This window comes from Chiloscyllium plagiosum, unplaced genomic scaffold (genome assembly GCF_037043375.1).
Source record: "Chiloscyllium plagiosum isolate Xiang-an unplaced genomic scaffold, Cpla_swu_hap1 HiC_scaffold_10, whole genome shotgun sequence".
In the NCBI taxonomy this organism is placed as follows: Eukaryota; Metazoa; Chordata; class Chondrichthyes; order Orectolobiformes; family Hemiscylliidae; genus Chiloscyllium; species Chiloscyllium plagiosum.
Window position 1 is genome coordinate 58,833,705 of NW_028270148.1, and position 72,089 is coordinate 58,905,793.

The following is a 72,089-nucleotide window of genomic DNA, read 5'->3' on the forward strand; positions in this document are numbered from 1 at the left end:
AACAGAAAGAACTGCAAATGCTATAAATCAGGAACAAAAACAGAAGTTGCTGGAAAAGCTCAGCAAGCCTGGCAGCATCTGTGAAGAAAAATCAGAGTTAACATTTTGACTCTGGTGACCTTACGTCAGAACTGATTGTAACATGGAAAGTGTTGGATTATATGCAGAAGATAGGATTGGATAGTGGTGGTGGTGGTGGGGGAAGGGGTGGTTGGGTAAGGAGTAAACAATAGACAGGGATAGATAGAGCCCAAAGAGAGAGAAGAACAGTGTAACAGACAAAGGAGTCGATAACGATCTGGCTGGGAGGGTGAATAGCTGTTAATGGAGTGTGTAATGGCAGACTGTGAGATAACAAGGCCTGGTGTGTGGGGTAGGGGACCAGTACATGGGAGAGTTCAGACCCTAAAATTATTGAATGTTAACTCTTATTTTTCTTCACAGATGCTGCCAGATCTGCTGAGCTTTTCCAGCAACTTCTGTTTATGTTCCTGGTTAGTGCTCTCAGATGAGTTTTGCTACACTGTGTGGGTGACCATTTAACATTAAAGCACTTTGATGGACTTTTCATCACACAAAAGTGAAATCCCCACCCTCACAGACTGGCATGTTTAACCCACTCCCTCTGGGTATGGTGAGCACTAAGAGAGCAGGCAGGAATCCCTGAGATGTGCCACGGCCCAGTGTATGAGTTGGGGGCTTGATCCTGAACATAAAGTACTGGCAGCAGCCTTACAATGAGAAACGTTACTAGGCTTCAAAGTGCATCATTAGAGTGCAGAACCATCTTACAAGTGGATTGGAGATGTACCATGAGGGGGCAGTGAAGCTGGTATGTGTTAAATGTCAATGATCATGGATGGGAGGGCAGGGGGTTACCAGCAACTGCAGCCCATAGAGCATGCCCTGAGATATTGGAGACTACTGTTCAAGATGGAGGGCTGGGGGAACAAGCAGTAAGCTGGAGTACCCGCTTGGAATTTCGGGAATTGCCACCATCTGCTTTCTACAAACTGAATGTCAGTGGAGTGAGCTGAACTAATAATGACGTGCTAATGCATGCAAATGAATAAAAACAGATGAGATTCTCATCTCACTATTCCAACTCTCGGTTGAAAAGTACTTATTCACCTTACCGTCAAGAATCTCTTTGCTGCTGATCTCACCCTATTTTTCAACTTTCTCATCAATGGGGCTAGAATCACCGAGAGGCTGGCAAGATACTGTCCATAATTACAGTACACGCAGTGCCAATTCTCCAAATCACATTCCCTTTGAAGGTGAATAACTGTAGATATAATAACATCTCTGGTGTCCCAGAAATAAGGCATCAACAATTGGTGCAACAATACAGTAGGCAGACGTAGCAGGTTTGGGAAAGTAAGCTTTTATCATCTTGGATTTTCCTTTGGTATCATAAGGTTACACTCAAACCAGTCCTTACCACTCCCCCATTACCCAAAAACTAGAACTTAGGGAAAATCAAACTGAGCAAGTATTTCATTCAAAACATTATAAACTTTGTCTTGTTTTAACATAGCTGTTTTTTCAAAACATCCTAACCCACTCTTGTGATGTCTTTTCTCCATAGTACCTCTGTGCATCCATAAGTTAAGAATATATTAGATTAATAACCAGAGGAAATCAGTTCAAACTCCACCATGGTCAGTTACGGATTTCAAACGAATGAATATAGTTTACTTCTGTTCTACAATAGAAAATATGAGGAGGAATGATCTGAAAATTTCTGGATTTTCATAAGAAAACAATAGGTTCTTCATGGATACGATGTTGTTATCTCAGTATGACTGTACCATATGTGCCCCTGGTCTCCTCTCTGTTGTTAAATAATCATGCCCTTTGGGAATAGACATTAAATGTTGCCATGTCAATATCTCACAATCCAATTGCACATTCAAAAATAGGTGATATACCAAAGGATTAAAATGTACATTAAAATGAGTATGAAAAACTGGCATAAAATGGAATGGAAAGAACAGCCAGAAACCTATTTTGCTCAGAGGGATTATTATCCAACATAAATTTAATTTTTGATTCTATTGAAAACTTATTTTGTTTGTCACCATGATTATCTTCATTAACTTTTTTTTAACAATAAATCAGCAAAAAATACATTTGGAAATGTTTGGAATGCCATAGTAGTATTGAACAGGCAAATTATGTGAACAGAACAAGTGGGATCGCAAAAGTTGCTTTATTTTCTGATATTTCCACTTCAGCATTCACAGTTATGAGTCTTTGTTTTATGTGCAGTTCTGCAGATCACTCACTGCCTGTCTGTGTTGGAAAGATCATCTCTCAAATTACCTTTTGTATGTGTGTGTGTGTGTGGGGGGGGGGGAGGCGGGATAATCAAAGTTTCCAAGTGCATTCAAAGAGTTCTATGCAGCAATGAATACAGGTAAAAGGAAGTCAACAGAGCCAGTAGCAGATTTGCAAGACACTCAATCTGTTTTGCCATCTGTGCTCAGCTCAGATGTATTTTTTACGAAGTTACTACATAACTTAGCATCTGTGACTTTAAATTTCAAATTACTAGGTACAATTTTAATGTTTTCATGCAAAAGGAAAGTTACCCTCTCCTCAACCCTCCTGTGATGATGGCTGGAATATTCTGTTTCTTGTGTGGTTGATTGACACATTGGCTGAAACATGGGGCTGGAAGTTTACAGCTGCAAATCAGGCAAAGTTACACATACATCAATAAAACGTGATTATCTTCACAGAATCATAGAGCTGTTATGGCATAGAAACAAGCCATTCAGTCCATCTTGTCTGCTCTAGCTCATTAAATGAGCATCATTACCTAGATCCAATCTCCTGTTCATTTCCCATATCCCTGAACATTATTTTTATCCAAATAATTATCCAAATCCCTCTTGAACTCCTCCACTGAACTTGCCTCTACCACACTTCCTGAAGAAGGGTTACACCTGAAACATTGACTTCTCCACCTCCTGATGCTGCCTGACTTGCTGTGTTCTTCCACACTCCTACCTATCTACTCTACCACACTTCCAGGCAATGCATCTCAATACCCTAACCACTCATGAAGTGAGACATTATTCCTCTCTTCACATTCTCTTCTTTTTCAGGTCATGTTAAATTAATTTTTCCTCGTTCTTGTTCCTTTTGTAAGCAAGAACAGTTTCTCCCTGTCTACCCTATCCATTCTGCTCATGATTTTGAAAATCTCTATTAGAGTTCCTCTTAGCCTTTTCTCTCTATAGAGAAGTCCCAATTTATTTATCCTTATCCCTGGAAACATTCTGAGAAACTGCTTCTGCACTCTCACCAATGCATCCACAACCTTCCTATAATTTGGCACCCAGATCTGTGCACAATATTCCAGCTGAGGTCTTGCAAGTTCAGCATCAGCTTCTTTCTCTTGCATTGGGCCCCTATTAATAAAGCTGAGGATACTGCATGCTTTACTTACTGCTCCCTACCTGTCTGCCAATTTCAATGACCTGTGCATGTATAGATGCAGTGCTTTCTGCTCCTGCACACCCTCTTGGAAACTCATCTCATGTTTTATACTATTCAATATTCTTTCTACCAAAATCTCACATTTCTCTGGATTGAAACTCATCTGCTAACTATCCATTTACTCCAACAACCTGTCAATGTTCTTTTTTGGAGGTCTGCACCTTTCTCAGTTGACAATTCTTCTACATTGCATTTCAAAGTATATGTTGGTTTGGCAATCCAATGTCATCACATTAGATTTTGAAAATACAGAAGATGAGTGGGCATGCAAATCCATCTACTATTTTGAAATAATCCATTAACAAGCTACTGAGATTGTTGAAATCCCAATTGTTAGCAACATTTTGCCATCTGCTCCATTTGTCAGGTTTTACACAGGATTAATGTTTGGGATTCATTTATGCCAGGTATGAGGAGGTGGAACAATCATGCAACTAAAGTTCTGCCAATGGAACTACAGCTGCACAGAGCAGTCAAGCCTGCTGGTCAAGTTGGCAGTGCTCATATGGTTATTTGACTTCATTTATTTACTATTTTCTGGGTGCCAGAAGAAATAAGGTGCGATTGAGAAGGTTGGGGGCCTTTAAATTGAGATTGCAACTGAATTTCTGTACATGACATGACCCCTTTTCCACCTGATTTTCCAGCTCAGATGGCTGATCACGAATTTTGTCACACTAAGTGGTACCTTCCTGTCCAATTTCTCCTTACTTCCCCATTCTCCAAATCTAGCAATGAAATCTGTGAAATCAAGTCATGGTTTCAAGGATACTGTTTGGGATTGTGAATCCCAGAGAAGGCCTTGTGGAAAATTGAGAAAGTATACTGTCTGACAGAGTGGTGAAAGCTGATTTTATAGTAACTGTCAAAAGTGAATGGGATATAACATTGAAATATTTGTGGGGCTACTTTTACAAAGGCAGGGGTGTGGGACTAGCTGAGTCACTCTTGCAGAGAGTTGGCATAGGAACAATGTCTTGAATTCCTCTGTCTATTGTATAATATTCTATGATTCTATGGGACAGAGCAAGAAGATAGAACTAACTAAATGGATCAACTCAAGCACAACATGGGTACAATGAACAGAATTGTATTGTGGAGTTGGTGGCTCTTACCTCCCTGATGGAGAGGGACCAGTGCCACCCCTTTTCAGAGTGACTTGTCATTCCACGACTCAATCAGGCAGTAACAAGACATTTCCCTGGAATAAAGATATGGAATTGGTCATTAACTGGCCATTTAAAGGCCTTAATTGGTGACAGGACCATAAGGACAATCATGTCTCTTCCTTTCTGGAACTTAATTCTAGCAGGGGTGGGAAAGCAATGCGAATCTGATATGCCACTATTCTACATAATTGCAATCCCATTCTGCCTCAGAATTCACCATTAGCAAAAGATTACACTAATGTTGCACATGGGCTAATTTTCTGCATCTCTGCGAAAATATAAATCAACCGGATCTTTGATTAAGAATACTAAATTATGGATTGAAGAATTCAAACAAAGTTTGGGGAAATTTTGACATTAATAACTGACCAAAGGGCAACAGACTCATTTATTTCTATTTTTTGACTCCTTTTTGCTAACTAATTCTCTATCCATGTCAGTATGTTACCCACAATCCTGTGTGCTTTTATCTTACATGCTAATCTCTGACATCTCTTGTTAAATGCACTCTGAAAGTCCAAGTAATCCACGTATACGGGTCCCCCTTATCAACGCAATTTGTTATATCATCCAAAAAATTTCAATAGATTTGTCAAGCATAATTTGTAAATCTATTCTGACTCTCTCCGATCTTGTCACTGCTTTCCAAATGCTCTGCTATTACTGGATTCTAAATTAATTTATAACAGACGGTAGCATTTTTCCAACTTCCAATGTCAAGCTAACTGGTCTACAATTCCTCATTGTATTTCTGTCTACTTGTTAATTTTCAGGTTACCTTATTTACCCTCTAACCCATAGGAACTGTTCCAGAGTCCATAAAGTTTGAAAGAAGACCAACAAAACATCCACAATTTCTAGGCCACTTTCTTAGGTATTCTGGGCACTTTAGCTTATATTCATTGGGTTGCAGATAATTGGTCCATATGGATTTGTTGGTCTTTTGTCCCATCAATTTTACCAACACCAGTTCCCTATAAATACTGATTTCATTCAGTTCCTCTCACTCACTAGACCATGTGTTCCTTAACATTTTTGGGGAGATTTTTGTGCCCTTCTTTGTGAAGACAGAACAAGAATACATGTTTAATTGGTCTGCCATCTCTTTGTCCCCCAATAATGATGTTTCTGATTATATGGGATCTACTTTTGTCTTTGTTCATCTTTTTCCTCTTTAAATATCTATAGAAACTTTATAATTATTTTTTGTGTTTGCTGAAAGCATAATCTAGTACTGTATTTTTCCTCTCTTAAACAATTCTTTTATCCTCCTTTGCTGAAATCTAAATCCTAATCCTCTGGTCCACTGCTCTTTTGGCCAATTTGACCATCACAGTTTCCTCTATTTAGATTCATGAGTCTAATTTCACTCCCCATCTTAAATGAAGAATTCTCACATGATATGGTCATTCATCCCTAAGTGGCCGCACACAAGTAGATTGTCAGTTTTTCCCTTCTCATTACACGATACCCCATCTAGTTTTTTTCCTCCATTTATTGATCCAGAAAATCATTCTGTGCACACACCAGGAACTCCTCCTCTGTCGCACTGTAATTGATAGGAAACAATTGGCCAAATTTCTCATCAAGCCTGATGTATATTTTCATTGACTTGCACTTGGATTGCTGCTAAAATCCAGTTTCACCTCCCCCCTTCTCTTAAACAGCACTAAATGTCTGGAAATGACTGGGACATTGTAATCAGAGATATATATCTGAAAGGGTTCCATTTCTGACAGTTTAAAATTATACCCTGAGCTGGACATGAGAAGGGTAATATATCTTTCAGGTAAAAGATATGAAGACAAAAGAGGTTAATTATTGCCTCAGAAGTAAATATTTTAAATTAAGAGCTTAGATTAATTCTGTGTCTCTTCAGCAACAAACGGAATGTGCTAAATTAAAATCATCTGATGGAATTCAACGATCAAGTGTATAAATGTGTAGAAAGGTAAGATTAAGGACTTAAATGTACATCCATGAGAACACTGAACCATAACAATAAAAGAATAGTCAAAAGGTAGTGAAATTGAGTCCTGGTTTATTCAATGCAGCTCTCTGCCCCAGCAGTAAGCAGTGTTATAATTGATTGCTGGAAGCTTTGTAGCCAGTGGTTCAAAATTGATGAGCATTGAAGTAGCCATAATGTCTTACATGTTCTCAAGTCCTGTGGTCTCTCTATATTTCTTGCTCAGCCCTGGCTTCGGATCATAAGGTGAAATCTAAAAGCCTTTCAATCTTAGTCTTTGTAAATTATATTTAGTAAGAAGCATGTAATCCTATTTCTGGGAGAGACAAAGTGACCTTTTAGTTGGATGACACAGATCAGGTGATTTACAGCACATTCAGGTCATCTGTTACCTCTGTGGTTCTCACCAACACATTCATCTCCTCCTGAGATTAGTTTTGAGGACTGAAAAATGCAGCAAAATCCAAGGAACACTTTCGAGCCATGTTGGTAAGTTAAGAATTTCACAAATTTATAGAATAGAAAAGAATCTTTTTTAAAACAAAAATACGTCTTTTTGTTTTAAAAAATATTCTTTTCTATTCTATAATTGAATTCTAAATAATTGAATTCTAAATTTTGTTTTGTCCAGCAAACCTACAGTGAACTACCTTAATATGTCAAAATATAGGATGAAAGCTACTTTCAGAGCCCATAACAAAATGTTTATAAAAGGGTTAAAAGAGATTAAAAGCAAATGCAATTCCTCTTGTTCCTCCCTGTGTGGCAATTGAGAGAGGGACATTTGCAAGGATCTGGTATCACAAGTCACTGAGTTCAAAGGACTGGGTAGTGGCTTAGACTTCCCACATGGCAGAATAGTTACTGTGTGAAATGGCAGGCAGCTCCAGCTCACTTCCAGCTCACTGATAAAAGATTCCATTTCTAAACATTTTACATCCTTGTAATGCACCAAACACATAAGTGAAGGACTGCCTTTAAAGCTTAATTCCCATCCTCTCCCTTGAGGTAGGTGAGAATGTGAATCTTACTGAATGCTAGAACAAGTTCCGGGGCAAAATGGCTGATTATTCCTCCTCCTCTGCTTGTACATTCATATGCCCCCGCACTAGACAACATCAGAATTGGTTAATTTGGCTGGATGGCTGATTTGCAATGCAGAATGATAAGAACAGCAATTCTCACACCAGCTGAGGCCACCCTGCTGGTCCCACTCTCTCAACCTCACTATTGACCTGAAGCATGGTGACCCTCAGGTTCAACTCATGACCAGTTGTCTCTCTGTCTCTTGAGAGAATAGCCCTCTGGTACTATGCCAACTTTACCTTCTAGCTTTTAGCAACACAAAGATTTTATACAAAAACAAAATGCTGCAGATGCTGTAAATCTGAAATGCAAATGGAAAATTCTGGATATGATCTGTAGGTTTGGACAGAGAAACATTTCAAGCTTTGTGTGAAGCAGGCATCAGTGAATCTGCAGCCTGTCTTACTTCCTGATTTTTATTTTTCATGAAATCAACAGAACTTAAAGATGGCTGAGATATAAGCAAACTGCTGATTCAACCACTGTCATCTGCCTGCATAGCCAGACATAATTATCATCAATATCACAGGCAGTATTGTGAGACAATAGTCAACTGGAAGGCACAAAGTTGTAAATCTGCATGGTGCATGGGGATTAAGCGGAATAGACGTCATGATTGTAATGTTTTTTATGCATTCGTGAGATGTGGATATACCTAGTTGAGCCAGCATTTATTGTCTATCCATCAATGCCCTTGAGAAGGTAGTGGTGAGCTACCTTTTGTACTGCTGAGAACTGTTTGATGTAAGTAGATCTACAATGCCATTTGGGAGGGAATTTTAGGAATTTGATCCAACAACACTGAAGGAACAGCAATATAATTCTAAGTCGGGAAGGTGAGTGGCTAGGAGGGGAACTTGCAAGTGGTGGTGTTCTCATGGCTCTGATGTCGTTGTCTTTCTTAATGGTAGTGGTTTTGAGTTTGGGAGGTCATTGCATCAGGAGCTGAATGTGGATATTGCCCAGGTATTGCAGTATTTGGGCAAGGAAATCTTCAGTGTATGAGGAGTCACAAACACAATCATTGGCAAACATCTCCACCTGCTGGATATTAACCAACTCCCTCTTTTTCTTGAGAAGATTCGTAGCTCAGGTTGAGGTTCTGGATGTAGGTTTGCTCGTTGAGCTGGAAGGCTCATTTACAGATGTTTCGTCACCATACTAGATAACATCTTCAGTGAGCCTCCGGATGAAGCATTGCTGATGTTTCCTGCTTTCTTTTTATATGTTTGGGTTTATTTGGTTGGTGATGTCATTTCCTATGGTGATTTGGAGCCCATTTACACCCACTTAGAAAAAGAACAGGAAATGGCATCACCATAGGAAATGACATCACCATAGGAAATATCACCGATCCAAAGAAACCTAAACATATAATAGAAAGCAGGAAACTTCAGCAGTGCTTCATCCGGAGGCTCGCTGAAGATGTTACCTGGTATGGTGACAAAACATCTGTAAATGAGCCTTCCAGCTCAGTGAACAAACTCACATCCACAATTATCCCTCTCCCCTCTTCCATTACTGCCCTCAAACCCTGCTGTCCCCTTTACCTATACTGACCCTACACTCAATCCAAACTGACTAACTCCATGCTAAGTGTCCATGTCATGATTTAAATACTCCTCCCTTCACCAGTGTATCACTCTACCAGACAACATACCCTACTCAACTAATCACTCAGTCACACACCCACCTACTCACTGACCGCATCAATGCAAGAGCCCTGGCAGGAAAAGCAGATGATCTTAGGGTATATTTGGGAACATGAGACTGGAATATCATAGTTATTACAGAAACATGGCTCAGGGATTGGCAGGACTGGCAGCTGAATGTTCTGGGATATAGATACTATAGCAAGGACAGAAAAAATGGCAAGAGGAGAAGGGCAGTGGTGATTTTGTTCAGGAAAAACATTATTCCTGCGAGATCATCCAATGAAGTTATACAGGTGGAACTGACAAATAAGAAAGGGATGATCCCTTTGTTGTGATTGTATTATAGGCCCCCCAGTAATCAGCAGGAAATTGAGAAGAAACATGCAAGGAGATCTCAGTTATCTGTAAGAATAATAGGATTAAAATGGTAGGGGATTTTAACATTCCCAACATAGACTAGGACTATCATAGGATTTGGATGGGGAGGAATTTGTTATGTGTGGGCAAGAAAACATTCTTGTTCAATATGTGAACATATGTACTACAGAAGGAGTAATACTTGACCTTCTCTTGAGAAATAAGGCAGGACAAGTGACTGAGGTGTCAGTTGGAGAGCACTTTTGGGCAAGTGATCATAATTCTATTAGTTTTGAAATATTTAAGGAAAAGGATAGAACCAATCAAAACATTAAAGTCTAAATTGGAGTAAAGCCAATTTTGATGGGGTTAGACAGGAACTTTCAAAAGTTGATTGAGGGATGTTATTTGCAGGTAAAGGGTTGAGAAGTTGCAGGCCTTTAACATGAGAATAAGTGAGTTCAGAGACAGTACATTTTAGTTAGTGAGAAGGGCAAGGGTGGTAGGTGTAGAGAATGCGGATGAAAAGAGAAACTGAGGCTGTGTCAAGAAAAAGCAGAAGGCATCCATCAGGTATAGACAGCTGGGATTGAGTGAATCCCACAAAAAGGGGACATGGGATTGTGTTGGCAAATAGAGTTAAGGAGAATCCCAGAGGTTCTGTAAGTACATTAAGGGTAAAAGATTAATTAGGGAGAGAATAGGGGCCCTTAATGATGAATGTGGCCATCTATGTGTGGAACCACAGGAGATGGGTGAAATACTTAACAAATATTTTCAGTCAATATTTACTGTGGAGAAAGACACGGAAGCTAGGGTACTTGGGAAAGTAAACAGGAGTGTACTTGAAAGGGTTCACACTACAGAAGAGTGCTGGAGATCTTAAAACATATACAGCTAGATAAAACCCCAGGAGCTGATCAAATGTTTTCCAGAACTCTGTGGGAAGCTAGGGAAGAGATTGCTGGGACCCATGCTTAGATTTTTGTATCAACAGCCATGGGTGAGGTGTTGGAAGACCAGGTGTCAACTAATGCCATTTTTTTAAGAAAGGCTGTTAGGAAAAGCCATGGAACTACAGGCTGATGAACCTTACCAACGTGATGGATAAGTTGTCGGAGGGGATTCTGAGGGACAGGATTTACATTCAGTTGGAAAGGCAAGTACTGATTAGGGGTAGTCAACATAGCTTTGTGCACGGGAGATGGTTTTTCACTAACTTGACTGAAATTTTTGAAGAGGTAACAAAGAAATTTGATGAAGGCAAAGCAGTAAATGTTATCCATATGGACTTCAGAAAAACATTCAACAAGATTCCATATGGTAGACTGGTTAGTAAGGTTATATCAACAGGGGAGTTAGGCAATTGGATAGGAGGTTGGCTTGAAGGTAGGAGAGGGTGATGGTTGATGATTGCCTTTCAGATTGAGGCCTGTGACCAGCTGTGTGCCACAAGGATCAATGCTGGGTTCATTGCTTAATGTCATTTATATAAATTATTTGGATGCAAATAGAAGAGTATGATTAGAAATTTGTAGATGACACTAAAAGAGATGGAGTAGTGACAGTGAAGAAGATTCTCTCAAAGTAGAATAAGACCTTGATCAGGTGAGCCAATGGGCTGAGGAGTGGCAGATGAAGTTTAATTTAGATAAATGTGAGGTGCTGTATTTTGGTAAGGCAAATCAGGGCAGGCCTGATACAGTTACTGGGGAATGCCAGAGACCTAGGGATGCAGGTCCATAACTTCTTGAAAGTTGAGTCGCAGGTAGACAGGGTGGTGAAGAAGACATTTGCCATGCTTGCCTTCAATGAGCATACTATTGAGTATAGGAGTTGGGATGTCATGTTGTGGCTATACAGGACATTGATTAGGCCAGTTTTTGAAGACTGCATACAATTCTCATCACCCTTCTCTGGGAATCTTGTTGTTCAACTTGAGACAGTGCAGAAAAGATTTACAAGGCTTTTACAACATTTAAAAGGCATATGGATAGTTATATGAACAGGAAGGGTTTAAAAGGATATGGGCCAAATGTTGGCAAATGGGTGTAAGTCCAATTGAGTTGGGTGGACGAGTTGGACCAAAGGGTCTGTTTCATGCTGTATGATTCTATGAGTCTTTGACTCTATAATATGGCAGTTAATGTGTGCTTACAGGTCGTCTTCTCAAAAAGCTGCACTGATTTACTGCCTTAGGCCTGATTGAATGTTCTGGCTGAGAATGGGCAGTATTGTTGGATTGAAGAAGCTTCACGGGCAATAGCAATGATGCTGACTTGAAGACCTGGGGTGGCAAGGTGCACAGTGGTTAGCACTGCTGCCTCACAGCACCAGAGACCCGGGTTCAATTCCTACCTCGGGCAACTGTCTGTGTGGAGTTTGCACATTCTCCCTGTGTCAGCCTGGGTGTGCTCTGGTTTCCTCCCACAGTCCAAAAATGTGCAGTTCAGATGAATTGGCCATGCTAAATTGCCCATAGTGTTAGGTGAAGGGGTAAGTGTAGGGGAATGGGTCTGAATGGGTTGCTCTTTGGAGGGTCAGTGTGAACTTGTTGAGCCCAAGGGCCTGTTTCCACACTGCAAGTAATCTAATTAAAATCTCCAGAGAAAGGATACCAGAGGGTTTCTGTTTTACTCTGCAATCAGTTTCATATAGGTAGTTTTATTTGACTGTATAAGGTTTCTGCAGCTCACTCCTTTTTGTACTCTGTTGCCTTTTCTACCACAACCCAGGTGTACATCTCAAGAGGTGTCTCCTCGCTGTTTACCACATTTCTACATTTGCATGAGTGGAAATTGTTGGGATGAAAGTTGAGAGCTGCAAAAACACTTCTGCATTTACGCGTAGGGGCACTGAGTTAACAGAAATCCTCAAGACATGCACAAGATATTGTGATCATTTCATGGTTACACAGTGCCTATTTCTAAACTGGAAATCAAGACTATTCCTCATTGGATTGGTCACGTCATCATAATATTTTAACACGGGCATCTCTGTCCTCAGATGTTGCAATTCTTGTCAACTTTCAACATATTTATCAGTCCAATGCCAAGTTACATATCTTTAATTAAAGAGTAAGTTGATTCATTCATTTTCATACTCCTAAGAAGGAACTTGGAGGAAGACAGTAATAGCACTAGATAATAGAAACCAAGAATTACCATACCATTACTCACGTTGAAGATAGTTTAAGTCATGACTTTGACAGGAAAATAAAACTCTACTGTCATATTAATCAAAATGGAATATCTTAATGGTTACTTATTGTGCTCTCTAGTTTTAAGACTACAATTTCTCTGAATATTCTTGAAAGCCTTCACCTAACAGGAGCTCCACTTGTTGCAATGGGCCAGAATTTGCTATCAGAACAATGGTGACGTGAATGAAACTCATTTGTATGTATGCATTTATGGTCTTAATGGGTTGAACAACTTTATGCAAGGAGCAAATGCACATCTAAATGTGAAGATCCAGAAGTTACCATCCACATTGTGGCATTTTGTTTTCAGCTTTGCAAAAATAGCATTTTGCTGTTTGCCTCACCATTGACATAACTGAATAGTGGATATGGAATAAGCCCACCTCAGATGGTTAGACCAAATAACTGAGAATATTTTTAATGAATGAACAATTGTTAATTACTGCTAATTAGCCTCTTTGTAATTGACAATTAGCTATTTCAGGGTTAAGAAAATCAAGAGTAGCTTTATTTGTCATTTCTACCATGTACAACTGATACAGTAAAAACGGTTTAGAATTTTTCCTGGATGTTTAAAGTATCTATTCCCCCTTCTCTACTCTTGCAAGTCTCCAAACCAAATGCTGTTAGATTTTGAATTCTAATTCAGAATCTTGTGGTATTATCAAATGTGGTTATCACTACAGTCTCACAGCGCCAGGCACCCGGGTTTGATTCCCACCTCAAGCGACTATGTGGAGTTTGCACATTCTCCCTGCGTCTGTGTGAGTTTCCTCCAGTGCTCCAGTTTCCTCCCACAGTCCAAAGATTGCAGGTTAGGTGAATTGGCTATGCTAAATTGTCCATAGTGTTAGGTTTATTAGTTAGGAGTAAATATCGGATAGGGTAATGGGTGTGGGTTGCTCTTCGGGGAGGTCAGTGTGGACCTGTTGGGCCAAATGGCCTGTTTCCATATTGTAGGGAATCTAATCGAATCCAGATTTGCATTAACTACCACAAAGCCTCTCTAACTGGAGACAGGTGTACATATTGTTAATACAGTCATCATGGCACTGACTCCACTTTATGACTGGTTTGATAATGTCTTTATTTTGTTGAGTGTCAGGGAAGAAAAAGAGCTAAATTTACTATCTGTGTCATGAGGTAATGCATTCATTAAAGTGATATATTTACAGTCCTCTAAAATGTGCAATGAAAAGTCATTAATGTTCTCAGTTGCTTTCCAGATTTCAGCTTATGGCAAATGAATTCCAACATCAATCTAATTATTATTTAGGTTGTGTAAGATAATGGTTCTCAAGGGGTTAATTTCATTTTAGGTTCGACTCCATCCATTTTGATTATGTTACACAGTCTTTGGGTGGAAATGGCAGAATTCTGCACAAGTACTCAAATTGAGCAGATGTATTCTGTATCACTCCTGCGAGTGCTTAGTAATTATGCCTCATAAGATAATGTAAACTCTAAATATGGTTATCATGCAATACACTGTCTTTTTTTTTCTCACTAAGATATGTGCCTCTGTTATTTACACTCACCAGTGACCTGTTCTCCATCATTGATAATGAGACAAATCCTACTTCAGAAAGAAAGATTAATGACAGTGAACAACACAAACCAAAATACTACATGTTAGTGCCATGGTACCTGAAAATATAATCATGGATAATTTCAGCAATTTGTTGTTTCGAATGTGTAAATCACTAATGACTTCAGGAAGTGCCTTCTGCTCAGTAGTCGGGAATGAAAGTGCAATCTCTCACATTAACATTAGTCTTCCACTCATCAACATGTGTTATTCTATATAATAGAACAGAAATGGTGGTTGTAGTGATTAGTGACAAGTTAAACCTCCCTTCCTGACCAATATCTTTCATCATATTTGAATAACTCAGTAATTAACATGGTAAAACTCATGACTGCTTTAGCTAAAAGATTACATTTTTATTGATTCGAATATGAGGCCAGCTTTAATTATTCATTAGTAATTGACCAAAGGCAAATGCTTCTAATTTTCAGTTAATTAAGGTGAATAATAAACATTGGTAAAATATTGACTTCCTTACTATAGACTTAAGAGTTAACTGTGTGTTTACTCTAAGAATGCTACTGAGCATGTGCATGAGGAGCTGTGAATACCAGATTAAATGCAACTGAATTCTGAATTTATAAAGTACCAGAGAAAACCTCTTGTACCATCTCGTGTACAAAATCGTACTTAATAAAACTTGTTAATGCAAATCTATTAATGTGCGGATCTAATCTTACTACATGGTATATAGTGACCAGACCTACAAAACTTCAGGTAACCAACATGGAGCATCTGAAGTGAAGCTCAGTGGCAGTACTATACAGTGGGTGATGGATGAGGGTATTCTAGGAATCTGGCCACAGAAGAGAGGGAATAGTCTGAAAAGCAGCCCAACAGCAACATAGCTTAGTGAATGTGTTCAAGACTGACCACAGACACAGAGAAACCATGCAAAAAAGAAACCCTAGATATGTTTTAACAAGGGAAAGAAGAGTTTCAGTTGATACAATAACTAGATTGATTTTGGAATTCATTTACCATAAGCTGAAATCATGAAAGCAACTCAGAACATTAATGAATTTTCATTGCACATTTTAGAGGACTGTAAATATATCACTATAATGAATGGATTGCCTCCTGATACAGATAGTAAATTTAGCTTTTTTCTTCCCTGACACTCAACAAAATAAAGACATTATCAAACCAAATGACAATAGGAAGAGCTTTACCTTTACCAGAACCCTTGGAGCACACAGGTGGCTCTAGCCAGACTATGCATTGGATCAACTCAGCAAATACTGCACTGCTTCAGACCTTCATCAAAAAACAAAGAATCTGGGGATCTGGTCATTGTAGCGTTGTATATAATTGACAGCAGTGCCAATGCCATTCTCAATTAACAAGGCATGAAAGTAGAGAGTGTTAAATTTAACAATGTAATTAACGCCTTCAGTCTGACTGTGCTGATTGTAGACTCTATTAGTTGGGTCAAGGGGAATAATGTCTCCTTGGTGAAAAGAACAAAGGCTGGAAATCACAGCAGGTCAGACAGCATCCTGCGAGAGAGAGCAAGCTAATGTTTCAAGTCTAGATGACTCTTCCTGGTCTCCTTGGTCTGTCTCCTTAATGTTTGTTTTGTGGTGAAAAGGTCTATTGCCACAAAACTTTCAAACCTCCGCATAAATCATTTTGAATGCATTTTGTCCTTGTGCCTCACCCTTCAAAATCAGCAGCTTGTGACTCTCAGCAATGTTTATGCTGAAGACTAGTTCAGTTAACAATGATAAGTTCTGTATAGATCTCTGTAAATTCATCCAAATGACCCTCGGTGGTTAACAACCATCGGCCCGAAATTGGACATTCTAAATTGACTCACAGCTGTAAGAATTAGGCATGACAGAAAATTGGCCAAATTAAATTAAATAGCAGCTATCAGCAATTGGCAATGGAGAACACTGGAAATTGAGGTCAAAGAATGATAAAGTTTAAGGGGACCTAATTACAACCAGAGCGAGGGTTGTGTATTGGAGAAATGTCAATCAAATGTTCTGCTATTTTAACTGCCTGAGTATGTGCTTTTAGCATCTTCTGATGTGGCAACAGCGAAAGGTGTTGGTGTGAATCGATTGGATAATTTGAACTTGGCTTGTGACCCCCTCAGTGAAGACTTGGCGGAGACTCAAGGTGAAGTGGAGCTTTGACCAGCTGGAGAGAGAGAGCACATTCCCCCTGACCTGCAAGAACCACCTTCATGGAAGAGAGCGTGCTCTACATCAGAGACGAAGGAGATTCCAATAACCCAGCCAAGAGAGAAAGTCAATCATAGAGTCATATAGCTCAGACACAGACCCTTCAGTCCAACCCGTCCATGTCGACCAGGTATCCCAAACTTAACGAGTCCCATTTGCCTGCATTTGGTCCATATCCCTCGAAGCCTTTCTAATTCATGTATAAACATTCAATACAAAGAGACCTTGGAGTGCATGTTCAGCGCTCCTTGAAAGTGGAGTCGCAGGTAGATAGAATAATGAAGAAGGCGTTTAATATGCTTTCTTTTATTGGTCAAAGTATTGAGTAGAGGAATTGGGAGGTCATGTTGTGGCTGTACAGGACATTGGTTAGGCCACTGTTGGAGTATTGCGTGCAATTCTGGTCTCCTTCCTATGGGAAAGATGTTGTGAAACTTGAAAGGGTTCAGAAAAGATTTACAAGGATGTTGCCAGCGTTGGAGGATTTGAGCTATAGGGAGAGGCTGAACCTTCTGGGGCTGTTTTCACTGGAACGTCGGAGGCTGAGGGGTAACCTTATAGAGGTTTACAAAATTATGAGAGGCATGGATAGGATAAATAGGCAAAGTCTTTTCCCTGGGGTCGGGGAGTCCAGAGCTAAAGAGCATAGGTTTAGGGTGAGAGGGGAAAGATCTAAAAGAGGCCTAAGGGGCAACCTTTTCACACAGAGGGTGGTACGTGTATGGATGAGCTGCCAGAGGAAGTGGTGGAGGCTGGTACAATTGCAACATTTAAGAGGTATTTGGATGGGTATATGAATAGGAAGGGTTTGGAGGGATATGGGAGGGGTCCTGGCAGGTGGGACTAGATTGGGTTGGGATATCTGGTTGGCATGGATGGGTTGGACCCAAGGGTCTGTTTCCATGCTGTACATCTCTTTGACTCTGTGACCCTTCCAAGTAAACTGAAGAGTATTAAAAAGGAATAGTGGATGGCACTTGCAGAAAATAAACATTTGACTTTACATTGGTACTAGTGACAAAGGAAGCTTTTATGGGGTAATGAAATGTGTCTATCGAGCAGCATATCATGACTCAAATGACACCCCCCTCCTTTCCCAAGGAGCATCAATAGGAAGATACTACACACCAATACACCAGAATCAATCTTGGATTGCTGGATGTAGCGTTTTGAAACATTCACCACAACTTTGGAGAGGGAAAGGAGCAGTTACCGAGGGAAGATATTTAATTGGGATAAAGGAAATTATGACGCTATCAGACAGGAGTTGGGAAGTACAGACTGGAAGCAATTGTTCCACAGAAAGGGCACAACAGACATGTGGACACTATTTAAGGAGCAGTTGTTGCGAGTGATGCACAAGATGGGGTAAGATTAAGGAGCCTCGGATGATGAGAACAGAGGAACTTCTCGTCAAAAGGAAGAAGGCAGCTTACATAAGGTGGAGGAAGCAAGGATCTAGCACAGCTTTCGAGGATTACGGGCTTGCTAGAAAGGACTTCAGAAATAGACTGAGGAGAGCCAGGAGGAGGCACGAAAAGGCTTGGCAAGAAAGATTAGGGAGAACCCAAAGGTATTTTACTCATAGGTGAGCAATAAGAGAATGATCAGGGAGAAGGTAGGGCCGATCAGGGATAGCGAAGGGAACTTGTGCATAGAATCTGAGCAGATAGGGAAAGCTGTAAATGGGTTATTTGTTCAGTTTTCACCAAGGAAAGGGACCTCATTGTGAATGAAAACTTTGAGGAGCTGGGATACAGTCTTGACCAGATCAAGATTGATAAAGTTGATGTGCTGGAAATTTTGGCAAACATTAAGATTGATAAATCCCCAGGACCAGACCAGATTTATCCTAGGCTGCTCCGGGAAGTGAGAAAGCTAAGCTGCTGGCGAGGATATTTGCCTCCTCACTCTCCACGGGAATCGTACCAGAGGATTGGAAGGAGGCGAATGTTGTTCCTCTTTTCAAGAAGGGTAATAGAGAAATCCCTGGCAATTACAGACCAGTCAGTCTTACGTCTGTGGTCAGCAAAAGTTTTGGAAAGAATTCTAAGGGATAGAATTTATGACTATTTGGAAAAGCATAGTGTGATTAAAGGTAGTCAGCATGGCTTTGAGAGGGGCAGGTCATGCCTCATAAATCTTATTGAGTTCTTTGAGGAGGTGAAAAGACAGGTCAACAAAGGTCAAGCAGAGGATGTGGTGTATATGGACTTCAGCAAAGCATTTGATAAGGTTCCCCATGGTAGGCTCATTCATAAAGTCAGGAAGTATGGGATATAGGGAGATTTGGCTGTCTGGATTCAGAATTGGCTGGCTGACAGAAGGCTGACAGTGGTTGTAGATGGAAAGTATTCTGCCTGGAGGTCAGTGTTGAGTGGTGTCCACAGTGCTCTGTTCTTGGGCTTCTGCTCTTTGTAGTTTTTTTAAATGACTTGGATGAGGAGGTTGAGGGGTGGATTAGTAAATTTGCAGATGACTCAAAGATTTGGAGATGTCGTCGATAGTATTGAGGACTAATGCAGGCTGCAGCGCAACATAGATAGGATGCAGAGCTGGGCTGAGAAATGGCAGATGGAGTTCAACTTGGATAAATGCAAAGTGATGCATTTTGGAAGATTGAACTCAAATGCTGAATATAGGATGAAAGACATGATTCTTGGCAGTGTGGGGGAACAGAGGGATCTGGGTGTACAAGTATATAGATCTCTCAAAGTTGCCACCCAAGTGGATAGGGTTGTTAAGAAAGCATATGGTGTTTTGGCTTTCATTAACAGGGGGATTGAGTTTAAGAGCCGCGAAGCTTTGCTACACCTCTACAAGTCCCTGGTGAGCCCACACTTGGAATATTGTGTCCAGTTCTGGTCGCCCTATTATAGGAAAGATACAGAGGATTTGGAGATGGTGCAAAGAAGTTTTACCAGGATGTTTCCTGGACTGGAGGGCTTGCCTCATGAAGAAAGGCTGAATAAGCTTGGACTTTTCTCTCTTGAGAGAAGGAGGAAGGGAGGAGACCTGATCAAGGTATACAAGATCATAGAAATAAATAGAGTCAATAGCCAGAGATTTTTCCCCAGGGCAGGATTGACTGGTGTGAGGAGTCATAGTTTGAAGATATTAGGAGGAGGGTATAAAGGAGACATCAGAGGTAGGTTCTTTACACACAAAGTTGTGAATGCATGGAGTGCGTTGCCAGCTGAGGTGGTGGAAGCAGAGTGATTGGGGACATTTAACCGACTGTTGGACATGCACATAGATAGCAGTGAGTTGAGGGGTGTGTAGGTTAAGTTATTATATTTTACATTAGGATTAAATCTAGGCACAACACCGTGGGCCAAAGGGCCTGTTCTGTGCTATACGTTTCTATGTTCTATGTTCTACGTTCTTCAGCACCAAGTATGCAGTGCCTTGATACTGCCACCAAAAACATCCAAAAAATACCCAGCAAAGAAGAGTCAGATGAGAGCTCAATTTGAGAGGAAACCATCATCCAGATGAGCAGTTACAAATTCCCTACAGTTGATAAAATTCCACCCAATGCGTTAAAGCAGAGTGACCCTGCCCTACATACTAAGAGGCTTGGAAGCCTGACAGGATCCCATAGGAATTTTGTGATGTTGCTATTGCCAACATGTACCAAAACAAAAAAGAAGCCAGGTTGCTGTATTTACTGGATTACCTTGCTTTCTCTTGCTCGGTAGATCCTGGCTAGGACATCTCGAAACAGGCTTGTGTAAACTGTTGTGAAAGAAAACTTCCCAGAGAGCCAGCATCATCTCAGAACAAACAGAGGCACCTCAGGCATGGTATGTGTACTCAAGAAAAGTATCCTGAGCAAAATGAAAGCATCCTTATCACTTTTCTCGACCATACCAAGTCCTACAAAACAAAAAAATCACAAAAAAATCAAATATTCTGGAACTGCAGAGTGCCTTAAAAAGTTTAAAGTTCAAAATTAAAGGGTGTGTGAAGATGGTTAAGTTAAGAAAGAGTTGAAGAACTGTAACTCGCTAAAAAAGACCAAACTAACAGCCCAGTTTTTCATAATCACTCAGCACAATTGAGTTACAAAGTAACTGTCTAAAAAAACACCCACTCTCACTGTTTCTCCAATTACCATTGAGGCTTATGTAGTGAAAATGCCTGATATTGAGTTTGATCTTTCCAGCAATTCTGTAGACAAGGCTATCATAAAAGGTCCTCCTATAAATCCAGGCCCAGAAGTTTATTCTGTTATTAATGATGGCCCACTCCTTCTTTCTGATGAAGCTCCTCATGCTGAAGTAAGTGTGGAACTCTTTCCAATACCTACAGGAAAGAAAGATTTTTATCCTGGGTTTACTAGAGAAGTCCTCATTTCCTCACCTTTTCAAAAGTGTCCTCAGGGTATTATTCATTCTTCCCTTTGTTGACCAGATCCACCCCTGAATCAAAGTCCAAAGCATAAAGACACTGCTTCAGGCTAATACTGCTACTGCCATAGATCTGTACCTCTCCTTCATATATCTGGACTGTGGGTATCCACACATACTCATGTAAAGCATGCTGGCTCTTGATTTAAAACTGCTGATTAAGGCTTTTCCACCCCTTCAGCATTCTTTCATTTAAAAGTATACATTAAAGATTACTGAACATAACTCTCTCCTGTAATGGTTAAGATCTCCCTTTCTCATTTGATGTCTGCTTTCAAGCTGCTGTGCAGAATTCAGAGTAACATTATCAATGATTTCAGTTCTGACATATGGTATCTGGGGTGTCCCACATCCTGTGATAGTCATACTCTGTCTCACCTTTTGGCTGAATTAAGATCAATCTATTTCTTCTGAATGTTCCTTCAGGAGCTCTGATTGGGTAGGATCATAGTCAATATATTCTTCTAATGACTGATTCTCTATCTCTTAACCAAATGTTTCAGCTGATTTTAAAGTTGACAGTGCTTTTGATCTGTGTCTGCTGTTTCTTTTTAACTGTCATGTTTCTCCATTCATTTTATCCCTTGTTGCTTGCTTGACATCTGCCGCTTAAGTGAACTTTCTGAATTCCTTCTTTACAAATCGAAACCCACTGTCCAACATTAGTACCTCAAGGCAACTGAATATTGCAAAGTGTGATCTCAGTTCCCTCATCACTGAGTCCAACATAGTTCAATGAAGTCTTGGTACTTTAATCCATCTTGACTGACCAGGACTAAGTCCAAGAGTAAATTCTTTTGATGTCAAACAAACTGATTGCTAGCCTTTCCTAAGATTTTTCTGGAAATTTTGAGAAAATTGATGACTCTGTTCTCATTTGTTTATGATGGAATGTTCTGCTACTTTGGAAATGTTTGGTCACCATACTGGTTGAGTTCTTGGTCTGCATTTTGTGATGCCTAAACATTCACATAAAATCTTTATGGAATGTCCTATCCCATTGACCCCAGTGAACCTTTCTATGGTGATCCATCAATATAACAAGTCTTTCACAACTAGAAGGTGTTGTTTTTGGTCATGGTATCTTTTCAATATATCATCTGCTGGATCGTATTTCAACCTCCCATGCAGACAATTTGTCTAACTTTGCTTTCTGAGCTCTTTGAATTTCTCTTAGTTTTTCCTCAGTTAATGATAGAATATTGATAACTGCAGGAGAAAATGATTACATTTCTTTGATAGAAATTAAATCTTCTGTGTCTGCTAAACCTATTGCCAATCTTGAGAGTTTATTAGGTGTTTGTTTTGCCTTTCCTAAAACATAAACTATTACATACTGTACCTCATCAATCTAAGCTTGAATGTTTGTATTTGCAGTGGCATTTCTGCATTATCTTTTGATTTTAATGACATTACTCATGCGTTATGGTCCATCTCAATCTGAAATCTCAATCCCATAAAATTGTCTACAAGGTTTTGACAACCTCGTGTAATTGCTAATATTCCTTTTCTAACATTGTTCCCCTCTGTTCAACTTCATCAAATCTTTCAACATGAACTATACGGGGTTTTCTCATTTCATCAGTTTTCAACTAGATAATGAATGCTCATAGTCCTGTGGATGATGGCGTTCATGGCTAGTTTAATGATAAACCTGGATTACAGTGAGCTGGAACATCTGTGAAGAGTAATTTCTCCTTAATGTTCTGAAAAGCTGTTGTCTGTTTCTGAATCTAATACCATGCAGGCATTTTTCAGAATCTTTCCTAAAGCTTGAGTGAAACCAGCTAAATTAAAAATGCCCTTTTATATAACAGTGCTTTAGAAGTTCTGTATATCATTTATGCACCTCAATGCTAGAAATTCACTTACGGCCCTTGTCATCCTCACATCCACAGTGATGCCGTGTTCTTGGATTATATGTCCATTCCAGAAGTTGATTTCTCATTAGTTTAGGGCCTGCATGTAGTGCCCTTAATACTTCCCTGACCTTCTAAACATCTTTTGTGTTTGTCCATGGACTAGGAAATCATTCATCTGGCAAATGGCGCTTTGATTTCCTTCCAAACTTCTTGTCATCACTCTGAAAAAATTTCTGGTGCAGAAGAGATTCCAAATGGCGGATTGTTAAAGCAACACTGTTCAAATGGAGCAATGAATGTGATCAGCAATCTTTACTTATTGTCTCAGGACATCTACCAAAATCTGATGTTTGTGGCTAATTTAATAAAGAATTTCATGCTTACTAATTCAGTCAACTGGTGAAATATTATGGATCTACTTTCTTTGTTGAATGAATGAAATTCACCAAAAATCAAAGTTCACCATTTGGTTTGAGAATAGTTACTAGACATGAGCACCATTTTGTCACTGTTATCCCATTTTCTCTCCTCCGAACTGAAATTTCATGTTTTCAACAAAAGGATGAGGAATTGTCCTTAAAGTGTAAGGGTAGATGGGTAAAGCATATTCATGCAGAGTAATATATATATGCCTGCTTGACATTGTTCAAGCCTCTGAGTAACTTTGGAAACTTGTGCCAAAATTTTCTTTCATTTTCATTCTGACATAAAGTATCCAGTCTCTGGAAGAAACCTAGCTGAATATCGACAACTCTATTAACACTGAAGTGTTCTGATTCTTTAGTATGTCGAGTGTGTTTGGACTTCTCTTGCCTTATGACTGAGTCTTGTGATGATTTGACCATGACCTTAAGTTTTCTGTCCCCTGGTTTTGGAGTTTAATGTTTGCTGATTGAACTTTCACAAGCTTTAAGCTTATCAATCTATCAGCCAGTTTTGAAATAGCCTCTCCTGTGCCCTATGTCCTGGTCTGTATGTGAGTAGGGTATTGGATCTCCTGTTTCAACATTGTCAACCATAGATTAAAGAAACTTTGACAATATTCCATCCCTTACACCAACTGCAATGTGATCTCTAATTGAAATGTTATTTTAAGCTCCTTATCTTTAATATCATACCAATCAATATAAATCTGCTTTAAAAAGCCACAATTGATTTTCCCTGTTGCTAAGATTATTGATTGATTATTGCTCTTTCTATGACTAATTGTTTGGAGAGGCAAAGACATGTTGAAGACTTCAATTAACTCTTCATAATCCATTTTATTTCCTTTCACATTTTACCTTACCAGAACATGATCTGTTTTTGGACATGTAGAATTCAAAAGCATGCTGGCTTGATGTTACTGCTTCTTTGTTTGTAAGTCTTATGAAATTCCATAGCATTGAAGTTGCTGTTATTTCTTTCTTTATTCTGAGACTTTTTTTTAGTGGCTGTGGTAATGGGAAAGCCTCTAAGAGAACTGCTATCTCAATCAAATATTGCATCTCACTGGCCTGGGTGAATCTTGGATTTGTTCTTCCTTTTAATTGAAGAGTTTGGTTTCATTGTTTTTGTTCTCCACAGTCTTCCCAATGAGAGTTGTTGGTGTTGCGGTCTTCTCAGCTGATTTCCCAGCCTCTGGAGAATTCTTGCTCTGCCGCTCTGTGTTCAAAGTTGTCCGACGGTCTTTTCTGGCCTTTATAACCTTCCTCATTTTCTGCTGTGTCTTCAAATCCTGGCTCTTCAGGTTTCTCTCACTGCCACCATGCTTTATTTAAAGCTTCAGGCTAATATAGCTACTCGATACATAACTGCTTCTTCTTAGCATCTCTGGACTGAGGGTGTCAACCTCTTTGAGGTTTCTGGCTCCTTACTGTGAAGTAAAGTTCTTCCACTCCATCAGTACTTTAATATTCTTATATTTACAACTACACATTGCAGATTACTAAATATATCTATCTAATGTAGAGGCCAAGATGTCTTTCTTTCATGTTACTTTCTCGGCTGATGTCTGCTTCCAATCTGCTCTATTTTTGTTAGAGTAACAAAGTCATTAGTTGTATCATCATTATTTGCATAGTCCATTCTTCAACAGACAGGAGAGGGAGAATTTCACTTCATTGTTTTCCTTTTCAAGGAACTGTGATTATTTGAGTTAGGCGGTGTTCTCTCTTAAAACTATTTTTCCTTGATTGATCTTCACTGTTCATACAGTTAGGTCTTTATCATGTCATACCCGAGGAACCAGCTGTTGTCAGAAGCGGGCATACTACTCTGGCCGCACGGTGACTCAGTGGTCAGCACGGTGACTCAGTGGTTAGCATTGCTGCCTCACAGCGCCAGGGACCCGGGTTTAATTCCCGCCTCGGGCAACTGTCTGTGGGGAGTTTGCACATTCTCCCTGTGTCTGCATGGGTTTCCTCCGAGTGCTCCGGTTTCCTCCCACAATCCAAAGATGTGCAGGTCAGGTGAATTGGCCTTGCTAAATTGCCTATAGTGTTAGGTGGATTAGTCAGGGTAAATATAGGGGGGTGGGTTTCTCTTTGGAGGGTCGATGTGGACTTGTTGGGCTGAAGGGCCTGTTTCCACACTGTCAGTAATCTAATCTATCAATGTGCTCACCTAATTGGAAATTATGAGGGAGCACCTATGTCCTCCATCTTCTCCAGCAGGATTGAGAAAATGTTTAGAGATTTATGCTTCAGTTAGAATTAGAATTGCAATTACAATCCCTACAGAATTAGAGTCCCTATGGTGTAGAAACAGGCCCTTCGGCCCAACAAGTCCAAACTGACCCTCCAAAGAATAACCCACCCAGACCCATTCCTTTACCCTATAATAGCTCCTGACTAATGCACCTAATTGGAAAAGATATGGAAGGATGAAGGGAGAAATAAATATTGGATGAAAACTTTAAACAGTTTATGAGGTTAGCGATTGTGGGAAAAGCAAACTTGGCAGAGATGTGGATTAAGGGGTTAATTTTACTTGTAAATATAACCACTGAGCATGTGAGTAAAAAGCTAAGTCATAATAATATCCAATCATATGTAACTAGGGCCTAAGTGTTAAGGTTTCCAAGATATACTTTGATTATAGTTATTTTTAATAAAGCACATTAATGGCTCATTAATTAGAATGCTGACCAATTTTATCAGATTTACCAGATCCAATAAAACTTTTTTTTTGTTAATATAAGAGTAGTGGCCAATCAGGAATCAGTACTTTTAATGGACGTTTTGCAACTTTCAACCAAGTTACAGTACATTAGCAAGAATGGTTTCAAATACATTTTAGCACCATGCGGTCATCTGCAACAAATAGTGCTGCAGAAGGAAATATTTCAGTGTGAAGCACTCTTTGTCAGAGTGTTTGTGATGTGTCAAGCTAGACAGTTATTTCTAGGTTTTCCTTTGATGCAAGATAGACAATTTTCTGTTTATTCACAGAATAACCCAACATTCACCTTATGAATTACTGCTTGAGCATACTCTTCTGATTAAGTTTAGTTTGTTTAAGGGTGATGCTATTAACAGTGTAAGAGAAAAACAAGGCAATGTGAAGAGCAGTCATGACACAAGAGGCAGGAAACTTAGTTTAGTGCTGGCCAGAATGTCAAGGAGAACTACATGATTGGTGCAGTTGAAAAGAGGCTAATTACATTAGCGAAGGCAATTACTGAAGATTGCAGTGACATTCTGTCAATGTCACGTAGATTGTTTACTTGAAAGGGGAAATTTGACAAAAGGCGAATGTGGTAAACCTCTTATAGTCCAATTCCTTTTACAGTTCAAAGTGAATGCCACAAATAAAATTGAAAGTTTGCCAATATCTCAGAATTTCTCAGGAGAACAAAAGGACCAAGGGTCTTTGAATAAGACTAATCAATAAATGTCACAGTTCCAAATATTAAGTGAAGTTGATAATCAAAGTGAAAGTTCAGATTTGACATAATCATAGATGTTCAGAGAGCAGAATCAAGTTAATGGAAATGAAAGGGGAAATCCAGATAGACAGAGGAAGACAAATTAATTAAAAATATGTAAGAAGCAAGAAAAAAGTTGTTTTGTTCACTATTTCTTTCAAGTGATGAGATTTTTGCTAAACACACTCTGGTTTTAAAGGTTCTTTTTTTCTAATACATGGATAGTAGCAATCGGATAATGTTAATCATATGTATAGTTACAATTACAGAGAAAACAAATATATGACTCAATCTATTGCATTTCAAGTATTTTTGATGCTTGTTTAATCATTTTGTAGTTTGGGAAATTATTAACTTTGTTTTAAATTCTTTCATGGGATGTGACTGTCCAGGCAAGGCTGACATTTTGTCTCCATCTCTAATTGCCCTGGGTCTGAATGGCTTGCTAGACCATATCAAGGAGGAGTTAAGAGTGAACGATATGAGTCGGAGACAAAACAGGGTAAGCCAGACCAGGTAAAGTTGACAGTTTTCCTTCTCTGAAGGATATGACTGAACTTAATGATTGTTTCATGCTCAACATCACTGGGACTAATTTTACATTATAGATTTGGTCTTTGAATTTAATTTCTACCAGCTGCTGTGGTGAAGTTTGAACCCATACCTCCAGAGTATTAAGCGTGGGCTTCTGAATAAGCAATATTAGCAAGTCATCACCATATCCATGAATCCCTCACATCCCTCATAACATGGAATGCCTACAGTGCAGAAAGAGGCTATTTGGCCTACTGAGTTTGCACCAACCACCCAAACAGCATTCCAACTAAACTCAGCCCCATTCTCCATCCATGGAACACAGCTAGCCTGCACATCCCTGAACACTACGGACAATTTAGTGTGGCCACTCCACCTAACCTGCAGATCTTTGGACTGTGCAAGGGAACTGAAGCACACAGAAGAAACCCATGGAGAAGTGGGGAGACTGTGTAAACTCCACACCTGAGACTGGAAGTGAACCTGTGTGAAGCAGCAGTGCTAACCACTGAGTCCCTGTGTCACCCTGTGGACATCCTGGGGATTAAAATTGACCAAAAATTGAATAAGATTAGCCATATTAATATTGTGACTATAATAACAGTTTAAAGGCTAGGAGTAACCTACCTTCTGTCTCCCCAAAGCCTGTCTACCACTGACAAGGGAACAATCAAGAAAATGATAGAGTGCTTTCTGCTTGCCTGACTGACAGCAGCTTCAAAACTTCCAACCTTTTCCACCTGGATCAGCAAGGGATGTAAGTGCATAGGAACACTGCCATCTCCAAGTTATCTCCAAACCATCAATCATTTTATAGATTCATTTTTATTTAATCAGCATAGAATCATAGAATTTTATCATACAGAAAGAGGCCATTTGACCCATTATGTCTGTACTGGCTCCTGAAAGAGCTACCCAAATGATCCCACTCTCCTGTCCTATCTCTGTAGCCCTCTAACTTGATTTTTTAATACATAGCCAGCTCTGTTTTGGAACATCCTATGGAATCCATCTCCACTATTCTCCCAGGCAGTGCATTCCAAATCCTAATAACTCTCTGAGTAAAGAAGTTTCTCTTCATTTCATTCTAGCTCTTTTGCTGACAATTTTGAAATTGTGACCCCTAGTTACTAATAGTTGAACTAGTGGAAACAGAATATCCTTCTTTACCCTGTTAAATTTGCTCATAAGTTTTACCACCTCAATAAGGTCACCTCTTAATCTTTTCTGCTCCAGGAAGAATAAGACCAATCTCTAATCTTTCCTTGTATCTAAATTTTTTTGTTCCTGGTATCATTCCAGTAAATCTCTTTTGAACTTTCTCCAGGGCTTTAACGTCCTTCCTTAAATAATGTGTCCAGAATTGAACACAATATTCCAAATGAGTTCTGATGAATGACTTGTAGAGATTTAACATCACTTCCTTGCTTTTTCACGCTATCCCCTTCTTTATAAACCCACTTGTTTCAACTTGCCTGGCCACATTCAGAGAATTATGCATGGGAACCCCAAGATTCCTCTACTCCTTTACTCTCCTGAAAAAAGCATGGAGTGTAGTATTAGAAGAGCTAAACATTTTGTAATACTGCTCTCTGTCTGTTAGTGATTTTAATAAAAACTGCTCAATGAACTCAAATGCTGAAACGTCTCTTCGTGCAATTCATAGCAAGCATTGTTTTTAGCATGCACAATGCATAAGATCATAACTTTTTAAATCATGAGCAGTGCCTTCATACTTTTGTCACCTCAGTAGTATTAAGCCCACACCACACACCAGTGTCTCCTTTCTCACACACATGAATTGGTTGGTAAGTGGACTCTGATTGGTAGTGATATTGCCATGGGGAATGCAACAGTTTATGATGCTTGGCAGTTAATTGTCAAGTTTTATTTAAATTTTAAGCAAGGCAGTTTGATCCTGATCGATCAATTGGTGACCAGGAGAAATGAACCAAAATGGTTACCACGAGAAATGAACCAAAAAATGATTTTCATCTATTTTGTTACATGACCCTGAGTAATCATATGTATAGTTCCAGTCCAAATAAATGCACTGTACCACAAACCCAACTGACAATCCTCCATTGGTTGTCAGCATAATTCTTCACAAACTCAGAATTATGTGCTATATGGTATCTAATGCAAAATAACATTTAATGTTAGACACTGTGTTCTGACCGTTTGTAAATATGGATTGTTTGGTTACTGTCAGTACCGTGCCAAAGTGATGTGTTGTTTGATATGATCTGCCAGTCTTTGGGATATAGCAACATTTATCAACATCCTCCTCTTAAAAAATATAATGGTGTTTTCCCTCTATGTTGCTATTTCTTGCAAATTTTCCTGATCGATGCAAGATAAAAGAATTTGACAAAATATCATTTTTTAGCAATCTGTATGACCAAAGGTCTAATTGAGGTAATAATTATATAAACATCAAAAGGTATTACACCAATAGCTGCATAGTTTGCAATCGTGACTCGTCTGGAAGCAGCTCCTAGCTGTTAGTGAAGTAACAGGGGACAAAGGAAGGAAACTGCTCAGCTGCCATGATAATTATATCCTCTTCAGATTGGCTATGAAATACAGTTAAGAATGTTATCGTTGAAGTATTTTTCTGCTGAATTCTATTGCCTTCAAGCAGTCAGCAAGTCTGGAAAGCAGCATGTGCTAGCATGTCAGTACTAAAATACTTTTGTGTTTAATTGCTCATGGTGTGCCATCTGCTCTTTTCACTGGTGTAGAGAGCAAAGGAGGGAAGGAACAACATGACAAACAGTATAAAACTGTCCTGCAATCTCACTTCATACACAATTTTCATAGAGCCTGAGGCCCACTTGAGTAGATAATAATGTAATATATTTCTTTGTGACAATTCATGGGGTGTGGGTGTCATCATTTCGGCATTGCCCGTTCCTAATCAGCTGAGAAAAGGTCACTGATGAGCTGCCTTCTTGAATCATTGCATTCATCAGTTCACAAAAAAGCCTGACAATGAGTATCTCCACAAGAAAGAATCTAAGCTTTATCTCTTGGCATTTAATGGCAGTTGCAAGGTTTGTGAAGGTTTGGAGCTCAGGTTGAGGTTTAGGGTGTAGGTTTGGTCGCTGAGCTGTAGGTTTGATATCTAGACGTTTCATTACCTGGCTAGGTAACATCATCAGTGGCGACCTCCAAGTACCATCACTGAATCCTCCACTGTGGATTAATATTGATCAGTAGCTGAGTTGGAATAGCCATATAAATGCTATGGCTGGAAGAACAAGTCATTAGCTAGGAATTCTATGACAAGTAATTCACCTCCTATCTCCACAATCCCTGACTTAAACTACAACGCACAAATCAAGATTACAATGGAGTTCTGTGTTTCAATAGTGGTTTGCACTGCTGCTCACAGCACCAGAGAGCCAGGTTCGATTCCAACCTTGGGCAACTGGCTGTATGGAGTTTGGACATTCTGCTCGTGTCTGTATAGGTTTTCTCCTGGAGTTCCGGTTTCCTTCACAGTGCAGATGAGGTGGATTGGCCATGCCAAATTGCCCTTAGTATTCAGGGAGGTGCTGGTTGGGTGCATTAGCCATGGTAAATGCAGGATTGCAGAGATGGGGTAGGTGAATGTGGGTGGGATGCTCTTCAGAGGATTGGTGTGGACTTGATAGGCCAAATGGCCTACTTCCACACTGTTGGGATTCTATGATTTGCTGAGTTGACAATAAAACTCAAGAAGCTCGACATCATCAAATGGACAAACAGCCCATTTGGTTGGCAGCCAATTCATCACATGTAACATTTACTTAATTTGCCACTAATGTACAGTAGCAACAGTGTGTACAATCTACAAGTGCATTGCTGAGACTTACTAAGCTCCTTTGTCTGCATCTTCCAAATGCACAAGTACTAGCACTTAAAGGGAAAAAGGCATTAGATATATGAGATCACCACCTTCTAAACATTCTGCTGCAAGTCACACATCTGCCTGATTTCCTAGCTTTATTGCTATGCCTTTAGGGTGACTGGGTCCAGGTCATGGAGCACCCTTTCAAAAAGAGGATGGGCAATTAGGGATAGATAATAAATGACATGAATGTTTGTTTGCCATCTATTAGCGCAAGCCTGGATGTTATCTAGGATTCGTTGTGTATGCTGATTGATTGATTCAGAGGAGCTACACTGAGGCCTAACCGTTTTATAACATATACCAATTATTTAAATGATGAGAGCTAAGGCATGGTAGCTAAATTTGCAGGAAATACAAATGAAGCTGGAAAAGTATGTTGTGAAGGAGGCATACCGAGGCTCTATATCATTAAAAATACATTGAGTGACTGGACACAATTTGGCAGATGGAATCTAGTCTGTTTGTTCTACCATACAATAAATAGTAGAGCCATGAGAAGCATTACAGAGGCATCCAGACATACAAGACCACAGTTCCCTGAAAGTGGAAACACAAGTGGATAATGTAGTCAAGGAAGCATGTAGCATGCTTGCCTTCATTGGTCAGGGCATAGACCTCCTGTGAAGCGCTTCTGAGTTGTTTCCTCTGGCATTTATAGTGGTTTGTCTCTGCCGCTTCCAGTTGTCAGTTCCAGCTGTCCACTGCAGTGGCCGGTATATTGGGTCCATGCGGCTAGTTGGTGTTACTCACCAGGACAAAGGACCCGATACCCAGCATGAGCAAAACCAATGTAGTGTACAAAATCCCATGCAAGGACTGCACAAAACACTACATAGGACAAACAGGAAGACAGCTAATGATCTGTATCCATGAACACCAACTAGCCTTGAAACGACACGACCAGCTATCCTTAGTAGCCACACACACAGATGACAAGCAACATGAGTTCGACTGGGACAACACTACTATTATAGGGCAAGCCAAACAGAGAACAGCCAGGGAATTCCTAGAGGCATGGCATTCATCCATAGATTCTATCAACAAACACATCGACCTGGACCCAATATGCCGGCCACTGCAGCGGACAGCTGGGACTGACAACCGGAAGCGGCAGGGACAGGCCACTATAAATGCTGGAGGAAACACCACAGAAGCGCTTCACAGGAGTCTCCCAAGCACTGATGATGTCACCTAGACAGGGGACGAAACGTCTGCAACACAAATTCCCAGCTCGGCGAACAGAACCACGACAGATCAATAAGATGGTTAAGGGGCCAATGAAAACTGCGCACACTTCCGATTTGTCAGCACACAAAAGGTCACAAGTGGATGGATCATTAATACGTTTTACAGGAGCACCAAAGCAACAGCTATCAATATTGTTGCACTCTTTCTTAATCAAGAAGGAGTTGGGTGGCCAGTCAACCTCATTATAGCTTCTGTCAGTGGGCTCACCAGAGAGAAGGTAGAAAGGATGGTTTATATCCTTTATATATATAACTTTTTATCACTGAATAACTTTATATCACTGACCAGAAAGGTGCCCTATTCAGCCCTACAGTGCCCTGGGAATGCCCAACAATGAATGGGAAACAGAACTTAGTAAATGGAGTTCAAAGCTTAAAGTGTGGTAGGAAAAATCAAAAGGTGAACGATTGTTTAAATGGGGAGAGAATCCAAAAGAGTGCAACAGAAATTAATCTGGGTGTTCTTGTGCATAAAGCACAAAACAATTGGCATGTATGTGCAGCAAGTAATGAAGACAGCAAATGAAAATTTAGCCTTTGTTTCTCAAGGGCTAGAGTTTAAAAATAGGGATGCCTTGTTACAATTGTACAGGGTATTGGTGAAGCCACACCTGGAGTACTTTGTAAAGTTTTGATTCCCATAGTTAAGAAAAGAAGTAGTGGCTTTGGGGAAAATTTAAAAGAAATTCATGGGTGGATTTGTGGAATGAACAAACAGGTTAGATCTCTATTCATTGAAGTTTAGAATTCTAAAATTCTATAAGATTCTGAGAGGCGGGGATACATGACAGGGTCGATACTCAGAAGATGTTTCCACTATTGGGACAATCTTGAACTATGGGATGTAAAATAAGGGATGCTGATTCAAAACCGAGATGCAAAGGAATGTTTTCTCCCAGTGAGCAGTGAAAATCTAGAATTCACCACCAGAGAATTATGAAGGTGAAATCACTGAAAGCACTTAAGAGGAGGTAAATAGGTCTTTGAAATATCAGGGATTTCAGGGCCAAGATGACTTAGCACAGAAGAGGAATTGAGGTTGCAGCATATTAGCAATGACCTGTTGAAATGGTGAGACGGGTTTGTGAGGTAGTATTTCCTACTCCTGCTCCTATTTCTCATGTTGATACACTCTCACCATTCTATTATTGTTTTCACTAGATGTTTCCATTCCACCTTTGTCATACAGCCCTTCCTCCTCTTGACTTCTTTTGCTTTTTTCACAACTGGATTGGATCAAACTGAAATGATTACCACAACCTGAATGGCTACCATTCATAACCTTTCCCCCAGCCTGGCTTCATTTCCTAAAATTAAATCTACAATTAGTTTCTTTCTTGTTGGGCTGGCTATGTGCTGACAATATGTAGCCTCCTGAATGTAGTCCAAATATTCTGCACTCTTCATATCTTTTATATTGATTTTATCCCAGTTATGATTATAGTATTACAAATCTCTTATTACTGTCCTATTGTTTCTGAATTTCTCAGCAATTTGCCTGAATTCTTGTTTTTCTATCTCCCTCTGACAGTTGCAGATTCTGTGGTGTATTCCCTGCAGTATGATTGCTCATTTTTCGTTCCACAGTTTAATACATATGGTCCCATCTGTCAACCCTTCAATGTACCATCTCAACTCACAACTGTAATTGTTTCTTTAGTCATTACTTCAACTCTACGCATTTCTTTTTTAGCACTTTCTCAACACTATATGGGGGCCATTTCTGGCCTCCTTCCAATTGTGTTTTAGTAACAGCAACAATATCATACTTCCAAATGTATCTGCCTTATTCATTGTACTGCTTAATATATAAAAAGCACAAATTACTGCAGAAATTCTTTGTCATTTGTTTTCTTGGGTTTCATTTCTTTCCCCTCCATAATCATTACTATTTGCTTTTCACTGACTTCCATTGAAATCGGAACAAAATCAGGGCACACACTGGTGTCAGTTGATGCCAAGTGTAATAAAGTAAATAGAAAAAACTCGGGGAGATGAATTCTAAACCTTATGTGTTTGGATGGGCCTGTCACCATTTGGATAACATAACCTCTTCTAGGTGCAAAGGGTGCACTGATATAGAGTTATCGAGTCATAGAGATGTGCAACACGGAAACAGATCCTTCAATCCAACTCATCCATGCCGACTAGACATCCTAACGTAATCTAGTCCCATTTGCCAGTACTTGGTCCATATCCCTCTAAATCCCTTCCTATTAACATACTCATCCAGACAACTTTTAAATGTTATAATTGCTCCAGCCTCGAACACTTCCTCTGGCAGCTCATTCCACACACACGCACCACCCTCTGTGTGAAAAGTTGCCAAAAGTTGCCCCTTCGGTCCCTTTTAAACTTTTCCCCTCACTCTCTAAACCCATGCCCTCAAGTTCTCCCCCATTCTAGGGAAAAGACCTTGTCTATTTACTCTGTTTATGCCACTTGTGATTTTATAAACCTCCATAAGGTCACCCCTCAGCCTTCGACACTCCAGGGAAAACAGCCCCAGCCTGTTCAGCCTCTGTCTACAGCTCAAATCCTCCAACCTTGGAAACATCCTTGTAAATCTTTTCTGAACCCTTTTAAGTTTCACAACATACTTATGATAGGAGGGAGAGTAGAACTGCACACGATATTCCAAAAGCAGCCTAACTAATGTCCTGTACAGCCACAACATGACCTACCAATTCCTGTACGCAATACTCTGACCAATAAAGGAAAGCATACCGAACGCCTTCTTCACTATCCAATCTACCTTCAACTCTACTTTCAGGGAAGTATAACCCTGCACTCCAAGGTCTCTTTGTTCAGCAACACTTCCTAGGACCTTACTATTAAGGGTATAAGTCCTGACCTGATTTGCCTTTCCGAAATGTATCACCTCACATTTATCAAAATTAAACTCTATCTGCCACTCCTCAGCCCATTGGCCTATCTGATCGAGATCCCATTTGTACTCTGACGTAACCTTTTTTGCTGTCCAATACACCTTCAATTTTGGTGTCATCTGCAAATGTACTAACTATACCTCCTATGTTCACAACCAAATAATTTATATAAAATGACAAAAAGTGGTGGACCCAGCTTTGTGGTTCTGCACTGGTCACAGGCCTCCAGTCTGAAAAACAACCTTCCACCACCACCTTCTGTCTTCTACCTTTGAGCCAGTTTTGTATCAAGTGGCTAGTTCACCCTGTGTTCCATGAGATCTAACCTTGCTAACCAGTCTCCTATGAGGAACCTTATTGAATGTCTTACTGAAGTCCATATTGATCACGTCCACCGTTCTGCCCTTATCAATCTTCTTTGTTACTTCTTCCAAAAACACAATCAAGTTTGTGAGATATGATTTCCCATACACAAAGCCATGTTGACTATCCGTAATCAGTGCTGAAAAATGTGTTGCTGGAAAAGCGTAGCAGGTCAGGCAGCATCAAAGGAGCAGGAGAATCGACGTTTCGGGCATAAGCCCTTCTTCAGGAATGAGGAGGGTGTGCCAAGCAGGCTAAGATAAAAGGTAGGGAGGAGGGACTTGGGGGAGGAGGGTTGGGAATGCGATAGATGGAAGGAGGTTGAGGTGAGGGTGATAGGCCGGAGAGGGGTGGGGGTGGGGAGGTCAGGAAGAAGATTGCAGGTCAAGAAGGCGGTGCTGAGTCTGAGGGTTGGGACTGAGAAAAGGTGGGGGGAGGGGAAATGAGGAAGCTGGAGAAATCTGCATTCATCCCTTGTGGTTGGAGGGTTCCTAGGCGGAAGATGAGGCGCTCTTCCTCCAGGCATCGTGTTGCCATGGTCTGGTGATGGAGGAGGCCAAAGTCCTGCATGTCCTTGGCAGAGTGGGAGGGGGAGTTAAAGTGTTCAGCCACGGGGCGGTTGAGTTGGTTGGTGCAGGTGTCCCAGAGGTGTTCTCTGAAACGTTCTGCAAGTAGGCAGCCTGTCTCCCCAATGTATAGGAGGCTACATCGGGTGCAGCGGATGCAGTAAATGATGTGTGTGGCGGTGCAGGTGAATTTGTGACGGATATGGAAGGATCCCTTGGGGCCTTGGAGGGAAGTGAAGGGGGAAGTGTGGGTGCAAGTTTTGCATTTCTTGCGGTTGCAGGGGAAGGTGCTGGAAGTGGAGGTTGGGTTGGTGTGGGGTGTGGACCTGACGAGGGAGTCATGGAGGGAGTGGTCTTTCCGGAATGCTGATAGGGGAGGGGAGGGAAATATATGCTTGGTGGTGGGGTCTGTTTGTAGGTGGCAGAAATGACGATGGATGATACGATGTATCTGGAGGTTGGTGGGGTGGTAGGTGAGGACCAGTGGGGTTCTGTCCTGGTGGCGATTGGAGGATTGGGGTTCAAGGATGGAGGAACGGGAAGTGGAGGAGATGCGGTGGAGAGCATTATAAATCACGTCTGAGGGGAAATTGCGGTCTTTGAAGAAGGAGGCCATCTGGGTTGTTCGGTTTTGGAATTGGTCCTCCTGGGAGCAGATGCAGCGGAGGCGAAGGAATTGGGGAAATTGCCTTACCAAATATCACTGAAGTCAGGCAGACCTGTCTATAGTTCCCTGGCCTTTCCTTACCAACTTTCTTAAACAGTGGCACCACGTTAGTCAACCTCCGGTCTCCTGGCACCTCACTTGTGACTATCAATGATACAAATATCTCAGCAAGGGGCCCAGCAATCACTTTCCTAGCTTGCCACAGAGTTCAAAGTCCTGGTCAGGTCCTGGGGATTTATCCACCTTTACGCATTTTAGGACATCTAACACCTCCTCCTCTGTAATATGGACATTTTTCAAAATGTCACCATCTAATTCCCTACATTCTATGACTTCCAGGCTGTTGTCCACAATAAACACTGATGCAAAATACTCATTTAATATCTCCCTGATCTCTTGTGGTTCCATATATTGGCTGCATTGCTGATCTTTGAGGGGCCCTATTCTCTCCCTAATTATCCTTTTATCGTTAATGTATCTATAGAATCCCTTTAGAGTCTCCTTAACCCTATTTGGCAAAGCTATCTTATGTCCCCTTTTTGCCCTTCTTAAGCGTTCTCCTATTGCCTTTATACACATCTAAGGATCCACTTGATCTCGGCTGTCTATACTTGACATATGCTTCCTTCTTTTTCTGAACCAAGCCCCCAATTTATCTTCTAGAAGAAAGTGAGGACTGCAGATACTGGAGATCAGAGCTGAAAATGTGTTGCTGGAAAAGTGCAGCAGGATTCCTGAAGAAGGGCTCATGCCGAAACGTCGATTCTCCTGCTCCTTGGATGCTGCCTGACCTACTGCGCTTTTCCAGCAACACATTTTCACCTCAATTTATCTTGCCATCCAGCATTCTTTACACCTAACAGCCTTGTCTTTCACCCTAACAGGAATATACTGACTCTGGACTTTTGTTATCTCAGTTTTGAGGGCTTTCCATTTTCTAGCCATCCCTTTACTTGCGAATATCTGCCTCCAATCAACTTTTGAAAGTTCTTGCCTAATACCATCAAAATTGACCTTTCTTCCAATTTAGAACTTCAACTTTTAGATCCAGTCAATCCTTTTCCATCACTATTTTAAACCCAATAGAATTGTGGTCACTGGCTTTTCCTTACCATCTTTCTTAAATAGTCGCACCACGTTAGCCAACCTCCAGTCTTCCAGCACCGCTCTCCCACTGACACCTCAGTCACCTGCCCTGCCTTATTTCCCAAGAGTAGGTCAAGTTTTATACTTTCTCTAGTAGGTTCATCCACATACTGAATCAGAAAATTGTCTAGTACACGGTTAACAAATTCCTCTCCTTCTAAACCTTTAGCACAATGGCAGTCCCAGTCTATGTTCGGAAAGTTAAAATCCCCTACCATAACCACCCTATTAGTCTTAGAGATAACTGAGATCTCCTTGCAAATTTGTTTCTCAATTTCCTGCTGACTATTGGGGGAAAATCTGTAATACAATCCCAATAAGGCATCATCCCTTTCTTATTTCTCAGTTCCACCCAAATAACTTCCCTGGATGTATTCCCAGGAATATTCTCCCTAAGTACAGCCTTAATGCTATCCCTTAGCAAAAACGCCACTGCCCCTCCTTTCTTGCCCACCCTTTCTATCCTTCCTAGTGCATTTGTATCCTGGAACATTAAGCTGCCAGTCCTGTCCATCCCTGAGCCATGTCCCTGTAATTGCTACGATATCCCAGTCCCATGTTCCTAACCATGCCCTGAGTTCATCTGCCTTCCCTGATAAGCCTCTTGCATTGAAGTAAATGCAGTTTAATTTATCAGTCCTACCATGTTCTCTGCTTTGTCCCTGCCTGCCCTGACTGTTTGACTCACTCCTTTTCCCAACAATACCAGTCTAAGATTGATCTCTTTCCTCAGTATTTGTCTGGGTACCACACTCCACTTTCTTGTTTAAATCCTCCAGAGCAGCTCGAGTAAATCTCCCTGCCAGTAAATTAGTCCCCTTTCAATTCAGGTGCAATCCATACTTCTTGTATAGGTCATTTCCACCCCAAAAGAGATTCCAATGAACTGAACATTCTGGATGACAGTCAAATTATTAGTTACATGTCTTTTCACATCATCATGTAAAGCAAGCACAAGGTAAATAATCCTTCAAATCCATACATAAAGGAGCAACACACCAACAAGGTTGTTATGAGCACATAGCATTACACTTCAGCAGTGTGGGGAGGTGATGTTGGAAACAGGATTAACTCCTACTGCAGCTCAGGACATCATTGTAAAGGAAATCATGAGCAGGTAGGCCACCAGAGATAATTGCAAAGTGCTGTTCATGCATTGGACAAATAGAGAACATCAAGAAAAATATAAATATATATTATCCATTCATTTTATGCCACTTAATTTAATCTGATTACACACAGTATCCACATTCACAATGGGTGCAGGCAGATAATCTGTTATTTGCCCGCAATCAACTTTTATATGTTTAAACCATTTGACTTAAATTATCAACAAATAAAAGATTACATTCTTCTTCCATTGATGGGTTCGTGACTGATTACTGACATGGACCTCAACCCTTTGCAAGGTAAAGTGTAGCTTTTCTCCTGCAAAATGTTTGAAATCACATTAGCATTTCAATCACAATATATGGTAAGATGCACAGATGTTCGGTAATATCCTTGGACTCTCTGTCACTGGACATAAAAGAGCAACATTGACAACTGGGTACAGCGGAGAAAACTAGTAAAGTGGTGCTGGAAGGAGGGAGGGAGGGAGAGGAAGCATTATTTCCTTCATCACTGTCCAATCAACTTTAAAGTAGTACATAGGATCGGTAAGATAACTCAAGGGAACTTGTGCTAATTCCTATGTTCCCACCCTTCATACTGTCTTAGCTTCATCACATCATTTCTCATCCCTAACCTCAAGGAAACTTATCGATGTGAAGAAAAGCCTTTCAAAACTTATTACAATCTAAAACGACAACCACTTGTCGTTCCTTAGTTTTAACAGCAGATCTGCTGATCCACAACAAAAACCTTATTTAATACAAGCAATGTGTTTCAGTCTTTCATCTTGAAATATAAAGCTTGTAACGGACAACTATACGTATGATTCACATATTTATCATTGCTTCCATCCTTCCAAAGGTCAAATTGACCCATAACTATTGAAATGACACTTGCAACTCAGGGGTGAGAGCCATAATTTACAACTTTGAGCTTGTTAACCTCAATACTCGAGGTGTCCAAACAATGCAAAGTAGCTGTTAACAAATCAGATAGAATGCTGAACTTAATAGCCAAGACAATAAGTTATGTCAGAGCAAATATGTTCATACTGCTTAGTATTTGAGTCAGCATGTACATTGAATGCTGTACATCTTGTTCTGACCACCATAAAATAAGAAGGAAAATATCAATCTCATTAAAGCCCCTATGTTTCGCATATCTGTGATATCGACGTGCAATTCCTAAATGGCCACAAGTGAAAATAATACTCCTTAATCTTTACATAAGCTTAGGATATTGGTAAAGAAGTAGACAACAGATTCTGCTTCACATCAAAGCAAATGTTTACATGCATGAACACCACACACTCTCTAACCTGATGCAGGCACTGTGCACAGAATAATGGAGTGACATTGTTAGGTTCACTGCTAGTGTCTGAAAACTATAAGCAGCATAAAATGTGGATGCTATTGTGACCTTCACGGGCACAGTGAATGATGCTTTCAGGTGATTCACTGCAAATTGTTGTGCAGCAGGCTTTAGCGCTTTGCAAGCACCTTATTGTCAAATTTCAGTTTCAAATGTATTGTTGTTCCTCCAGATCAAAGTAAGTTGTACTGACCTTAACCATACAGCCTCAAGACAGCTGATTTAATGGATTGTCATTTTTCTCTGCAGCTTTTAGACATTTGAAATGATGCAGTGCAACAAATGTTGCAAAATCACTTTTATTGAACAACTGCTCTATTCAGATAGTATTCTTGTTCACCTATGCAGTACAGTGACCATATTCATCTTTTTAAATCACAGAGTCAGACAACTGAACGTCCTAATGAATTTAGTGGCTTACTTCCATGATGCGGAATGGTCCATGAACCATAAATTTATCTTGTTCATTAAGCCCTCCTTTAAGTTTCAAGTATCCCTACTTAAAAATAAAGCAGCAAAATTTTAGTGTTTAACAGATGGTAGTTTATTACATTCCTGCAAGTTGCAATGTAGACTTAGTCAGTTATTAGCTAAAACACAGAAACAGAGAGTAAAAAGAGATATGGATAAAAAAAATACACAAAGTTGAAATTAAGATCAGTCTTTTATCTTAAAGAGGGCGTTCATCTGCTCTCAGTGTGGAAAGGGCTTCACCCGCTCCTCCCACCTGCGGAGCCACCAGCGAGTTCTGGAAGTTTTTGAGGCTGTAACTCTGAAGATGGACAAGGGAGATCCAGTGGATGTAGTGTACCTGGAGTTTCAGAAAGCCTTTGATAAAGTCCCACATAGGAGGTTAGTGAGCAAAATTAGGGCGCATGGTACTGGGGGCTTGCTTGCTGAAGGTGTAGACATTGAAAATTTGAAATCAGAATTCAGCAGCTATAATGTTTTCTGATACTTGGAGTTTACTTTTACAGGTGGACTCAGCAGAAGAGGTGTGGGAGAGAGCTCCTTCTTTTACTTTTACAGGGTAACCACGAATCGTTACACATTGTACTTTTTAAAACATTTAACTTTAATACTATCCTTAACTTCCTTTGTTAACTATGTTGGTTTATGCCTTTCCTCCAATCCTTTCTCACTGGATTATATCTTTGCTGGGAGCCATGATCTATTTTCTCAAAAGTCTGTTGTTATTCCTCAATGAACTTTGCTGCTAAACTGCTTTCCCAGTCCATTCGAGTTAACTCTGCCCTCAACTCTATATAATTGTTCTTATTTAAATTCAGCACTGTTTATTCCATCCTAAGTTTCTAACGCTCAATCTGAAAGCTAAATTCTACCCACTATTTCCCAGGGGATCTTTTACTCAGAGATTATTTATTAAACCTGTCTCATTACACATCACCAGATCCAAAAGATCCTGATCACTGCTTGGAACCATAATATATTGTTCTAGTAAACTGTTCTGAGTAGATTTTGAATTCTTCCTCATACCTACCTGGGTCAATTTGATTTTCCCAACCTACATGGACATTAAAGTTGCTCATTATTAATGTACTGCCTTTTTAAATATTATCTCATGATTTATTCTCCATCCTACAAATCAGCATAATTTTAAGGAGCCCATAGACTACTCCCACCAGTGTCTTCCTCCCCTTGCTATTTGTTACCTCCATCCATATGGATTCTATACCATCAAGTTAAGATCATTTCCTGCTATCGTACTTATTCCATGTTATACTAACAAAGATAAGCTTTTTCTGTAGGATTGAGCAAAAATCTCCATCATCTAAAATACTGAACAAGACCCTGGACTTTTTTAACATCTAAGATACTGACAAATCCTGGGCTTGGGTTGCAAACACACAATGATTTCTATCTGGGGCTATTGTTCAGCTTGGAATTCCAACTTACACCTCCACTCCAGGAGAATAAACAACCAAACCTAACACTGTCGACAAAGTTAAAAATCACACAACACCCCAGGTTATAGTCCAACAGGTTTATTTGGAAATACAAGCTTTTGGAGCGTTGCTCCTTCGTCAGGTAGCTAGTGGGGCAGGATCATAGGACACAGAATTTATAGCAAAAGATCAAAGTGTCATACAACTGATGCAAAGTATCGAATAATGAGGCCACAAGGCCTTGAACACATATTTAGGTAAAAACTAGGCGTGCAAGACCCCAAAGTTTCTGACTAGCTAGCAGGGAGGGGAAGGTGCGTGGTGACAGTACATGGGACCTGAAGGGTAGGAAGTCTGATTGAAGTTTCTGTGATTAAAATCCTTGGTTTTAGTTCTAATAGTGTTTAGTATACCTAATAATGTATTTAATAATATTACTGTCCTTAGTATAATTGATTGCGTTACTTTCTCTGTTTAGAGTATTTATCTTTCTTTCTCGTATTATACTTTCCTTTTGTAATGTAACCAAATGCAGAAATTCTTTTGCCCTGAAACACCTGTCAACTGCCTTCATCATCTCACATTCCCTAAATAAATCCAGTGTTTAGATCCAGGGATCTGGGGTGATTTGAACCATCTAAAAACAACAAATTACTGATTGCAAACCAGAACCCATATCCTTGCACATTTAGCTCCAACTTTTGATTGCCTTGAAAGATTGTTTAAAGAAGTCTAATCTGTAAACTGCTGTGAGGAAATTTCTGTAACCTTCCTTCAAATTGCAATATTGTCACATTAAAGTGATTTATCTCCATTTGCAAAGTGCTGATGTGTAAAGAATGTGAGCACACGGAAAACAGAGGAAACACTTGTTGGCTGCTTTTTAATGTGTGAATGAGACTTTTGAACATTTTTACGTGAGAAAGCTAGTGATTTTCACAACACAGAAATAATTTTCAGATTGTAATATTTTCAAGCTATCTGCCATGAAATAATTCAGAAATAGAAATGAAGATATCTGAATATCAGTGCATTAGATTATCTAAGCAGAATTATAGCTCTCTAAAGGACACTTGGGACAACATCTCATAGATGGCCTTCGTGTTCCAACACACTTAGCTCAATATAATTGTAACTTGACATTAAGCAGAGAGGTTCCAGACATCAAGCATGCAAATTTTAAAAATCTGAATTTAAAAATAATATGACAAAGCAGGACCTAGCTGACAGACCTATACAAGGTGATACCACCTGTGCAAGATGCCGATAAGAGAGATTATTACTTGTTATCACACTCTGTAACTAGACACTTCACTTTAATATGCTGCTTCCTGTTCTACCACCCTCCATAAGGAAACTCAGACTAATTATTCTGGACTGGATATCTGAGCGGGTACCAAGTGACTCCAGCTCACTCCTCTGGACCTCCATCTTGGAAACCTGGCAGCAAAGATTCAAGGCATTTCCCAGACCATTGACTGCATTCCATAACCACAAGAGCTGACTCCTGACAACCACTAACCTTATCAAACCCTGGTGATACATTTCCCATGCCCTTACAATATAGTTCTGTATTTTAAAACTGTATCTCGGGGTACACCTTCAACTAGCACAGACAATTTGCAGCCAGGGACAATTATCCAACTCACTGACTGGGCCAAGTTGTGTCAAAGGGTGCTTGAATGCTCCCTTGGTGCTCTCCCACTTAGCATGTTCACAGCATCTCTAACCTGTCTTGCAGTACCATTGGGGCACAGTGCTATCAGTGCAGTGTTTTCTCAACCAAGTCTCGTGATTTAATAATATTGTGATACTTGCTTCAGTGCCAAAACTGAAATTCATAAGATGTCCCTTGACATAAATATTAACTTGCTAAAACGTGAAGCCTGGGTCACTTATTTCCTCTGGAAAAATATTGTGTTTGTGTTCTTCTGGAGATTGTTTTACCCATTTATCACTTTCTTTCCATAAAGTTCTTTAGCCATTTGCTTTTTCATGGTTGTGTCTTGTTCAACATACTTTCAAATAGTGACCTATTATTTTACAATTAAAGTGCTAGGTTTGATAGTTTGGTATTGTTCATACCAGTAAAATTTCTTCAGGATTATTGGCAAGAACATCTAATACCTAGTGCATGTAATTCCCATTGCATTGGCTTGTGAGTTGCATCTTTTGTGGTTCTCTAACTTAAGAATCAAATGGATTCTGAAGATCTCTGATTCAAAACTTTGTCTTCCCCACCTACAATTGATCTATATTCCTTTATTCTGCTTCACTCATTGTCCAAATCATTTTCTTGAGGGTAGGTCCTTTTTGATTGTAATAAACTGACAAAGACTCATCAGTAATATTTACAACAATTTGATCTCCCCAGAATTCTGATTTTCCATCAATGTAATTACATTCCTTCCACTAATCTGTAGAGATCACGATGGAAATTATCAATGGATTCACCAGGATGCTGAACTCTTCCAATCTTGCTATTCAAGAACTTTAACAATTTGCATGGTGAATTAATTATCAAATGTGTTGAGTATGTCTTAGAGTGTATCTGTTTCTTTATGTCTCCCTTGAGTAAGCTAGAATATCAGCTGATGTACATTCATTTATATACATATTTGTTCAGTTTCTGATTTAGTAAGCTATTCTGTCCCTCAAAAGTTGTTTTCTCCAGGATATCGATGATTGTGTTATATTTGCCAATCTCTGAAATTAAATCTCCCTGGCAATCGTCTTTCTGATGCCATGGATTCCTAATATGATTAAGTATCTAATCTGTTTTAATTTGTTTTAGTTTGTTTACTCACCAACTGAGCTGAGACTTGGGTCTGCTTCCCAAAACCACTGTCTCATAATGTAGCCTGTATCACTGCCTTGAGGTTGCAGATTTCTTCTGTTGGAGTTTGTCTCTCTTTAAGTCTGAAATACTTTTTGACATTGTCTTCAAAGTTGATTGTTACCACAAGTTTTTCTTCTCTCTGGTTCATCAGGTCTTCAGATTTTAACCAATGATCTTCACTGCACTACTTATTATGCTAAACGAGTGGACTGATTAGTTTTCAGATCCGAATCAGATTGCCACTACTGTTCACCATGTTGTATTGTGAAGCAAAATCAAATCTTAAGATCACCACAGCTACCCACCATGTTCTATGTGCTGCCAACAATATTTTGCAGACATATGTTTCGCTAAGGACTGCATGCCTTCTGTGGATGAGGACAGATATTTTCTAACTAGGAGAGTCTCCTGTAGTAAACAAGATGTAGTTTATTTTGACTCTGCGATTATTTGATGTTGCAAGGATATGATATGCATTTTCACAGAAACTGTTAGCTGGGCATGGTCTGAGATTTCACTCTTGCGAGATATTTCATTACTTTCCTCACCATTTCATCACAATAATGATGGTCATGGCACTCATTCAGTATTAACTATTTCAAACGCTTGTACAGCAAACAACAGAGAAGATGCACAGTTTTACAGCAGAGAAATGTTGTCCCTAGCAACTTTTGTGAACAGTAACGTTGCAAGAAGGTGGAATATCTCTAAAAGGAAGAAACATTTAGGATCTTTGGTTAGTGTGGAAGAGAGCTAAATGTCAGCATTGATGCAATTGACTTTGGGTTACCAAAGTGAAACTGCTCATCAATTGTAGACTTGGTTCACACTGAAGAATTTCCTTATAAACTGGATAAAGCATTCAGACAGTTTGTAGTATGTAATAACTGTTAATAAAGAACTGCAGTCTCCTGAAGCATTGCTGAGGGCTCATGGTTAAGTAACCTGCCTGGAGCATTAGGTTGAGGCATAGGTGACAAGAGGTAGGGGTACAGGCCTCCTATGGCACTGATTCAACCGGACAACACCCCTATAATTCTTCTCTCCCTCTTTCTCCAAGCAGAATAGGTCAAGCCCCAAGGAAGATTTAATCAGGCCAATGGAAAAATGACAGATGTTTAAAAATCATTGAACTGAAATATACTTGACAGAGGTATCTTCAAGAAGGGCCCAACATCATCTTTCCCATCTGCAATAACGCCACATTCAATAATAACTACATTAATGCTAATCCTCTCTGCTTCCTTTATTCTATTTAGCCATGTAGTCCATATTCTGGGTAACAAAGGTCAACACTTCCTGTTAATGACATCTACCTTGTGTCAACAGTCCATGAACCTTTGCAGAGCTGCCTCACAATGAGAGCTATGCTATCATCAGAAATGTGTTCATGCAAATAAGTGGTGGACTCAAGCAAAGTTATTGCAATCAGTTCCATTCTGGAAAATGAGATACAAGTAAGAAAGGAAGAGCAGTGTCAGATATAAAGAACCCTATATAATAATTTCTTCAGTCCTGCAAATTGATATAGATATCATTTAAGCCAATACATATTAATAGTGGGAGAATAAATGTGATGATGGGCTCAGCCCTCATTGTCTGGGGTTATAGCCCACATTTTCCAGCAAGAAGTGTATTAGTGACAACCTGTGAAGTGTTTAGAGAATGTGCCCATCATGGTTGACTGGAGAGTAAGCAACATTTCTGAGGGTGTCATGTTTCTTGTCCACCAATATTCAATTTACTATCGCTTCTGGTATTTGACCAGGTATTTACTATAACTCATGTCCACAGCCATGTCACATTTCTCAGTGACTGCCCCCCATGTGATTCCAACTCATCTTTCTTCAAGGTGGGCATGACTGAAAGAAAACTGGCAGTGAGCTAAGTACTAAATAAAAACTGAAAGAACTGCAGATGCTGTAAATCAGAAACAAAAATAGAAGTTGCTAGAAAAGCTCAGCAGGTTTGGCAGTATTGCTGGAAAGAAATCTGAGTTAACATTTCAAGTCCTTCCTCAAAACTGATGGCAGCTAGGAAAATGTTGGTTTATATGCAGAAGATAGGGTGGGGGAAGGGTAAGGAGTAAATGATAAGTGGGGATAGAGCCCAAGGAGAGAGAAGAGCAGTTGGAAAGACAAAGGAGTGGATAATGATCGGGCTAGGAGGGTGAATAGCTGTTAATGGGGACTGTTAGTGGCTGACAATGGGTTGTGTGTAATAGCAGACTATGTAATACCAAGGCCTGGTGTGTGGGGTGTTAAGGTAAGGACATGGGAGAGTTCAGACCCTAAAGTTACTGAACTCGATACAGTATTGAGTCCAGAAGACTGCAGGATCCCCTAATGGAAAATAAGGTGATGTTCTTTCAGCTTGCAGAGCTTCACATGGAGCACTGCAGCAAGCCTGAGACAGAGATCTAGCCTTTTGGATTCAATATCAAACACAATACATTTAGGGCCTGAGCTCTCTAATACCTTTACCCCAACCTCCACAACCTGGCCTTGATAGCACATATTCTACCATTACACACCACCCATTGTTAGCCACTAACAGTCCCCATGAACAACTATTCATCCTCCCAGATCATTATCCACTCTTTTGTCTGTCTAACTGCACTTATCTCTCTTTGGGCTCTATTCCCATTTATTATTTACTCCTTATCCCCTCCCCCCACACTATCTTCTACATATAAACCAACATTTTCCTGGCTACCATCAGTTCTGAGGAAGGGTGACTCATGTTACGAAATTGAAGGCATGTACTGTACCTTTAAGAGAGGGTGAAAGTTGTTTTGCAATGAGATCTTGCAGACACCTGTCACGTGACTGACTAGCAGTCTCAGTGTATACTGGAACATTGAAAATGTGTTACATTTGGCTGTGAAGCAAATACTTCAGTTTTGTTTGCTATGTTTGTTATGTGGTTCAAATTTAACCAACCAGTTTAAATTATGCCCCAGGATACAAAAACTAAATCGAATTTGAATTTAATGTTTTGACAACATCAAACCAAAGAGACGATCCAATGTTTGGGGTATAAAGAAGCAGACATTTTGAGAATTAGCAAGACAGAGTGACCAACTGCCATCGCCAGAGTTACTGCAAGTAAAGCACTCACTACCAAAGGTACCTTTGTCATATGAAACATCTTTGCAGCAAAAGACCGAAGACAACACAGGGAGATCCATAGCCAAAGGAAGGAGGACACCGAAGATGACAGCCGTTGTCTGGTTTTGAAAATTAAGTTGATATAATTTTAATATGGGTGGTTATTGGAACAGTATAACCAACCTTTAAGAGAAAGGAGGCTTAGAATTGTAAATAGTTGTTGTTTAATGTTCACCTTTAGAGTTAAAGAATATATAGATATTTTTCCTTTAAATAGTGGAAGTTGGGGGTTTTCTGTCACTCATGCTTTATCAGATTATGTGGCAAGGTGAGCTTTTTTAATTAACAGATGGGTTCACTGCTGTGTCGTAACACTCGATCAGGAAAATTAACTCTGATTTCTCTCCACAGATGCTGCCATACCTGCTGCACTTTTCCAGCAATTTCTATTTTTGCCTTAGAAGAGAAGTACATTGCCTTCATAATTTGACAATGACTATGAGGCCCTTAAACTCCTTTTAACATTGCATCTATGTCTAGGAGCTGAGCTCCTGGCACTGATCTCCTCTGCAATGTCTTTACATTAACAGCAGAGGTTTTGCCTTGAGGCTATCATGCTGCTGGGCTGAGAATCTCTCTGATTCTGACCACTACATCAGGTCTCCAAGAACCATCAGAAGGCATTGATATCTACTTATACCCATTTCCCAGTATAGATCGATCTACTGTAACATTTGAGCCACGCAAATGCCAGGCTATGATCATCACCAATAAGAAACAATCTAACTACCACACCTTGACATTGAATAGAGTTATTATCACTGATCCTCATTATCAACATCCTGAAGGTTTTCATTGACCAAAAACTCCACTGGACTCACTACATAAACACAGTGTCTTCAAAAGCAGGTCAAATGTTAGCAATACTGCGGCAAGTAACTCACTGCCTGACTCCTCAAAGCCTGTCCACCATCAACAAGGCACAAGTCAGGAGTGTGATGTAATACTCCCCACTTGCCTAGATGCATACAGCTCCAACAACACTCAAGAAGCTTGACACTACCCAGGACAAAGCAGCCATTTGATTTGCACTACATCCAAAAACATCCACTCCCTCCACCACCAATGCTCAGTAGCAGCAGAGTGTACTATCAATCAGATGTATTGCAGAAATTCACCAAAGATCCTCAGACAGCACCTTCCTAACCCACAACCACTTCCACCTAAAAGGATAAGAACAGTAAAGACATCGCTACAACACCACCTTCAAGTTCCTCTCCAAACCATTACCATCTTGACTTCAAAATATATTGTCGTTCCTTCACTGACACTAGGTCAAAATCCTTCAGTAATGGCATAGTGAGTCAACCCACAGCAGGTGGGCTGCAGCGGTCCAAGAAGGCAGCTCACCATCACCTTCTCAAGGGCAACTAGAGATGGACAATAAATGCTGGCTGGCCAGCAATGCCCACATCCCACAAATTAATAAATAACATAAACTTGTTGGCTGTCGCTAGAGTTAACCCTTGAAGAAGGATTTACTGCCTGTGACTGACATAGAGACACCAATATCTAGCCATCCAAATAGTTGTGCATTAATAAATAGAACTGGCTTCGCACATACTTCACAATAATAAGCAGGCAGCACAAATATTGTGCCCTGCCTTGGAGAACATTTCCAGGTGGCTGCAATGTACAGCCTTTATTAGGCATGATCAAATTTTAGGTAATTACATTTGTGGTTTTCCAATAAATCTTTGTCATGCTCAGAAACAGTGCAATACCTTAATTCGAGTAGAACATCAGCTGTGGCTGACAGTAATTTACGTATGAGAAGTCAAGACAAAGTGCAGAATTCAGTTCCTGTAGATTCAGAAAATTGGGCGATAATTAGTTCCAGACAGAGAAGGAGTTAAAGGGTGATATCTATCCAGGAAATGAAGATTAGAGGGAAAGAGGAAATGACAATAGGCAGCAACGGAAGAAATAGGAGGACATGAGAGAGGAGTGGATAGAGGAGGGTTGGTAGTGCTAATACCAGATAGTTAGTGTGTTACTCAGAATAATCTTGGCTCAGTTCCCACTCAGGTTGAGCCAGACTTGATGTCTGCCTCCTTGCCTTTCCCTATAGTGAAACATAGCTATGAGTCATGGAACAACAATCCTCAAATATTCGAGGATGCTATCCAGAGAAAATAAAGGAGAGGAAAAAAGAAAATTAAAGCCAGAGACAAGGATGATGAAAATGATTGCAAGCAAGAGATGTGGGTAAATAATAGAAACAAAAGGCAGAGCCTTCCCAACTGCTGAATGATATTGGCAGTGGTGAGTCAGATGGGAAAAATAGATCTTTGATGTTGAGAAAAAAGTCCAATTCTGCAACCAAGTCTAGAAGAACTAAACAACAATTGCACAACTATGCAGTGAGAGCTCTATTTGCATTCATTTGCATGAATTAACATGCCATCAATACCTAATATCAACTTGCAGTTTCCTACTCTCCCATGTCAGGCCGAAACAAAATGGCCACATTTTGCACAAAAAACGTCAGCACAATTCCCAGCAACCTTGACAGATAGTTCTGAACTGACAACACTTTACCTCTTGCACAACTGCACTTGAAAAATGGCAGTGGTGCTGGGATTCCTGGGATAGTGGCAAGAGGGAAGATAGGATGAATGGGAAACCATGGAATCATAGTGTATAAATAATGAGTCAAAATGGTGACAGCAATGGGAAGAAACTTACGGAGAGAAACATTCAATGAAATTGATGCTGAGCTGCTGTCTGGTAAAATTCAGCCCAAAGACTGAGAACCTATCTCAAAATTGAATGTTGGCCCACTCTTTCATGAGTGAGGAGGAGCAGTGAATTCCCCATACGGTATGGTTGAAAGTTTTCTGTCAGCAGTGGGACAGAATTCTATTTGACATTTCTTTCTGGAAATTCCTTTTGGTTAACAAAGTAGTGGGTGAGTAGCCTAAAGCTTTTCTTCCACATTGCAAAAATTCCTGTAATTCTGGGAGGATAGTTTTGGGATTACTATCTGCAAACAATAAATCTAGAGAGATGGGGGAGTGTGGGGAAGCTAATGTTCAGACATGAGAACTATGTGAAATAATATGAAGACAAAGCCCAAATTAAACATTAGTGATTTTAGTGGATTTTACCAATACAATATACCCGCTAGTCACAAATATGTTACAAAGGGTTATATGTACAATCACTCAACACTCTGCCTTCTGCAATGGAAATCTACAGCAATTGACCAACTTGTCAGCTGAAGGACTGAATGACTCTGTGCAATATTTTTATATCTTTCTTTCCCAAATATCAAGATGTTTCATTGACAAGATTATATGATGCCATGGATGTTCAACTTAAGCTGTACTTGCAAGGCATCTAAATCTATGTTCAAACTATTTTAGTTGAAGTGATCTTGATATATATCTGTTTGTACTCATTGAAATTTAGATGAATGAGAGGCATCCTTATTGAAACCTATAAGATTCTTAGGGGACTTGACAGGTTAGATGTTAACAGATTGTTTCTCTTTGTCAGAGGGTCCAGGACCAGCGGGCATAATCTCAGATTAAGGGGTTATGCATTTAAAACAAAGATGAGGAACAATGTCTTCTCTCAGAGGATAATGTATCTGTGGAATTTCTACTGCATAGGGCTGTTGAGGCTATGTCATTCAGTATATTCAAAGCTCAAATGGACTGATTTTTAATCAGAAGGGAATCATGGGTTGGGGGGAAAAGCAGCAAAATGGAGTTGAAACTTATCAAATCAGCCATTGAATAGGCCAAATAGCCTACTTCTGTTCCTATGTTTTGCAATTTTTTATGGTCTTAAACATCCTTTGGAAAGGATTATGTTCAGGATCTGTGGCTCAGCAGTTGGCACTACTGTCTCACAGCACCAGAGTCCCAGGTTCAATTCTAGCCTCAGGTGACTATCTGTGTGGAGTTTACACATTCTCCCTGTGTCTGTGTGGGTTTCCTCCTGCAGGCCAGGTGAATTGGCCATGCTAAATTATCCACAGTGTTAGGTGCATTAGTCAGAGGGAAAAATGGGCCTGGGTGGGTTACTCTATGGAGGGCCTGTTCCCACACTAATCTAAAATTATCATCTTCCTTTCTTGCTCACACACGTTACTTGACGGACTAAAAACAGAGTGCATGTGGTTATGCACATGAACAAAATCATGTCTTCTTATGGGGTGAATTCCAATCCATTTAAAATGGAAGCACATTGATATTTTCAATCAAGACGTCTTTTTCTGCAGCTTTCAAAACACTTAGTCAGACAGACATGAGGGATACAGTTTTCATCACAGTGAAGAGCTTTACCATTGTGGTGAAAATAATGGGAACACCTGAATATTATAAGCCCGCTTTTTTGCAGCAATGGAAATGCAGGTAGTGTGCACTTTGCACACATTCATTTTAGGTAGGTACCTGATCATTTTAATCATCACTTGCCTCCACTATACTGGTAACTTGACACCTTGGAGTGTGCAATCTAAAGTGTGCAGATTAGACCTGGTAAAAGCACAACTGTATTTTGTGGATTCATTTGGACAGCCAGGATGATCCTTTGGATCGGTTGCTGGGACACATAAAGAGGAGGGAAGTTGCCTTTTGGTAAGGGCTAAGACCTTTGGAGGAAAGTCAGGTGCTCTTTAGGAAAAGCAAAATGCTCTTTTGGATAAAAGTGGGCATTGATCTGTGTAAACAGCATGCAAACTCATTCCTGTCAATCTTATTGGAGCTATCAACACAGCTGTCAAAAGTAACTATTAATAATAATATCTGAATAAAATATCTGAACTGTTAAAAACAATTGTTTGCCTCCATCTAGGCATGTGGATAACATTCTATCACATTCTTGCCCTGTGCCTAGTGGGTGGTGAATAAACATTGGAGACAGGAAGTGAGTTACTTGTCATGGAATTCCGAACCAATGATTTTCTCTTGTAGCCACTATATTTTCATAGCTCACACAGTTTATTTTACATGTTAACGGTAACCTCCAAGACTTTTCACTGTACTTCAGTACATGTGATAACAATAAATCAAATCAAACCAAATCCTCGATTTGAAGATGGGATTTCATTTACAGAAGGCCTGTGCAGTGAATACTCCTACCAAAATGGTCATGAACAGATACATGTGTCACTGCAACTTCACAATGTCTGTGCCTTCCATCTATTATACAATGGGCAAACACATCTGCTACAGGCCAAGATTACAAATAGAATCAAGTTTTTTGACCTCTGTGAACTTGACCCCAGTTCTCATGCTCTGTTTTACATGTTACTCATGTCACTCTACTCTATCACTCCACCTCTGCCATCAATCCTCAGGCCTTTAACATGGTCTCTTACTGCTGGCAGTCATTAAGACCTGAATCAACCAGAATTTCCTCCAGCTTGCTAATGGCAGAGCCAAAGCCACATTTTCCATTTCTTAACAGCAGTTTTGTGTTTCTTGCTCTGTGCCCCACCTCAAGCTAAACCTAGAGTTATGAATCCTTGGCATGATGCTTAATCCCAGACTGAGTTTCTTTCCCATATTCATTCCAATACCAAGTCTGCTTTTTTTTCTCTCTCTGTCTTTGCAGCAACCCCACCTTCCTTAACCAATTTCAATTCCTTAATTTGTTTTATATTTTTCTGTTTGTCTAAACTCTCACTATCGCACTTCTATCACCCATCACAAATGGCAACTCATTCAAAATGCTCGACATATATTCTGATCCTCGCTAAGCTGGATTGGTTAATTCTGCTTCTATGATTTTATATCAAGATCCCAGTGTTCTGTCACAAATCCCTCCATAGCTTCAGCCTCCACCCCCAACTCCATGATTTTCTCAGTACATATGGCCCTACATCCACACTTTATTTCCAGAGAATTCCCTCATTCCTTATGAAGGGCCTGTGCCCGAAATGTTGATTATCCTGCTCCTCTGATGCTGCCTGACCTGCTGTGCTTTTCCAGCACCACGCTCTCGACTTTATTCCCAAAGACACTATCACTTCCAAATTCTTGAATCTCCCCAAAGACAGACTTGAACATTCATTGCTAGGTCAAAAACTGATGGTTAACCTGACTGTAGGAATAACATCACCACAAGTACTGAAACAGATCAAAGAGCAGTTCATCATCATGTTCTCAGGGCAATTGAAGATGGACATCATAGTGGTCTCACCAGTGCCGCCCACTTGCTGATAATTGAAAGGAAAGTGAACCAAATCCTCAGATGAAAAATGGACAACTTCTCAGTCTGGCCCAATGATTAGTGAAGTAAAACTAATGTATAACATGTTGTGTTAAATAGCTGAACATTAAACAAATTAACATTGAAATAAAATCACAGGCTGGTTGTAATCAATTGACTGCAGTTTCCAGCAAGCAATGTAGTTGAGAGCAGTGTTTTTCATCCTATGAAATTTTCAAGTTGATAATAGCAATAAAAATAATGAAATAAAACAAAAGAAACCCTGTAGTCCGGAAAATTAAATTAGAGCATTTGTGTTTCTCCGACAGAGAAGCGAGTTCCATTGTATGTGGATACCTGAGGTAATATTGCTTCAAGTATTCCAATATCGTATAAGGAAAATTTCTACTCTCAACTGGAAAAACACCAGAAAACATTACTATTTCCATTAAAGCACAAGACATTTTTAATTTGCAATGGGAGGTACTAACATTTTAAATGGTAAATAATTAAACTCTGCATTCAAATGGAGAAAAAAAAGTCAGTTCTGCAACATAATGACAATGATTATCATGTGTCAACCTGGTTGCCTGTCTTTAGTTTATTTTAACCTTTTAAGCAAATAAGAATTGGCTTAATGACATTACTCCCAATGCTAAATGTCTGTTACTCTGCTTAAAAATGTAAGTCAGTTTAAATATACACCACACCGCCCTGTGGCCTAACATTTCAACTCCCCCAGGTAAAACCTGATGAAGGGCTTTTGCCCGAAACGTCGATTTTACTGCTCCTCGGATGCGGCCTGAACTGCTGTGCTCTTCCAGCACAACTAACCCTTTTCAACTCCCCCTCCCACTCTGCCGAGGACATGGAGCTCCTGGGCCTCCTTCACCGCCGCTCCCTCACCACCAGACACCTGGAGGAAGAACGCCTCATCTTCCACCTCGGAACACTTCAACTCCAGGGCATCAATGTGAACTTCAACAGTTTCCTCATTTCCCCTTCCCCTGCCTCACCCTAGTTCCAAACTTCCAGCTCAGCACTGTCCCCATGACTTATCCTACCTGCCTATCTTCTTTTCCACCTATCCACTCCACCCTCCCCCGCCCCCGATCTATCACCTTCATCCCCTCCCCCACTCACCTATTGTACTCTATGCTACTTCCTCCCCACCCCCACCCTCCTCTCACTTATCTCTCCACCCTTCAGGCTCTCTGCCTGTATTCCTGATAAAGGGCTTTTGCCCGAAACGCCGATTTTACTGCTGCTTGGATGCTGCCTGAACTGTTGTGCTCTTCCAGCACCACTAATCGAGAATCTGGTTTCCAGCATCTGCAGTCATTGTTTTTACCTACCTTAAATATACAAGTGTCCTTTTTCAACTTGTAAGTCTCAAATCAAAATCACTTCTTACACTAATATAAAACTATTCTAAAGAAAATAAAACATTTACAAATGTATTCTGAAAAATTAAGACCATAAATGACCATAAAACACAGGAGCTGAAGTGCGCCATTTAGCCATTGACTTTGCTCAAACATACAATGAGATTATGGCTGATCTGATCATCTTTAGCTCCGCCTTGTTCCGATAACTTTGATTCCTTTGCTCATTAAAAATGCATCTACCTCTGCCTTGTATTATATTAACAGCAAATTGTTGATAAAAGGTCAACAAAGTACAATTTGTTCTCCTTTCTCCCCATCTTTCTTCAAGTTACTTGTTTTGATGTTTGACCAGCTGCGAGATGCTCTTCTTCCAGAAGCAAATGAGATTTCTTTTTAATCTTTCTGAATCTAAATAACACCAATGAGCATTTTTATGGAACTCCTCAACCACGAAGTGATGTCTCCAAGTGTTTTACAGGATAGTGGAAACCAGTGAATACAGAATAGGAGAAAAGTCTGCAACAGCTGGACAGAAATAAAAGACAACATGGGAACATATTTTGGATTAGTCTGAAAAAGAGAAGAAGGCATTAACACATTTAAGGAAACACTGCAGTTGTGCAAAGGGAACTGGAAACTGATGCTGTTATCCTTCTCAGAGACAGATGTTGTAGGAAACAAGGGCACTGACCAAGTAAACTTGGTTATTTGTTGCACAATATTGTGCTGATGGTACACACTTTAGCCATGATGCATTGGTTTCAATAGAGTCAATCAAAGTAAAAGGCCGTTTCCACATTTGCTATTGAGCCACTAATTGGTTTGAATGTTAAAATTCAGCTCTGTATTTTAAAGTATTTACATTAAAGGTTAATAACAATTGACAAAACTCTAGATTATCAATTAGACTCTTCTCATATTGACCACCTTAATCACAAGCCATCACAATGAGTCATGAAGCATAGCCCCAAGTATACTAAGGAAGCAATGAATGTGATTCAAGATAGCATATTGTCACTGTTTCTCTCCGTCAAGTACATTTACAACACAACTACTCCCTGTGCACTTTAATTTACACAGACACAGGTTTGGCAGGTTAGCTATCTACATGTGCTTCAAACCTTCAATTTCCCTATTTGCCTGCAGGACAAAAATTACAGAATGGGGTGAGCTTTTCAACATTTTAAATCTAAGTGGCGCGAATAAGCCATGTGAGGCTCCCAAAAACATAGAGGAAGTGGGCTAAAGGGAAACCAGAGACAGCACTAAAGCTTCAGATTTTTACCATTCATGTATTTTTATTCTTTGTTCATTTGTGCACTCATTAATTTCTTGCAACAAAACAAGTGATATGTCTTAATTAAACATTATTTTTGTAAGGGTATATTTCAGCTACTGGCCTAACATTTGTAGCTATTTTATTCCAATTTTATACAAGAAGGAAAAATTCTGATTGCCTTAGTGTCCATGATTCTGGCACCTGACAACACTCAGCTAACTCCGTCTCTCTGTAAAACAGAGGTACATCTACCTGAGTTGCATCCCAAAGAACAAGTGAAACCAAATGGATCAAATGCCCTTGACTGCCCCAGTCTTAAGGCATTTGATCCATTTGGTTTCAAGCATCTTGAGGGATAGAATGGAAATATCCATCGCATGGATTTCATTCCTTCATGCTGTCCAGAGATAGGTCACATATTGTAGAAGTACCCAATAGCAGGTGTATGTTTGAAATAGGCATTGAAAGATCACTGTCACTCGAAGCACTGCATCACTGGTCTTTCAGAAATGCAACCTAAATGCAACAAAACATGCTTCACATCCTCCCTACCTCATTTGAGAAAAAGCAATCACCATTGGAATACCCACATGATTACCGAAATCACACCCATCTCCTCAATCACTGCTCCCTCAGTCCAGACCTCCTGCTTAACTGGAACAGACAGTGGACCATTTAAAATGTACATCAGAATCATATAACACACATTGCTTTCAGGGAGTACTGAATGGATTTTACATCATGGATAAACCATTTAATGTCATCAAGCCATCCAGTTGAAGAAGGTCTCACAAAGTTTGAGGTTATTTTTATCGTGCCGTGAACTAATATGCAGTGGCCTGGTATCTACAACTGTCACTTCACCCCCAGCCAGACCCATCCTCAGACTAGAATGTCTACTCCAAGACCTACTTTCAGCTGCTACTAGTCAATATTCTAATATGGTCTGCTAGTGGGCCATCCAAATATCAAAATTTACCTCAAGCTACCTCCTATGGTTCCAAAGGTCAGACAATCTAAAAATGATGCACAGATAAGACTTTTTAAACCTGCTCAGCATTTATTTTTAAAATGGTGTTGCCACTGTAGAGATAAGACAACAATGCGTACAAATGTTATTTACTTATTCTGCATTGTTAGAATAGATACCACCTGTCACATCTTGCTGATATACAGCAATAAATGTAAAGTTGTGCCTGATAATTAAAAAACAACTTTGAGCTAAATGTTGAAAGCTTATTGGAAAGTTTCAAATTCTTGTGAGTGCAAAGCAACAGTCCAAAATTTGGTCTTATTTTAGATTATGCTTTCATTTTTCCAGCGATTGGATGATAATGGAATAATCTTCACTGCAAATAAATAGGATTTGTGTTATATTGAACTTTTAAAACTCTTAAACCAAACCCAAACCTACCTGCTTCAGCTTATGATAGAGAAGAGAGAGGATGGATGATGAATTCACTCACAGAATTGATGTTAACCATTTAATATGCTTTGGAGTTTATGTGTTTCAGATTTGATCTGTCTTCCAAGTAATCCCAACAGTAGAATAGGGGTAAGAATGTTTTGATGGAAAAGATAAATGCATTTCAAACACTTCCTGCATGACCAAAGGATCAGTAATTCTTGTCCCCAGCCTACCAAGCTTACTTCATTCTTGCTTGCTATTTGTACCTCACCTCCAACCAAGCCATTCGACCCCTTTTTGCAAAGACTCCACTGAGACTGGTGATTTGAATCCTACCTCTGCCCTGGATCCAACTTCCCTTGCCACCGATGTTGAGGAACAAAGTTGAAGAATGTCCATCAAAACTCTACCCCTCCCTGTTGTAGGTTCTCTCTCTCCCTGCTGTTATGCTGCCACCTCCTCCGGAGATCCATTGTCAATCGGGCTCACTTTCAACTAGGACAATCTTCTCACATTGCAACAATGAATGAAATCAAAAAAATCAAGTAAGTGTCTTTGAAATGAGATCCATTAAAATGCAAGGAATCAGCTTCTTTTAGTGGGAAATTTAATAAAACATCATTAAGTCTTAAAATTGAAGCAAGGTCGTGAAGGAGTGAAATCAGCAGGGGAATCATGAAGGTAGTGGGAATTTGAAGGTTCCTTCCCCAAAATGCTACACATTATGACTTGATCAACATATTCAAAGCCTGAAATGTTTATATTCATTTTGGTAAATGTATCAAGTAACTTCTATCTCTATGGTCCTACAGTTGCATGTATTACAATTCAGAACTCTAACTTCTGCAACTTTTGAAGGCAATTAAACCCCATGAAGAAAGAAATGTCCAGTAAGAAAGTTAGGTGACGGTAGCAATTAAAATTCAAAGTATTAAACAAAATTACAATATCATACAGAGCAGCTGAAAGAAATAACTAAGTTCTGTAAGCAGAAATTCCAAGCAAAACATTAACAATTGGAGAAAACCTGAGAAGAAATTCTTCAGAGAAATGAAGTGAGTATGAAACTCTGATGGATCTGTAAGAATATATCAGTAAGGAGGTGGCAGTCAAGAATCAATTGCAAGATGAGGCCGAAAAGGGAATTAAACATTTCACAAACCAAGTTAATTCATTGCACTAATTATCTTATTCCTGTGATGCACCACCAATCCAGGAATTCATTTTAGTCTTTGTTGTTGATCAATTTGAATATACATCTTGTTACAGCCCAGAATCAAACCAAAGTCAATTGGTGCGAAGTGAGCTATACTTACCACAATAACACTATCACAGTCAGAAATTCATTTTAATTCTTCGTTGTTTATACTTCTCCATGCACAGATACTACTGTTCTTGTTCTTAATTACAAAACATCGCTATAAAGTTGGTATTTCTGTAAAGAATTGCGGCTATGATATAGCATTGATCAGGGATGCGTGAGTTTCTGGGCAGTTATATTTAAAATGAACTACAATCAGCAACTGTTTAATATTCATCTATATGTAGAAAGTATTAATAAATTACTGTCAAATGTTAATTCATAAGGCAGTAGATCTAAGTATAGCCAGTTGAATGTTCCAATTATTTAACATACACATCAGATGCATCTCTAAGCAACAGATACCTGCATATTAAAATAGAATTCAATTACAACCTATTCATGTTATTAACTTTAACCTGAATCCTGATTAAACAATTATTTTAAATGTTGCCATTCAAAAGTTATGAATTATATTCTAGATGGGTTTATCAATGTAGACTCAGTTCTCATAGTTTAACATTTTTCACAGGCAATTTTGAACTGCAGTTAAAAAGAACCTAACAACAAATTTATCCAGAAGTTGTGTTGGACCAATCATGTAAATACTGTGTCTACAAAGCATGTCATAGGCTGGGAATTCTGCAGTGAATGACCCTCTTCCTATCTCCCAAAAGATTATCCACTATTTACAAGGCATTACTCAGACATGTGATGGAATGCAATCACTTACCTGGAAGGGTGCAGCACAGTGCTGCCTCACCAGCGCCAGAGACCCGGGTTCAATTCCCACCTCAGGCGACTGACTGTGTGGAGTTTGCACGTTCTCCCCGTGTCTGCGTGGGTTTCCTCCGGGTGCTCTGGTTTCCTCCCACAGTCCAAAGATGTGCAGGTCAGGTGAATTGGCCATGCTAAATTGCCCGTAGTGATAGGTAAGGGGTACATGTAGGGGTATGGGTGGGTTGCGCTTCTGTGGGGCGGTGTGGACTTGTTGGGCCGAAGGGACTGTTTCCACACTGTAAGTAATCTAATCTAGCTCCAACATCACTCAAGAAGACCAAGACCATTCAGGACATTTGATTGTCACTCCATCCATTCTCTTCAACAATCATAACAAACACTCCCTTCACACTAGTGATGTATATAGGCAGCAGGGTATACCATCTACAGGGTGCACCGCACCAAGACACCTTTGATAGAATCTTCCAAACCTGTGACTTCTACCATACAAAAAGACAAGGGCAACAGATGCATGGGAACACCACAGCTTCCAAGCCTCACATCATCCTGAACTGGAACTATTTTGACATTATTTCATTGTTGTTAGGTCTAAATACTGGAATTCCCATCCTTACAGCACTATGGATGTGCCAAAGCCCCAAGGACTAACTGTTCGAGAAGGTGATTCATCACTATCTGTTTAAGGCCAATTAGGGATGGTAAATAAATCATGGCTTAGCTAGCAACATTCACACCCCATGAATGAATAGATACTAAAATCCATTCATCTAGTACTTTACTTAGAATTCCTCCCTGAAGCAGCTCCATCAAAACTTATTTATCTTATTGTTCATTCATTTGCCGTGGATCAATGCTTTGCACAAATTAGTTATTGTATTTCCTTACATTACAATACTTACCATGCTACACAGGTCATTAATTAACAGTAAAGCATTTTGAAATCATTTGAGGTACTTTACAAATTCAAGTTCATTCGTTCAATTGAAATAGTAATAGATGAACATGATAAGACTGGAGGATGAGACTTGAATGAAGAACAAGTTAGGGATATCTGAGGCAGACTCTGTTGCAAGACTCTTGCAAGAGATTTAACATCACATTGAAGACTTTGATGAGTTCCGGAATGAAATCCCGTGGAACCTTTCCACAGGGAAGAAAGATAATCCTGAAATCCTGTCTCTCTGTCATTTCTCTCTTCCTTATTTTCCTGAGGGTTAATGCCATGGATTTCTGGTGGATTGATCCATGCATTTGGCTGCAATTATTTGCCATTGTCTGCCATCAGATGTATTTGCAGGATTTACAAGCTGATAGTCAACCTCGTTTGTCACATTATGACTGTTCCTCCTAAGGCCAACAAGTGTTGGACTCAAGCTTGAAGCATCAGGCTCCAAAATGGGAACATTGTGATGATCATTGCACCAAATATTTCTGCCCGATTAATATTTCTATTAAATAACTAAAATATATTAAGTTAAAAGATAACTGTAGAAACATTCAATTTGCCAAATGAATGATAAAATATTAAAATTATTCATGAATGTGTGATTTTAGATTTTAGATTTTAAACTAATCATAACATAGATTTGCTTTATGTTCAATAGTGGTCTATGACTGGAATATCTATATGGGACTAGAAATAATGTTTCATTTTTTAACACATCTTCTCTGACCAGTATCATCTGAAGGTCAATGTTAACCCACTAAAAGGCATGTGGTTGGCTTAACATAACATTGTTTGAGGTTTCTTTGTGCTAATTGTGGCTTGATATTACATTGACAAATTACACTGGAGTTATAATACCTTTCTTTTCAACTCTGTTTATATCTCTGTTAGAATTACACAACATTTGTTTAAGTATAGTTTAGTGAAGGGCAGCAGGTAACATAACAAAGATACTTATATTTAGCAACTATAAATGCAACTGAAACCATCGGGTAATATGAATTTTAAAGACCTGCATTATATTTTCCAGGTTGCTAAATTGATTTTGCATTGATAATAAAATGTCAGTTGTACCATAAATATTTCTCCATTGTGACTTTATAGATTTAGTCAACCAGGGGAAGCTGCTGACAGGTCGGTTGCTCTGTCTGAATTTACTACACTGTTGTGAGATCAATGTGAATAAAAGTGATATATTGTAAACCTATATCAGTTTCAGACATGAGAATTCCATCATCATTGCATAATCTGTCAATAATGTATTGTCGTACCATGATAATGTGGTATCTTCTTTGATTTATTGACCTTGTATTAATATGACAGATAATACTAACAATTAATTATTAAAACAGCAGATTCCAAACTAGTTGACCTTAAGTACAATTTATTAATGCAAGTGAGAATTGTCAGAACAGCATGTGTTGATGTGCAATGGTTGCTTTCTTAAGTTGAGAGGATTTATAGACATTGTGTTTGAAGATTTTGTCAGGCAATCAGTCTGGTGGAATAATGAACTATTTCTTTATAAACTATACCAAGTATAGAGAAGATCTCTGGGAAGTGCATTTGATAAGATACTGCACATAAAACTATTTAAGAACCCATGACATTGGAGGTAATATATCAACATGGATAGAGCACTGGCTAACTAATAGAAGCCAGGCAGTTAGGACTGGGGGTATCCTTAGGATCAAAATCTGTACCAAATGGAGTGCCACAGGGATTAGTGCTGAGGCCAAAATTATTTACAACATCTATCAATGGCTTGGATGAAAGAAGTGAATCCACAATTGCCAAGTTTGCAGGGTACACAAAAATAGGAAGGCAAGTGGTGAGGATGATACAAAGAGTCTGCCAAGGGATATAGGCAGGTTTAATGAGTGGGCAAAATGTTGGCTGAGGCATATGTCTAAGATAACAAGGTCATTTATTGCATGACAGCAACAGAAATATAACGTGGGAACATGTGAGGTCATGCAGTTTGGCAGTACAAATGAAGGAGCTGAATATTATTTAAATGGAAAAGAAAGTTGCAAAAATCCACAGCACAGAGGGATCTGGGGGTTCTGATACATACATTTCCAAAAGCTAACATTCATGTTCAGCAGCTATTAGGGAAGGTAAATGGAATGTCAACCTTTCTTTCAAAGGGAATGAAGTATAAAAATAGGGAACTGTGGACACTGGAATTCAGAAACAAAAACATAAACTGGTGAAAAAGCTCAACAGGTCTGGCAGCATCTGTGGAGACAAATCAGAGTTAACGTCTTAGGTCTAGTTACCCTTCTTCCAATATGTCACAGTAAGTTATAAGAGTTTCAATCTCTTTGAAATCTTTGGCCATCGCACTGTTGTCTGAACGCTGGACAGACCTGATCATGCCTAAATGTACATGTGTATTATTTTCAATCACAACTAACCATATTGTTTTCTGGTTTGGATTGTTTGCTGCAGCAACCTTTTTTGCTTTGTGCTGAATTTAGAGTCTGTCTAGAGGATGGATCATGGGTAAATTTAAATAGCCGAGGCATATGTCTATGGTAGTTTCTTGCATGTCAGCAACAGGTAAAAATTACATGAACTCACTAGACACAATTACTTGGTAAAAACAATGACTGCAGATGCTGGAAACCAGATTCTGGATCAGTGGTGCTGGAAGAGCACAGCAATTCAGGCAGCATCCGAGGACAGGCAAAATCGACGTTTCGGGCAAAAGCCCTTCATCAGGAATAAAGGCAGAGAGCCTGAAGCGTGGAGAGATAAGCTAGAGGAGGGTGGGGGTGGGGAGAGAGTGGCATAGAGTACAATAGGTCAGTGGGGAAGGAGATGAAGGTGATAGGTCAGGGAGGAGAGGGTGGAGTGGATAGGTGGAAAAGGAGCTGGGCAGGTCGGACAAGTCCGGACAGGTCAGGGGATCGAGTTTCTGGAGGTTAGAAGCTAGGATGAGGTGGGGGAAGGGGAAATGAGGAAACTGTTGAAATCCACATTGATGCCCTGGGTTGAAGTGTTCCGAGGCGGAAGATGAGGCGTTCTTCCTCCAGGCGTCTGGTGGTGAGGGAGCGGCGGTGGAGGAGGCCCAGCACCTCCATATCCTCGGCAGAGTGGGAGGGGGAGTTGAAATGTTGAGCCACTGGGCGATGTGGTTGATTGGTGCGGGTGTCTCGGAGATGTTCCCTAAAGCGCTCTGCTAGGAGGCGTCCAGTCTCCCCAATGTAGAGGAGACCGCATCGGGAGCAACGGATACAATAGATGATATTAGTGGATGTGCAGGTAAAACTTTGATGGATGTGGAAAGCTCCTTTGGGGCCTTGGATAGAGGTGAGGGAGGAGGTGTGGGCGCAGGTTTTACAGTTCCTGCGGTGGCAGGGGAAAGTGCCAGGTTGGGAGGGTGGGTCGTAGGGGGGCGTGGACCTGACCAGGTAGTCACGGAGGGAACGGTCTTTGCGGAAGGCGGAGAGGGGTGGGGAGGGAAATATATCCCTGGTGGTGGGGTCTGTTTGGAGGTGGCGGAAATGTCGGCGGATGATTTGGTTTATGTGAAGGTTGGTAGGGTGGAAGGTGAGCACCAGGGGCGTTCTGTCCTTGTTGCGGTTGGAGGGGTTGGGTCTGAGGGCGGAGGTGCGGGATGTGGATGAGATGCGTTGGAGGGCATCTTTAACCACGTGGGAAGGGAAATTGCGGTCTCTAAAGAAGGAGGCCATCTGGTGTGTTCTGTGGTGGAACTGGTCCTCCTGGGAGCAGATACGGCGGAGGCGGAGGAATTGGGAATACGGGATGGCATTTTTGCAAGAGGTAGGGTGGGAAGAGGTGTAATCCAGGTAGCTGTGGGAGTCGGTGGGTTTGTAGAAGATGTCAGTGTCAAGTCGGTCGTCACTGATGGAGATGGAGAGGTCCAGGAAGGGGAGGGAGGTGTCAGAGATGGTCCAGGTAAATTTAAGGTCAGGGTGGAATGTGTTGGTGAAGTTGATGAATTGCTCAACCTCCTCGCGGGAGCACGAGGTGGCGCCAATGCAGTCATCAATGTAGCGGAGGAAGAGGTGGGGAGTGGTGCCGGTGTAATTACGGAAGATCAACTGCTCTACGTAGCCAACAAAGAGACAGGCATAGCTGGGGCCCATACGTGTGCCCATGGCTACCCCTTTGGTCTGGAGGAAGTGGGAGGATTCAAAGGAGAAATTGTTAAGGGTGAGGACCAGTTCGGCCAAACGAATGAGAGTGTCGGTGGAGGGGTACTGTTGGGAACATCTGGAGAGGAAAAAACGGAGGGCTTGGAGGCCCTGGTCATGGCGGATGGAGGTGTAGAGGGATTGGATATCCATGGTGAAGATGAGGTGTTGGGGGCCGGGGAAACGGAAGTCTTGGAGGAGGTGGAGGGCGTGGGTGGTGTCTCGAACGTATGTGGGGAGTTCCTGGACTAGGGGGGATAGGACAGTGTCGAGGTAGGTAGAGATGAGTTCAGTGGGGCAGGAGCATGCTGAGACAATGGGTCGGCCAGGGTGGTCAGGCTTGTGGATCTTGGGAAGGAGGTAGAACCGGGCAGTGCGGGGTTCCCGGACTATGAGGTTGGAAGCTGTGGGTGGGAGATCTCCTGAGGTGATGAGGTTCTGTATGGTCTGGGAGATGATGGTTTGGTGATGGGGGGTGGGGTCATGGTCAAGGGGGCGGTAGGAAGAGGTGTCCTCGAGTTGGCGTTTGGCTTCAGCGCTTCAGGCTCTCTGCCTTTATTCCTGATGAAGGGCTTTTGCCCGAAACGTCGATTTTGCCTGTCCTCGGATGCTGCCTGAATTGCTGTGCTCTTCCAGCACCACTGATCCACAATTACTTGGGTCTATCAGGAGCTATGCAGATGGTATACAATCCTCTCAGAAATTGGTACAGATCTCAATTGCCTCCACCCAGGAGTGTGTGAAACCATCAGACTGAGTTAAGCCTAATGTAGCATGAACATTATTTCCTTCAAATTCATTATCTTATCAACATTGCCAGCATTTCTGTTATTTGTTTGGTTTTCTGTGTGGGCCTCTGAAGTTCATGCACAGCAGCAACTTCTGGAACTGGAAGACAATGCTGCAAACAGCATCGGCGTGTTGATCTCCAAGGGCAGACAGTCGGAAGGGCTGCAAGCACATGAGCAGCAGTGCAGTTCAGTAGGTAATAATGGACCTTGGAGTTATGATATAAATAATGCTGGTCTTGCTAATGTTGATCTAGCTTAGCGCACACCCTGTCCAACGTAACCTGTCTAAGTTTGTTTTTACCCTACAATCTGTATGTCCTTGCTTACTATGACCTGCCTGTATCGCTCGTAAACAAAGCTTTTCACTGTAATTGGGTACATGTGACAATAAATAAATCAAACCAAATCAATCGTTTGCTCCACACTGAGTTGTCCTATGAATAAATATATAAGGAAGCAAGGAAGAAAGAATTCCAATGATATCTTCAGATGAAAAAAGGTGGATGAGTTTCAAGTAACTGCTAACATGGGCAAAATGGCTTTTTTTGATGTTTTGATCCTTGTGTAGAACAGCAAAATGAAAGAAAGAGATTTAACAAGTGACCTCAGAGAAAGACAATGTACAATATTTCACTCTTTTATGCATTTGTGTTTAATAATCAAATTGAAATTAATATAAATTAATGGTAATATAAACCATAATGTACATTTAGAATCATAGATTCCCTACAGTAAAGTGCCACTTAACCCATTCAGTCTGCAGCAACCTTCCGAATAGCATCCCACCCTATCCCCATAACCCTGCACTTACTATGGCTAATACACCTAGCCTGCCATCCCTGAACACCACAGGGCAATCTAGTGCGGCCAATCTACCTTATCTGTACATCTTTGGACTGTGAGAGGAAACTGGAGCACCCAGAGGAAACCCAAGCAGACACGGGGAGAATGTGCAAACTCCAGACAGCCAGTTACCCGAGGCCAGAATTGAACTTGGGTTTATATTTTGTAGCTCCCAATTTTGCATACTGTGAACCTTGGATGCAAGATGGTGCCAGATATAGTCATTGTCATAGAGTCATAGTCATAGAGATGTACAGCATGGAAACAGACCCTTCGGTCCAACCCGTCCATGCCGACCAGATATCCCAACCCAATCTAGTCCCACCTGCCAGCACCCGGCCCATATCCCTCCAAACCCTTCCTATTCATATACCCAAATGCCTCTTGCAAGCTCCTGCATGCAAATCTAAGTTTCCTATTCCGTACGATTGTTCTACACTCTTTAAACTTAATAGCATACTTTTAAAAATTACTAATAACTATGTTTTATCTAAACTCACAGGTTTGAAGCTCCTCTGATCCAGCTTACTAGATGAAGGCAGCAGACCACGCGGTGCCCATGACCCATCCGACCACTGCAGAAGAAGGCCAGGCCAGCCAGAAGCAGCCTCCGTGAGCCTCAGGCTTGGGGCCTGCCAGAAAATCGAGGGACCCGAGAGACCTGCCCCAGGAAGGAGAACCGACACGAAACGCTCCCGGTCTCATAAGACATTCTATCAGAATGTACCAGGAGAGCAGCCCAAACACTTCTGCAAAAAACGTGGCCGGACCTGTAGCAACAAATCGTCAGCAACTGAAACCAGGAACTTCTCCATTGGGTCCTAAGCAAACACCCTCCGGTTAAAAAAAACACACACAGTAAATTACCTGCTACACTGGGTCCTAAGCAGACCCTCTGCAAAAACACACTAAACTGCAGCCTACCTGCTCCACAAAGTCCAAGGAAGGATCACTTAATTGGAAGCAGTCACAATCCACTCCACCAGACCACTGAACCACTCAAGTGTAAGAAACCTACAAGGAAGCGGGGTAAGCATGCCAGTCTGTGAGTCTGACTGAAACTACATGGTTTCAAGACCTCCCTTCCTAGCTTACTCTTAGCAAATGTACAATCTCTGGAGAACAAGATGGACAAACTCAGATCATGGCTCAGCTTCTAGCATGAACTGCGGGACTGCTGCGCACTCTGCTTCACAGAAACCTGCCTCAACCCATCCATTCCTGACTCCTCACTTCAGGCTGATGGTTTTTCTATCCATCGTATGGACCGTACAGCATCCTTGGGTAAGATAAAAGGTGGAGGGGTTTGCTTTTTAATCAACAACTTGTGATACATGGGCATTGCAACCCTGGGCAGCCATTGGTCCCCAAACCTTGAACTCCTCACCATCAAATGCTGCCCCTTCTGTCTACCACGGGAATTTACTACTGCTATACTAACTGCTGTGTACATACCGCGACAAGCAAAGGTTGAGAAAGCTTTAGATGTGCTGTACTCCACCATTACCACCCTGGAGAGGGAACACCCTGAGGCCCTGTTTATTGTAACTGGTGATTTCAATCAAACCAATCTAAGGAAGGTGTTGACCAAGTACCACCAGAACATTACCTGCTCCACCTGGGCCCTGAACATTTTAGACCACTGCTACACCACTGTGAAGGATGCTTATCGCTCCATTCCCTGCCCTCATTTCAGGAACACCAACCACAATGCCATGCTTCTTCTCCCGGCTTACAGGCAAAAGCTCAAGCAGGAGACCCCCTCGCAGATAGAGGTTGAGCGCTGGCCGGAGGAGGGAGAGGATCAACTCCATTGCTGTCTGGAATCGGCTGATTGAACATGGCCCAAACAGTCCACAGGTCCCTTGGACAAGTAAGCCACCACCATCACAGACATTATCAGCAAGTGTATGGAGAACTGCATACCAAGGACGTTAATTCAGATGTTCCCCAACAAGAAACCTGGATGAATCAGGACATACGGAACATGCTAAAAACCAGGCATGAGGCCTTCAGATCAGGAAACCCACTCAAATATAAGGAATCCAAGTATGACCTTCGCAGAGCCATTAAGACAGCCAAGGTCCAATCCTGATCCAAGCCAGAGACCCAGACAGACACCCGGAGACTATGGCAAAGACTGAATGACATCACAGGTTCTAAAAAGAGATAGTGCAAGATAGCAGACGATGACATATCCCTCCCAAATCATTGCAATGCCTTCTATGCTCATTTTGAGCAGAATTGCGGCGGAGAGATAACACCTTTTCCGACAAGTCCTGACGAACCTATCCGAACAGTCACTGCATCGGAGGTCAGATCAGTTTTCCTTCGTGTGAATCCAAGGAAAGCAATGGGACCAGATGGAGTACCAGGCTGTGCACTCAGAGCATGCACAGATCAACTGGCAGATGTCTTCTCGGACATCTTCACCCTCTCCCTGCAGTAGGCCACTGTCCCTGCCTGTTTCAAGAGGGCCAACATCATTGCTGTGCCTAAGAAGGCTCATGCAACATGTCTCAATGACTACCGCCCAGTGGCCCTAACTGCGGTGGTCATGAAATGCTTTGAATGGCTGGTCATGGCATTAATCAACTCCAGCCTCCCCACTATTCTTGACTCACTCCAATTTGCCTATCGGACCAACAGATCCATGTCAGGTGCCATATCACTTGCCTTTCACTCCTCCCTCAAACATCTTGACACCAATAACAGCAATGTAAGAATCCTACTCATTGACTACAGTTCAGTCTTCAACACTATTATTCCCTCGAGACTGATTACTTAACTTAGTGATCTCGGACTAAGCCCCACTCTCAGCAACTGGATCCTCGGTTTCCTGACCCACAGGCAACAATCAGTTAAGATTTGGGACAATATTTCATTGTCACTAACACTCAACACTGGAGCACTCCAGGGGTGCGTACTCAGCCCCCTACTGTGCTCACTGTATACCCATGACTGCTTCACCAAATACCAGACTAATGCCATTTACACGTTTGCTGATGATACCTCCATAGTTGGTTGAATCTCAGATGGCGACGAAACAGATGACAGACGGGAGGTGGAAGATCTGGAAAAATGATGCACTGAGAGCAACCTAGCTCTCAAGGCCGGCAAAACCAAGGAACTCATTATTGAATTTCGGCAGAATGTTTCTCATGCCCCCCTGCACATTAACAGCACAGAAGTGGAACGAGTGGAGAGGGTCAAGCTCCTGGGAGTGGTCATCCACAACAAGCTTTCTTGGACTCTTCATGTGGACACACTGATTACAAAAGCCCAACAACATCTCTTCTTCCTCAGGCAGCTGAGAAAATTTGGCATGACGGCGAATACCCTTGCCAACTTTTATAGGTGCACCATCGAGAGCATTCTGTCTGGATGTATCACTACCGGGTATGGCAACTTACCATTCAAGATCTGCCATGGTTACAGAGAGTGGTGAACTCGGCCCAGACAATCACAATCTCCCATCTATAGAATCCATCCACCAGGCCCGCTGTCAAGGAAAGGCCGCCAGCATTCTCAAAGGTCCATCCCACCCTGGCAAAGTTTTTCTACAACCTCTACCATCGAGGAGAAGGTACAGAAGCCTGAACACATGCACCAGCCGGTTTTGTAACAGTTTCTACCCTACTGTTGTTAGAATACTGAATGGACTCACAAACTCTTAACATTCGCCTGTACCTGCATTTCTGTTTTTGCCGCTGTTTATCTATTATTTACTTATCTATGCTACTTAACTATGTATTCTGCCTGTATTGCTTAAAAAACAAAACTTTTCACTGTGCTTCGTTACACATGACAATAAATTCAATTCAATTCAATTCAATGTGGAGTGCTCTTCCTTCTCCCGTAAAGGTTTTCCATGGCAAAGTTTCAGCCCAAGAACAACAGTCTGTATCAGAGTAGCCCACAATCACCTCTCAGATGAACATAGTTGCGATCCTGAATATGATCAATAGCTACTTGAGCTTTCATTTTGGTTCTTCTCTCCAAATCTGTATTAAATCACTCCAGCCTATCAGACGTCATCACACTCTGCTGTAAGTCCTATGTAATTTTGTTATTTTGGATTATTGATAGAATTACATATGTCCCAGATGCATTTTATTTTCTTGGCATAACCAATTTATATTGCTTGAGAATCTATGTCAACAAAGCGTATGATGGAAATAAACCAAGATATTTGATATTACTGCGCACAATGCAATAAAAAAAGGCAGAGTAGGAGTTCTAGGTATTTCCTTATTACCCCATTCTGCAATGTCACTACATACCTCTGGAGAAGGTTGGACTTGACGTCAGGCCTCATTGTTTCAGAAGTCAGGAACACTACCACTACGTCACAAGAAGAAGTTCAATAATGGGTTAGCATGCTAACCTTTGATCTGTGAGCAGAGTTTAAGCAAGCTCAGTTTGCTCGCAGATGCTTTTTATC